General features: G+C 42.4%; 1 protein-coding gene across 1 annotated transcript; it reads left to right on the top strand.

Annotated features, from left to right (window-relative positions):
- Positions 1–14,863: 14,863 nt before the first annotated feature.
- Positions 14,864–58,297, top strand: SH3BGRL2 (SH3 domain binding glutamate rich protein like 2; the record flags this gene model as incomplete). The annotated part of the gene is made up of 4 exons (XM_082480742.1): positions 14,864–14,908; positions 37,885–38,070; positions 57,067–57,147; positions 58,283–58,297. The coding sequence occupies 4 exons, from the start codon at positions 14,864–14,866 to the stop codon at positions 58,295–58,297; spliced, it is 327 nt and encodes a 108-aa protein (XP_082336868.1).
- Positions 58,298–72,089: the final 13,792 nt, after the last annotated feature.

Raw genomic sequence — 72,089 nt, 5'->3', positions numbered from 1 at the left:
AGAGCCCTGTCTGAGCCGACCTTGAATGTTTCCAGGGATGGGGCATCTACCACCTCTCTGGGCAACTTGGGACAGTGTTTCACCACCCTTGTTGTCAAAAATTTCTTCCTTATATCTAGTCTAAATGTTCCCTCTTTTCATTTAAAGCAATTACCCCTTGTCCTACCGCAACAGGCCCTGCTAAAAAGTTTCTCCGCATCTTTCCTGTAGGCCCCCTTTAAGTACTCGAAGGCCGGCATTGCCTTGGTCCAGCACCGAGGTTTCCTCAGGCAGAAGGAGAGCCGGCCCAGCTTACCATTCGGAGTCTGGGGCTATAGGCTGGAACTCTGCATCTGCAGCAGTGGACTGAACCACACCAGGAACCTCTTGATCGCCAGTTGCTGGGGTCTGCCCACTTCCACACCTTTAACTCTCTTAGCTTCTAGGGGACACTTAAAGCCTGGTGAGAGGGAGGCTCGTTAAGGTGGGTAGAAACCACCAGACTCAAAAGGTTATGACCATCAGTAAAAAGTCCAGCTGGCAGCTGGTGACTAGAGGCATCCCTCAGGGATGGATACTGGACCCAGTATGGTTTAATGTCTTTATTACTCAGCTGGACAAAGGGATGGAGTTTGTCAGGGCTTTGGGTATATACTCTCACTGCTGGGATTTAGCTGCTGGGGCTCGGTGCTATCTCCATGCCCTTGCAGCTGAGAGTGACCCCATACCTCAGGGGCCTGTGGGGGGGCTCCTGAATGTGCTGTGGAGAGACTGCAGCTAGGACCAACCCCTGCCAACTTGCTTTCAGCTGTGTGTCTTGCAGCGAGGACACTGACCTGTGGATGAGATCTCTCAGCTCAATCACAGGCAGCCCCATGGCTGTGGACCAGCCTTGTGACTGCATGGTCTGAGCTGACCAGGTCACCACCTCAGCCTGGCCCTGCTCACCTTGCAGGCGCTGTGGGGCTGGCCCCAGCCAGTGAGACCCTGAGGGCCCCACTGTCACCGTTGGGGATGGAGAACCCCATCCACCAGTGCACGGTGGGCAAGCACAGGCCAGGAAGTAAGTCTCCAAAAAAAGCCCTGGGATCCTGGTGGAAAACAGGTTGAACATGAGTCAGCGATGTGCCCTGGGATCCCCCAGTACAAGTACAAACATTGAAAACCTGGAGTGAATCCTGTAGAGGAGCACCAAATGAGTGAGGGGCTGGTGCTTAGGATGTTTGAGGAGAGGCTGAGGCCACCGGGTTGCTCAGCCTGGAGAAGAGATGCTTCAGGGAGAACTTACTGCTGTCTACAGTTAGTTACCTGCTGGGAGGGTACAGTGAAGGTTGATCCAGACTCTTCCCTGAGGTGCCCCCTGGAAGGGCAAGACGCAGCTGGACACAGATTGCAACATGGGGAATTCTGACCAGATGTTAAGAGAAAATTGTTCACCACGAGGGTGGTCCAGCACTGGAACAGGCTGCCCAGAGAGGTTGTGGAGTCTCTGTCCTTGGAGATATTCCAAACTTGACTGGACACAGCCCTGAGCAACCCAATCTAGTTGCCCCTAGTTTGAGCAGATTGTCTGACTGATGACTTCCAGAAGTCCCTTCCAAACTATATTAGTCTGTGAGTCTGTGATTCTGAAATTTTGGGGCTGTAGCCAAACCAGCAGTGCTTCCTGGCCTTTGCTGCCTCCCAAACCGTGCATGGGGATCACTGGGGAGAATGCTCGCTGACTAGAGGCAAAGTCATGGCAGTGGCCATGGTTACAGTTTAACAGTGAAGGAGATCGAATTCCAGTGTCTAGAATGGTTTAAGTAAATAAACACAGTTTCCAAAAATAGAAAGATAAAATACAAATATGGAAAACAAAAGCACTGCTTTACTTTCATGCAAATGCTGCTAGCTTGTTCATTCCGTTCATTTAATTTATGGCAAGAGTTACAAATGTGAAATCCTGATCCTCCTCAGGCTGCATACTGGACACGGATCACCGAAGGCTTGTGCACACCATTGTGACTATATGCAAATATCTTTTCATTAGCGGTGATATTTCATTTGCACTTTTGTAGATTGAAAACCCTTTCTGAAACTGACAACTGAAAATTCAGAACCAAACTAGAGAGTTCTTAACATTTGACTGATTTTCTGTAATAATACATATATCTAATTATAAATTCCTTATTCCTGGTGAAGATCCATTCATATCGAGATTTATAAAGCATGATGACTTTTAAGATTGCTTAATTTGTCACATACAGAATACAGTATTTACTTTATATGTATTTTTTAGAAGGTTTTCTGGAAAAACAGGAAGCTGAGAATCTTCCCTGCGCCTTGCAAGTTGACAGCGTCATTCCTGGGGGGTGGAATATAATCCAAAGCAACTGAAAATGCCCTGCCATCAGCCCTTCTCTGTTTAATCTATTAGCCACTCAGCTGTATAATGTATTATCTGACACACAGTGATAAGCAGCTTAGCTCTCCGAGATCATATTAAATATGTTCGGTTTAGCCTAAGTCTGCAGTGCTCCACGAGGAGACACCCTGATGTCCATCTGGAGCCTTTTGAAACCAGTGCAGCACTGCGCAGGGACGGGGACCCTCCTGCATGGCTCATGGCCTTGGAGGATTATATACTTTCTGATTGTCTGGTCCTTCCTTCTTTTCTAAAACCCTTTCTTCAGCTCCTGCTTATGCACTTAAAAAATGAAACATTCAAGAGAGACCATGCCCTAGAAAACAAAAATATCCCTATAGCAGATCATCCAGAAGTTTATAGGTTAGAATGGAACTGCCTTGATCTCTCATTTAATATTTCTGTTGGAAAAACACATTTTAAAAAGAACTCCTACCCTGCATTTTCCATACTTTAAAAATACATCTTTTTAGTATTTTGTTAGTAGTTCATCGGAAGATTGACAATCACATCTACTCCCTATATTCTCTCTTTACTTACTTGTAAAATTCATGTCACCTTGTAAAAAAAACCTAAATAATCAGGTTTCTCTTGAGTCTGCCGAAAGCCCGGACACTAATACACAGGTGAGGTAGCAGTCTTGGCATCTTTTTGACACCTCTCCCAGGTCGAAGGGATAAAGACTCTGTAATGACAGATCCTCTCAGTCCCCTCTCCACTGCGGCTCCAACTGTTCCTGGCATGGACGGTGGACTCCTTTTGTTGTTCAGGGAGCTCCATCTGCAGCTCAGCTGAATTTTAACCAATAGATATAAATAGATTTGATGGGGACGATGAATGTGATAGTCATCCCTAGACAGTCACTGCCAAGAAAACAGAGATATTAAAAAAAAAAAGTAATCCAAAATGCTTGGGTTTGGTTTTTTTTTTTTTGGGGGGGGGGCAGGGCGGGGGATGAGGACAAACTGAGGTGGAAGGAAGCAGTTAGGGCAACTGTAGAACTCAAAACCAGTACAATAGTATTAACTGATATTAATGTTGGCTAAATATAATAAATACAGCACTGGCTAAAACGCAGGTCTATCAGTATTGGTGGGTGACCCCAAAGTAAGAACTGGTGAATACTGCTTGTGGTAGGAAAATGAGAAAAAGCACAAGTTTCTGCTTTTTTTCCTTGACTTTTCTGTTCATTCTTTGCATATTTTTAAACACAATCACAGCCCTTAGATCATCACTTAAAAAAAAAATCTGCTCAGGCTGCTTCTCCTTATAAATTCTAAAACGCCTATTTTAAGGGGATTGCTTGTAGTCCTTTTGGTGGGAAATTACATTCGACACTGGAGTTAAAGGTCATATGACCTCAAACAAGATGGGTGCCAGTGCTGGGAAAACTGAATAGAGTGGTACAATTTCCACAGGATTTAAAATTAACCTCATTGCATGATTGGCTTACATTTCTAATCCGATATATCAGGCTAAATATAGCCTTTGAAGACAATTTCTTTCCCTGCAAATAATCACTGCAGGCTAAAAATGAGTAAAAATGTAAATTAAGAAAGAAAAATGTTAAATTAAATTATAGACAAACTGTCATTTTGCTAGAATATTGACCTGAAACTGCACATATAGAAGACACATGCAAGGGAGAGGGAAAAAATAAATAGAGAAATTAGTATGTTTGTTTATATATTTATAGAGGGAGAGTTTCTGATGCTGTCAGCAACTTCTGTCAAAGATCTACCTTCAGAGGCATCACTATTGACTTTCAAACATTTCATGTTTTATTACTGCATTTTCATCATTAACTATGAATGGCGTCCCTGGATGATCTGCAGGAGCTATGAATCATTCATTATAACTAAAACAAACTCTTTTTTCCCATTAAAATAAACAAATAAAAAATAGTTTCAAAAAAAACAGGATAGCAAAACCTTTAGGAAAGAACTAATATTTTAGGAAATGCTACAAATCAATACTACAAAAACCTCCAAGGTCGGAGAAGGAACCAGAGAGTGGGAAGCTAAGATAAAGACTGTATGCAGGGTTTTTTTTTGTTTTCTCCTCTAATCTCCTAAATTCCCAAAGAATGAAAATATCCTAAAATGTATTATGTAGGCAGGTGCAATTCCAATTTAATGAGTCCATACTAACATTCTGTGGGGAAGAGAGCTGCTTCTGTGCGAGAACCAGCTCTGTGGCACTACACTCATTTGGGAACAGTTTTTCATTTCCCACATTAGTGTAAGATATGAAATTCTGTGGGACAGAAAAAAGATTTGCTTCACTGACAAAGGTTCCTATCTCTGTTGGAATTCAGTGAGCTCCAAACATAGGAGAAACATTATAACCCAGTTCACTTGGTTTTGTTTATTTGTTACTGTAACTTGTACCAAGAAATATAAATAGCCCTTAGTTCCTGGGGAAGTTCACGGCACTGTTTTTGATCAGCCTCACAAGATATTTGCCTTGAATCCCTAAGGGGTTTATTCTTAATACATGAATTCCAGCCTATGAGAGAAACTACATCTTCAACTGTGATCTTCGTTAAATCCAAGTCCCATAAAAATCGGTCTCATTCGGTTCAACATCTAGATGCAGCTTTCAGATAAACAGGTGAGACAACCCAGGCTTGGAAGTGACAGCAACATGGAGACGGCGTGAAGATGCCACAGGTAAAGCTGAATCATGGCAAGGTGGACATGTCTGTTGGTATGAAAACCATGACTAACAATTATCTACTGCTTGTCATGCTTAATGGCTGCATCCCAGTGAGCAATCAAATGGAAAGATCCCCAAAGAAATATTGAAAGAGGGACTGTTAGAAATTGCTTTAAAGAAGACATACCTGCTACACTGGCTGCACAACTCAGAATCAACCCAGGCTTCTTGGCCTGTAGGCCAGTATCTGACCACTGGGTCATGCTGTGGAAGGTGTGTAAGGCCCTCACCAGACATATCCCAAAGGGAAGTCTGCTGTTCGAGTGCACATTGATTCATGGTTGTTGTCTCACAGCCTGAATCTGCCACCCAGTTTGCCAAGTATCATTCATTCACACAGATAGTCCCATTTATTTCACTGAATGATACTTGTCTGAGTGAGGTCTACTCAGTGGGAGTAAGGACTGCAGATACAGGCTTTAGTGATTAGGTGGGGAGGCAGGCAAGTGAATCGAAGTGCAGAAGCTGATGGGGCTCTGTGGGCATATGAAACAATATTTTTCCTTTCTGTGAAGCCTTCCGTGAGGTCTTTGCTGGACCCTTCCTGGTCTTTGGTCTACTGATGATGTGGGTGATCTCAGGAGGAACCCCTGACACTGGCCTCCACTGCAGCCTATTCCGTAGCACAAAAACTCTGAGAAAGGGTCTGTTTTATGGCCTTTTGTCTAGATTCCCATAAGAAATGCTACATCCAATTATGATACCAAAGTATCCATTGTGCTGGGTTTAGTATTTCTCAGACCTCCCTAGACTGCAATCATCAACATTATAAAGTTAGTATTAAGTCAAAGTTATCTCCTGTTATTTTAAATAGAACTGTATTTAAAAGTGTAGAGAACAGACTGGGCATCACAGATATTTACCCACTTAAGGTTTGAAATAGCTGTGGTATCATATTTGTCCATTTGTGGTCAAAAGACAACTTTTTTTTTATACAAGTAAGGAGATAATTCATAAAAAATGGGTTTTTATAAAAATTGTAGCTTCTTTTTCAGGATCTATCTAGAGGCAGCCTATGCTGACCAATTAATGGCCAAAATAACAAGTTATGATTGAGACAGGTATGCTGTCTAAAATAGGCTAGTTTATGTGTGTTGCTCTTATAAAACTTAATATTTGAGATGTATTTCTACTTGCTAAATAACTCCCTTAATAATTTCATATTTGAAATTTTAGTCCAATCTTTAGCATTTTTATATAGCCCAGGGTCATATTCTGCACTCAAATTAATCCCCAAAAGCGTGTGAGAGCAAAAGGTTGCCGTTAGGTTTAGCAACATAGTTGCTTGGCCATACCTTCATTAGTTATTTTATATCTGCTATTCTGAAAGTAGTTCTAGTTCAGTCCAGTTACATTTAGAAAAAATCAATAGCAGCTTTGACATGCTTACCCTTGCCATGCCATTAGCACAGCAGCAGATTTGACTCTTGCGGGCTGCATGATATGTCTGTTGCTTAGCGAAACAGAAAGTATGTATCTTGAGATGATGATTTTGATGAATCGAACAAATAATATTTCTTGCAGCAAAATTAATTTTGCTAACCTCTCATAACTTCTCATTTGGCTTGCCATGTTTGTTTTACAGATTTCCGATGAAGACCAGTTTTGTGCCTTTCACCATAATTTTCCAGTTAATTAAAAAAAATGGGTTGAATTAGTGTTTTGTTCTTACCATGCAAGTCATGCTCTGAATAGTCTGGAAGCTGTCCTAAGCTGTGCCTTCACTGACAAAAGTAATACATACTTATTGTGTCGACCGGCAGTTCTCCCAATGGAAAAACATGGACACAAAGAATGTCGTTTTTCTCTGCAAAGAAGAGCTGGTAAGGTCAAATGTGACCAGGCGTAACAGTACGGAGTTTTGTAGCTAACTTTTGGGAAGTGCTAAAAATGCCACTTAGCATTTTCACCACTTTACATTTTAGAGCTGAGCAACAGTTATAGGTTAATTAGCCCTCTATGGAAAAATATTACTTCCCAACCGCTACCTCCCTGGTACTTTTATGGCAGCAGACAATAAATCTCAGATAGCTCTGAGACAGAGTAACAGCTGCGCTGAAGATCTGATCTGGGAAAACATGGTGCTAAAAACAGGACGTGGAAATGCAAAATGTAACAAAATTCATGCTACAAATCTGAAAGGAATAAATAAACGTTAGCAAATTTTGCAGGGTTACTTTACTAAAGAATACAAAGGGTGTATCTGCTTTGACAGACAGCTCCGTGCTTAGCTCAAAAGAGCCTGGGTTGAGACTTATAAGACGATACATGAAAGGGCAATGATTTATCTACCCCTCAGTCGACAAGTTGTATGGTTTCTCATTTACTTAGCTGCTGTTTAGCCAATGTTTACATTGCCTCCTACATCCTCCTTTGCTCAGCATATTAGTTGCACGGGTTGTATTTATGGTGACCTGATGGTGCCAGGCCAGGAAGATGGTTTCCATCCAGTGCACTCCTGCTCTGAATCCACATTTCTTCCACTTCTGTCCGGGCAGGAGAAGGTCCTCTCCGTTCAAACCAGCTCATGAAGTTGCAGTTCTCATCAGTTCTCATGTAGGCTGATACAACTTATCTGCTGCACATCCCTAATCACTGCTGCCATGTTTTCCTTTTTGTCCTTCTCCCACCACCAGCTCTGGATCCCACTTGCTTTTCCCCTCTCCAGTTTGGGAAACATGACCTGCGCACTTTCCCTACCCCTTCATTCTCCTTGGTCTCTGCCCACAACACCTGCAACGCTGACAGGGCAGCACACCCCTGGTCCAGAAGGATGATGGTGGGTTGGCTGCAGCCACCTGTGCTGCTTTCACAGAGTTAAATTCACACCATTTACACATCCTGCCTGCTTGGAAGGGGTCTGCCAGTCACCTGGTATTATCTCCAGAACAATGGGATACACTGGTGACAGGGCAGGGACTGCCACAACACACCTGGGCCACCCACGCTGCACATGGGGACACCTTTGGCTCTGAGCTGAGGATTACTGTGGGCCAAAGACTCTTCCCTGCTCTTTCCTGAAGGTGACCTCAAACCTGTGCCTGAGTACAGTCTTCTGTTCCCACTATGTGAACATGGCCTCCATCTGCGGGCTTGAACCCATACTTGAAATGCAATGCATGCGTAATCTTTATCCTCAAATTTATGTCAGCTTTCCAAGTTTGAGATTTCCCCCCGCCTCCCTGTGAAGCATCTAAAACCTCTTAAATACTATATAAAAAAAACCCAACAAACTATTCTTAGTTTATTTGGTGTGTACACTTTAGGAAAGATGCCAGTATCCATGTACTTAGCTGCTTCTTATTCTCCACAAGATTACTCGCTCTTTGTCCTTGTATGCCTAAATATTATTGCTGACCCACTTCTCCTGCATCCTGCAAGGAACGAATCTTCTAAAGTGCCTTGTCAGAGTGGAACTGGACAGACATGGAAAACCAGCTGGAAAACAGCCAGAATGAATGTGGTGGTAGATTGCTTTTCCAAGGGCTTGGCAGAAGATCCCTCAGGAAAGGGCTGGCAGGACTGCAATGCTCTGTGACTGCTCCCTGAGTGCACTTTGCATCTCGAGCGCTCACTAATTTAAGTTTCGTTGGAACTGCAGATGGGGAAATGAGATTTGCGGGGGCTTTGAACCATCATCACTTTGCAGTAATGTAGATTACTAAATGTTGCTCAAATTAGCAGAAATAAGGATGAATCCGTCCCCTAAGTTGCAAAAAAAAAAAAATGGAGAAAGCTTCTCAGAAGTTTGGTTTTACCAAGAAATTCAGTCTACCAGGCTTGACAGTGTTGAGCTTGATTTGCTTGCAATACCTTGGGCTGAAAGAGCAGATGGGGTAGAAGGCTGGGTACTGACTGGAACCTGCCTGGATTCCTACTCCTCAGTCATAGCCACTGGCATCATCCATGGTGGGATCTTTAAAGATGCAAGTGCAAAAAGAACTCTGGCACTTCTTACACAACGTAGCTGTAAGTTTGAGGAATGATGAATGACTTTATACAGAGCGTGAAAGATGTTTTTACCTCCAGTTTCAGTTATTGCAAGTCAGATGACTGAGCTACATCAGATGATGAATTTCACAGGAAAATGTTTTTCTTTCCAAAGGTCCTAGTATTAGGAATTCATGGAGGGAATCAAAGCAGCCACAGATACTAACAACTAGTCACGCTTCAACTAAAGGGCCGCAGATTGTGTCTTCAACTGAAGGGCAGCAGCTGAGAAGAATGGACTTTTATATAGCTTTGGAATTATCTAGATATATTTAGATTTAAATGACATGAAGGAAGGTTTTCTCAGCTCTCTGTGGTTTTTTTTTTTGTATGTGTGTGCTATCAGTTATAAAGAAATGATACAAAAATAATTCTGAAATCAAGAACAGCCATACCTTTCTGCTTTCCTCAACATCCCACAAATTTGTCAATGGAAAAATCAAAAACTTTCTCAAAATGGTTCCAGCTCTGTCTCTTCCCAAGAGCCCGCTTTAACACCTGCATTTTGTAGTCGCTTCACAATAATTCAAGTCAAAAGAGGAAAAGCTTTATCTTGGGACAGTGTTTAATTTGGTTGATGTTATCCCTAAAATTGGACAGCAGGGAAAGCTGTGAAATGCTCTAAATGTAAACCTCTGGCCACAATCAACGTTCTGGCGAAAACAAAGTCCTGCGTGAAACTGAGTTTGTTATTGGGACACTCCAGTGTGATTTACACAACCTCTGAAGTCATTTTTGCGAGGGATAGGGTGACCCTGACTAGGAGCTGCTTAACCTGCTGTGCATGTAGAGTAGGAGTTGTAACAGGGTGCACAACGCCCGACTGCAGGCAGTAATGCACAACTGAGAGAGTGTACCCTGAAGGTTCCTTCTGTGATTAAACTGATACCTTAAAAATACAGTGGCTTCTAGGATGTACACGGAGAATCAGGTTCCAAACAGCATTATCTCATACGCTTTCAAGTTGTGTCTGGCCAAGATATTTACAGGCTATCAGCCACCACACTGAGTGCCATTACTCAACAAATGGAACAATCCGGTACTTACATCACAGTACTTGGGCCATTTTGCATGTTTTAGAGCCTTTAAGTCATCTACTTTCTCTTCGGGTCTGCAGTGCGAGATCAGCTGATGACACTCTGTAGCTCTATTGCAGCTGGAATATTCTGTTTTCTCTATTTATCTTCTCCTTTTGCTGCTCCCTGGCATGACAGCCACATTTCTACCAGGGAAGATTGTTCAAGACTGTCAGAGCTTTTAATGACACTCTAAAACAGTAATTTTCAACATGTTTTGATATTAAGAATTTTTAAAATGTCCTGAATACCCCTTTAGAAATGTCAAGTATGTGGATTGTTGCAGAGTCTGTGTGAATTTACTACTTCTTAGCAAATTTTCACAAAACCCAGAGAAGTAACTGATGGATACCAACAAACCACAGACCAGAAAAATTCTAATATGCCTCAGAGGCTGCTCCTTTCAGGTGAGAGTTGAAGCCATCTTAACCACTTTTTCAGTTCTGAATATAATATTCCATTTCTCCAGGATTTTTTTCCTATGCCTGTTGCATCTTGCTATCCAAATAATCCTTTATCATAATTAGAATCTTCTTTGTCCGAGGTTGTACTTTTGTACTTTTATACTTCTCTTTTCACATATTCGCAAGCCTTGGTTTTGTGTGTTCTTTGTTACCGTAGCAGCAGCAAAGTTCTGTTTAATCTTCCATGAAGATCTGGCATAACAATGAATCATTCTTACCACGAAATCTTCAGAAGCTACCCCCTGCCCCCCATAAATTCACGTCTCCAACTCCAGTATGCACCTCCTGTAAACATGGAAAACTGCTCATAAATCATTTTAACAATGTTTTTAATTTATCACATTTCTTCTACTTAACTAAATATTTGTACCATTTGGTCTTCAAGCCTCTAGAACTGTACAATAGAAATGGACTTAAAGGTATGGCCTCAGGACATTTACCAGCAGTGGCTGCAGGACAGAGGATGATGGCTAGTCTTAACCTGTACGACACCTGGAAGTGCAAAATTATCCAATAAGTTTTACCCTCCACAGAGTATTGGAGTAGTTCTCTGCTTCAGAATCCATGTAAAGTAAGAGGCTGCTCTACAAGCTTTGAAATCTTCGACTTCTCAGTGTAATATTTCTTTCTCCTAAATTTCTGGATTACTTCCATGACAGAACTAGCTCCTTTGTGCGTATGGAAACACTAACAAAACAGAGAAATGAAAAAGCTGCCTGGATTCTCAGTGCTCATGCTACATCAAAGTTGATACTGAGAAGTTATAGGTGCAAGATTTTTAGCCTGAAATATTATCAATTTACATATAAAAATTGAGAATTACAAGAACATTCATTGAAATACACCTTGAGATTTTTCAAAATCTGTTTCAAAGGGTGTTTGAAAGGACAGTTTAATTAAGTTGCGGCATTCACGGTCAAGTAGTTGAACGCAGAGAGGAAGCCCCCTGCTCTTTGTTGGTGTCTTCTAAATATGTGTGGAATAAGGATGCTGAAGCGTTGGCTAGGAGCTGTGTCAAATGTGATGGATAGAAGATCTCCATGAGCTCTGGCACTTTAGCTCAATTTGGGTCTATTAACTCTGGCTATGAGCTTGGCAGCTCAGACCGTGTTTTGAAGTTCAAGCTGTAGGAGTCTGCTCACCCAAGGGCTACAGGAACAAAAGGGAGACTGAAAGCAATCAAAAGAAAAATGTACATTGGCTTGGACGGCTGGGGATCAGTTTGGGACATTCAAAATGGAATAGTAGGTTTGGATTCTTCTAAGGGGTGCTGTTTTTACTTGGTTTTACCTTTCCTACCACCTCTTTTTTCCCCATAGCTTTTGAGAATTTATACATAAGTGTTACTCAGTAACACTTTCAGGTAAACTGAAATGAAACTTGTTTGTTTTGCAGATGGGAAAGGAGACTAGTTTTGTGGCTTTTGGAGCTAGCAAAGTAGAAGAGTCTTGCAAGGAGAGGAAACAACCTTAAAAATACCTTAGGTACGGTTTTTACAGTCCCATTAGAATTTCTTGATTTTCTTATTTACATCTCATGCTTTTTCCAGTTTGTGCCATTGCCATATGGTTTCTCTAGGTTACTGGTTATGTGTCAAGGCTGTCTCTGAGAGGTAGGAGCATCCTCTTCTGTTTAGTGAGAGTTAAAGATGTTCAGCACCCTTCAGAATCAGACTTTGCTATCTATTTTCTGTTTTGCTGTATTTAAGAAATATATTAGAAGACAGGAGTTATTAATGTTATAATTTAATGCTATATATTAATGATGTGAGAGAATCAAATACAGCCAGGTGCAGTGAGTTGCCCTGATTCTATTAGTTTCACATAATAACAGTATGGCCAAACTAGAATATTAAAATTAGTATTTTATAGTGGGAATTAATAGAGAAGTAATTGGTAGTAAACATCTCCACCTTTTTAAGAAAATTTAGAGAAAGACAGGAAAATATGTTGTCAGAAATAATCCTGCACTCTGAAGGAAATACACTGAGTAAGGTGATGGGGATTTTCCAGCAAATTCCTATAATTACTCACTTATCACAGAGTTTTAACAAGTTGCTCAGAGTTACCTTACAAACCAACATAAATATTTTGCCTCCTTTGCTCCTTTTGCTGCTTGTTCAGCAGCGATTAAACAGTAAACACTTGTTGGTCACTGGTTTATGGTTCCCACAGTAAGAGTTGCGGTTGAACGCAGACAGGAGCATTGAAGCCAGAAAATCTTAACCTTTGTACCTAAGTTTACTCTGATGGAGTTTAGTCTGTTTTCAACAAGCACTCTCATGAAAGCAAAGTAATGCATAGTTATAAATAAATCTTTGCAAGACTGGAACCTGAATTCTCATTACAGGGTTGGACTTTATATTGCTGATATTGAGCTCCACTCCAGAGGACAGTGAAGTCAGTGGAAAGCCTCCCAGTGACTTCCACAAGATATAAATCAAGCTCAAAATGAGCACTGTGTGTCCTGATTACTTTTTATGGCTCTTGCTGGGTACCTTCTGCAAAACCTGCAGGATTTCAAAACAAATCACAGAATCACAGAATGGTCAGGGTTGGAAGGGACCTCTGGAGATCATCTAGTCCAACCCCCCTGCCAGACCAGGGTCACCTATAGCAAGTTGCACAGGACGGCGTCCAGGTGGGTTTTGAATGTCTCCAGTGTGGGAGACTCCACAACCTCTCTGGGCAGCCTGTTCCAGTGCTCTGCCACCCTCAAAGTAAAGAAGTTCCTCCTCATGTTAAGATGGAACTTCCTATGTTCAAGTTTGTGCCCATTACCTCTTGTCCTATCACTGGGCACCACTGAAAAAAAGACTGTTCCCCCTGGGCACCCTCCCTTTAAGTATTTATAAGCATTGATAAGATCCCCCCTCAGTCTTCTCCAGACTAAAAAGACCCAAGTCCCTCAACCTTTTCTCATAAGAAAGGTGCTCCAAACCCTTAATCATCTTAGTAGCCCTGTGACCAATATTAAAATGTAAAGAAAGCTTTAAGGACGTATTCAGCAACAAGTTGAGGTCTGCTCTTAGTCTGGACGGTCGAAGTTCAGGGGGGGTGGTGGCGACGCAAAGGTGTGGAGGAGGCTGACCCCACACACGTCACCATCGGGGTGAGGCGGTGGAAAGGGAGAGTTTAGTCAGAGGGAATGAGAAACCACCTGGCTGCCTGTAGGGAAGTAAGGGGATGAGGGTTACAACAGCAGTAGCATGTATAAGGCTGCCAGCTATGTGGTTCTGTGTCCTTAAATAAAGACAGGCCGCTTCCTCACAGCCTCAAAAGCTGGTGAGGGCTGTGGCTGTAAGGATTCGCACTCAGTCACTTGCAGATGAGCTGACTGATGAAGGGTTATTTGGGGTTATCCGCTTATCCTCTTGATTAATAACATCTGTTCCACAGCTGACAGTATTGAGAACTCTACATCCATACCCGGGAGTGAAAACAGAGCACTCCGTTTAGCTCCTTTAAGATGTGTGGGGTGGCAGAGCCCTCTCGCCCAGGGGTCTACCTCCCTCGTGTTGCCCCTTTCGCCAGTCCTGACAGGAATGTGCCTCTGCGGTCTCTCCAGAATGGTGCCATTTTCCACCCCTTCGCCGCTGTAAATGGCGGCCAGCAGGGCTGGGCTTGGGCCCGCCAGAGCAGAGGCAGTGGCTCCACACCAGGCAGGAGTACCGGGAGGAGCCCGGCAGGCCGAGCTGTTAGGGAGGAGCAGCCTTGACGGTGGACGGGGTGAATTTAAGTGCTTTGTTCGCCGTGTGCCACTGTGACCTGCGGGCAGCGCACCTGGAGGCTGGCATAAGCCTCTCAAAGGTGAATGGTAGCACTCGGCGGGCCTGAGCACTGGGCCCAAGGCCGCCTGAAGCACGCAGGCTGCCGGCGCGCCTCGGTTTTCCCGCTGAAGCACGGCGACCAGCGGGCTGTGTCCGTCCACACAGGGGGCCCCACGCCCGGGGAGAACTACAGCCCCCGTCGGCCCCTGCGCGCCGCCTCCACCTTTCCCGCCTCTCGCCGTTATCGCCTGCCTCCTGTCAGCGAGCAGCCGGACCCGGCTCGCCCGAGAGGGGGCTGCCGCCGCGGGGAAAGGGGGTGTTGCGAGTGGCGGCCGCCCTCGGGGGGCGGTGGTGGTGGCGCGGGGTGGCCTCGTCCCCGTCCCGTGCGGAGGAGCGGCGTCCCCACATCCTCGCTGACCCGTCCCGTCGCCGCGGTGGCGGCGTGGCTCATGAGGTGAAGATGGTGATCCGCGTCTTCGTCGCCTCCTCCTCGGGCTCGGTGGCGGTAAGTCGGGGCGAGCGGCGGGGGAGAAGGAGGGGAGAGGAGCGGGGCCGCCGCCGCGGCCGGGGCTCAGCCTCCGGGGCGAAGCTGCCCGGCGTCGTCGGCCGCCGCTCGCCGTCCCCTCAGCTTCGAGACCTCGCCCCGCACACTGGCACGGACCCGAGAGTCAGCTGCCGAACGCGGGTCTGAATTTGCCCGGGGTTGCTTGTGCAATGGGGGATAAAACTGACCACTTACCCTCCTCCTCCCCCCTCTAAAGGCTGCCGAAGCGTAACTTGTTTGTAAATTGCCTTTGGCAAACCAACCCCTCCCCCCCCCCGCTCTGAAATTTGTAGGGGACGAATACTGGGTGTGTTTAAAGGGTCTTAAAGGTGATTAAAGTGGGCAAAACTCGCCCGCCCGGGAGGGGGGTTGAGCGCCTCGGGGCAGGGGGAGGCGGCCCCGAGGGGCGCCGTGGGCCGCGCTGCCCCGGTGTTCGCCAACGGCTGCAGGTGCAACACACAAATAAAAGGAGAGCCTGGAGACCAACTTCGGGGCCAGCAGCAGCTCTCTGGGCTAGCGAATGTTCCGGGAAAGGTACAGCCCCTTTCAAACTCGGTTTTGAAAGGCATCGCTGCGTCCTCTGCTTAATTGCAGCTCTTACAGCTTTCTCATGTTGAATTAATTATGCGTGTGACCTATGAATTTCCATATTTTCATATAAAGTGGCAGCGCTGATTTCTGTTAAGGCAGTCTTAGCGTAAGCCTTCTGCTGAATTTGTTCTTTAACGAGAAACATCAGAAGGATTTAAATATAATTGCTATTCTTTATGCTTCAGCAGTGAAGGCAGGGGCATTTTTGCGTTGCGGAAGGATGTCGCATTGTATTTTCCCATCTGAAAGTTTATTGTGCGTTCACTTCCTTCAGCCTTTTACTGGGCGATACTCGTTTTCAGTTCAGTGGCATGGTGACAGGTATGTGTTCGGATACGTTTTGGCATGAAGTGTTCAAAATGCTTAGTGGCTGCATTATAGCTAATAAAAACTAATTATCCATTTCAGTAGCTAACTGAGTAAACACAGAGCATCTTCAGAACTCTGTAATCCATGTTCATCAAGCATCCATAATAGAAACATCTCCTTCCCTGCATGGGCAGTTGGCTCATGCTGTGGTAGCTCAGTATTGCTAGGTTTAGTTTCTGTTTCATGTCTCAGCTTGAACAATAATGCATAGTTTTATGTTTTGTTTTTGTTGAAGGCGAGGGAAAGGGCCACGTAATTAGTTCATGCATATCTCCCGTTCTGACCAGTCTGCAAATAGGTTATTGATGGGAGTTTTTGATTCTGCTCTCTCCTTTCCCTGTCTCTGCCTGCAAGGTATGTATCCCGTTAGCAGCAGCAATATGACCCTCTTCACTATCTATTAACCCGGCAAACCAAATCTGAGGTACACAAGCAATTTAATTTGAACATCACTTAATTTGCTGACTTTTTTCTGGGTTGGATAACAAGAAGATGACATAGGGATAACAGTTTACACACTGGTCATGGTTAACTTTCTTCATGTAGGCATCAGTATGTCTGAATACAACCTAGCCAGAGAAGAATAGATAACTTAGTGATTGAAGATACTGTTACACAGGACCAGAGCTGTGATGTCTCTTTTCTGTTAGTTTTTCTTCATCTGTGTTATCACAGCATTTGGGAACCTTCATTATGGGCTAGGTTCCTGCTGTGCTCAGTGTCGCATGCCCAGGGTTTTTTTCTGTGGGCTTTGCAGGGGGTGTCCATAGATCACAGCTTAGTGATTGAAAAATGAAAAAGCTATTATTGGCTGGTTATGTGGGAATCCGCATCTGGAGAAAAGGGCGGTTACTGTATTGCAGGTCTCTAAACAGGGAAGTTTTAAACTTATTTTCATCCTACTGGAACTAAACATTAGTGAAAGGAAACAAAAAGTGCTCAAGTCATGTAATTCCTTGTTGTCTCCTCCAGCTTTCAGCACAACTATGTCAGCTACTTCTTGGGATCCTGTACAATTCATGAGACAGGATGATTTCCCGGGCTAGAGAAATGAGTACCCTTTATAGATCCTACTCTGTCTCCTGCTAAAATCAGTATCAGAATCTACAGTTTAATTTCCACCTGTAGCTCTGCTTGAGTCAAATTGTAGGCTTGTGGGAGTGAATGTGGCTGAGATTCCTATTTGTCCTGCTGTAATTGACTAAAACCTTCTATATGTAATATCTGCTGATAAACTAAAAGCAATGTCATAGTGACACAGTTCGCTTTCTTAAACTTACTAGAGATATTTTGTGAAATTACTTGTTATTTTAAAATGAAAAGTCCATCTAGTGTCTAGGGTAAGCTTTTGGTTTTGCTTTTTACCTCACCAGCAGGGTGCTGTTAAAGCAGGGGCACTTCTCAGTCCTCTGTCCCCTTTGTGCCTTGAATAAGACTGGTTTGAGTTTGCAGAGAGGGAGGGGTAAAGACAGTGATTTGCTTAAATAAAAATGATACGCAGCAATTTCCTTATGTTAACTGGCAAAAGAGATATTACCTAGCAAATAAAATGAACTAAACTCTTTGTGTATGACTCCTTTTGAAAAATGCCCAGGCCAAATGATAGGCATTTGGCTGAAACATTCCTGAGAAATATACTGGTTGTGTAGTCAGCAAAGGCTTAATTTTGCAAACATATAACTTTCCCTGGGAAGTTTAAAAATGTTTATTGATCATGATACTTCATGCAATTTATTTTGTGCTAACGAAGATAAAAATATGTAATAGTCACGCGTAATTCTAAGAGTGTCTAGTTTCTAGCACATAAAATGTTTTGGGGGTCATTCTGGAGAATGAGAAAAGGAAATAATTGGAGTGAATGAGAAGGAGCCAAGAACAATGTGAACCTTCCCTCCATTTGGTCTTGGATTTTTCCCTGCAGCATCTTCCTCACATCTGAAGGTTCTTAGACTCCCGAGAGGTTAATGGTAGTACATGTTTTTTGTTGTTTTTTAAAATAAAGCTTGTGAATATAAATGCCTTACAAGCTTAAATGAGCTCACAGATCCTGAAGCCTAGTTGCTGTTTGAGTGGAAATGTTCATCTTCAGTGTTTGCAGAAGCTGGACTGTGGGGTTTACCCTGTAGGGATGCTGTAGACAAGTTCCTGAAACCTCCTTGTGGGAAAGGAGCAGAGAGACATTGTTTATATCTGTGCATTTCATAGAATGGTTTAGGTTGGAAGGGACCTTGAAGATCATCACCTGTCCCATAGGCAGGGACACCTCCCACTAGACCCAGGTTGGTCAAAGTCTCATCCAGCCTGGCCTTAAACACCTCCAGGGAAGGAGTTTCCACAACTTCTCTGGGCAACCTGTGCCAATGCCTCACCACCCTAAATTTCTAAATAACCTCGTGTTGTTTTAAGCATGCATTAGGCAGATCCAATTCAATCACAATGGGAAGACTCTGAATAGGCAAGCAGGCGTGTTTCTACAAGCCTTACTGCCTCCTACTTTTTCTGACCTGCATTTCTACTTGTTGGTAAGTTGTGTCTCAAATTCCAAGCACTTCTTTGTAGGACTGGGGAGGCAGGCTTTGCTACTCCTCCCTGATAAGGACAATCAGTGTTGTTTTGTGCTTAGAGAAAGGCTACCTTAAAATTAGCGTTTACTTTTCTCCCTCAGCAGTGCTTCACTGTTCTCAGGAAATAGTTTATGCCCTTGTTTTTAATCAGATCATTCCAAGGTGACTGTAATTTAATCTGTTTCACATTTTTCAGTCTATCAATAAAAATTTACACTCTTGCTACTCTACTGTGTATTGACTCAGTTAAATGGTTTTCAGTGTTTTAAAGCAGCTCTACCTTTGACAAGAAGCTGATAGTATGAGCCAAGTAACTCTATGCCTAGAATTCCTACAGTTATCTAGAAATGTCAAACCAGAGGAGACTTCAGTCCTCTTGCAGTCAGAGGACTGAAGATCAGGTAAGGGGCATGTCATTGAAGAGCTTTCAAATAAGGGAGAAACTTCAAACAGCTGTCTCACTTTACTTTCTCCTCTGTGGTGATAATCTATTGCCTTGGAGCTTCACCCTTAAGATGAACAGATATTACAGGGGAGTTACTGAAATAATGGAACAGCAGGTAGAATCTCCTCTGAGTGGTGAGAGATGCAAAACACTTTCCCATTGAAATTTTTGTGTGTTCATGAGATATGAAAAACTCATAACTGAAACGAATTCCATTTAGTGTACGAGGGCAAGTGCTCGTACACATTCTCTACAAGAACATGTTTAGAGGGACAGGAAGGTTTGGGAAGCACAGCAGCAACCTGAAATGAATAGTCTTTTTAAAATGACCAAAACTTGGACTTTGACTCTTGCTACTGAAGAGAATTATGATTTTTTTACTGGGAATCTTGATAAGATAGGTGCAGTTATAGCTAAATTGTTTCTATGGCAAATATTAGTTTTATGAGACCAAAGCTCTGCTTTTGTTTAAGCATGTTATGGAGGTCAAACAAATTGGTATTTTTGTTTCCTGGAATTACTTTAAATCACAGTATAAAACATCAGAATGTCATGGTTGCAGTCATGTTTGTTTGGCTCATGTGTTGTTGGATAATGTAATGAAGACAAATACAATGCTAACATTCTCAAGGCTAAGCTTAGTCTCCTAGCAATAATGATGGATTTCAACTCCACCCTTGTTTGTACAGTCATCGTAACTTAACATTCTCATAGCACTTCTCAGGAAGAATGTGCTTCCTGTTGAGAGGTGTGGAATAGATTAACTTAGAATATGTTACTTCTAGAACATCCACCATCTAACAGGATTTTTTTGCCTCTCTGCAGCCCAAAAGCACAACAGTCAAAACTGAAAGTGATTTGGTTGAGTGATACAAGTGCCTTTTGTGAAAACTGTATTAGTTATGGTGGTCACTTGGACGGATTTACAACTTGTAGGATGTGATTTACAGAAATTCAACTACCTATGATATAAAATATTAAGCTTTGCAAATTCTAAACATTACCATGATTTTTTTAATAGAAGTCTATGAAATCAGATCATAGCAGCAGGTAAGTTAGCTTTTCAGAAATGAGACAATAATCTTTACAATTAGAAGTGATCCTGCAATATTTACATGGGAAATAGCAGTATTTTAAATGCATAACTACAGTATTGCCTAGTGTCTGTCAGCATGCTGAGGATACACCTGTTGGATTAGATCCTTAAAGCCCAATTTATGAATCTCATATAAACATCATACTGTGTTACTTCACTTGGTCAAGATGGTGGTGCTTTTGGTTGTGCACCTATAGAGTAGCGCTGTAGCAACAGCAGCAATACTGGAAGAAAAGTTGGATCCTTGGTCAGTCACAGGACATGTGCATCCGTGTCTTGGGCCATAGCAATCATATCATGCCCATAGGAGAGATCTGGGGACTTTCTGGATCGAGTCCCTTTGACTGACAGAATTAGTTCCCCCACCTTCCTCAGGTTTCTTATTGTCAGGTCAGGTGGCTCATATTCATCTTTGCTGGCTTCTGTCAGTCCTGTTTTGCAGGGTTCATGTGGCATAGGGAGCTTGAGAGACCCGCTCATGACTGTGACAGGGAGGTCAGCACTGAAGGATTTAGCTATTTGTCACCTGAAGGACCCTCTGTGGCTCTAAGTATCAAGTCTGTATTCCAAAGAAGTAAGAATTCTAGTTGCACCCTCCTGCCTTGTGATGGAGAGAACTAAGAGCCTCTGAACAGCGTTTCAGATAGCTTAAGGAACATGCTCAGGAGGGAGTTGGGTGAGAACCCTAGTCCAAAGGATCCAGGTGGAATTTAGACCATCTGTGTATGGTATTCAGTACCTAACTGTTGCACCATTCTTGTGTGCTCTAGCCCTTTTTAAATATTTACATTTCTTCTTGGCAGATAGCTTGTGTCAGAAATAATGCTACTGTGGAGAACATGCTTGAGGCTACATAGTGTCAGGAGCAGTACAACCCTTACTGACCTTTGATTACAATTGTAGCTATAATAAAACTTCAAAGGAGGTATTGTTCTGACTGGGTTTCTGAAGACTTTTTGGAGCGTGTGTTTTGACTCTCCATTTACTGATCTGCTTTGTACAGACATATGGTTCAATGTCTCTAACAACTATATAGTAATATTTTCATTAAAGATTTAGCCCTCTTTTTAATATATTTACATGGGTTAGAAAGAATAAAATGAGTAATAAAAAGCAACTTGTTCATTTTAGGAAAGTTTTTTGCCTCTCTTTTCCTATAGAATGCAACAGTGTCAAAGTGCAAGTCCCTGAATAGACATAATTCACAGATGGTGACCTATTCTCCTTAATCTTCCACCCATATCATCAAAGCCTGGAAATTCATTTTCCTGACCCTGGTCACGGTGTCAGTGATTACACGAGGTCGCATATAACTGAATTTGATTACAGTAATGAAAAAAAAAAAAGACGTAATAATTAACTTGCATGCAATTTATTGGTACAAATGACTTCTGGATTACTTCTATTTTCCACATTGTTTTGTGAAATGAAAATTAATTTAGGCACATAACTCACCTGTCTGTTTTCTAGAGAGCACAACCCAGGAGGAAAGGTAGGTAATGAAGCATATGCCATATGCGTGGTCGTCCCCATTTTGTTGTCTGGTACTAGTACATCAATACATAAACTTGCCACACTTATAGCTGTCATCATCACATTATTCTCTGCCAACATTGCTCCTGCAGAGACAAACTCCAGCAGAGGGGCAAGGCAGGCAACTCTCATGCTGTAACACATTGGATCGCTTCAACTGCTCGCTTCAGTGCTGCTGAACTGGAGCTCTTGGTTCCAGCAGCTTTAATCTGGTGAATTTAAATTGAAAGCAGTGTGTTTTCCATATGCAGTCTACTGCAGGCTTGGTGTCTGGTTTCTTGTCACTACAAAGGTTTCTCAGCCAAAGGACAATGAATTGAATTCTATTACATGTGGGCATCACAGAACTGCTTTCCCAAAATTTGTTCAGCTGTTCTTCTGTAAACCTAGGTCACATATTCACTTCCTCTCTAGATTTTATTTTTTTTTTTTTTTTTTCAAGAAGTCTTATTGGGCAAAATATGCTGAGCACCAGAGCGTCGTTTTTTTTTTTTTTTTCTTTTGGAGCTCTTTTTTACCTCTTTGTAAAAAGAGGTATTAAAAAAGGCTGTTGAATTCAAGTCAGTGCTGGATGAATGTGAATCCTGTCATCTGCAGTCATTTACTGGGATATGGTGTCTAGTGTAGGAAACTGTAAGATGTGATCCAAAGCCTGTTAAAATTAGCAAAAACATCTTAATTGACCAGCTGGGCTTTCATCCAAGCCAGGTGGCTTCCATACTTAACATTAAACCTAAATGGTGTCTCATGTGTGTGAAAACTTCAGGAATTTAATAATGTGTATTGTTCTAAATGTTTTTATTCATGCATGTAAACTGTACAGTGCTGCTGGCTCCAACTTGGAATCGCTCAAGTACTGTCTGCTGACATAAAATATCTATTGCAGTCTACTGCAGTGAATACATACCAGTAAATGTGAAAGTGTACTAGTCAAAATTACCTGATAGTACCAAAGCCCAGAAAACGAAACTTGCCAATGTCATGGGACAATATTTATTCAGAGCAAATTACCCTTCTTAGTACTTGTAACAGCTTAAAAAATCCTATATTCTAACTGATATATTGAATATTCTGGTTCTAATAGTGTTGTCAAAGGTCAATTATACTGTTGAATAAATCCATTTCATTTGCTATGTACATGCTTTTAATTTTAATTAAAATCAAAGCAAAAATTAAATGCAGCATGTTTCAGTTGAATTGTGTTAGATTCTCTCTGGTACTCTTCTGTACAATGCATCTTCCAATTTAATTATTTGAGACATTTCTATTTATCCGAAGAGGAAAATGTAGAAGAAATTAGGATTTGTAGAAAAGTAGTCAGCATTTAAGCATGTTCTTTATTGTATACAATCAGGATCACTTTTGTCTTTAGCAATCTGAGTTCAGTTTGGAGATAAAGAATTGTCACAAAGCTGGTAACCTAGACTGTATCAGTTTACTAGCAAATACACTAAGGGCAACCATTTCCTCACCTGTAGCCTCAAGTGCTGGCCTCCTAAAGGAGTTTATCCAGAGTGAAATACTGTGAGCTTTATTTTGCTTGCAGTGTGAAAGCTTGATAAGAAGAGTAATAAACACAGAAATGCTGTAGTCCTTGGAGTCTATTCTTAGTTGAAATCTACTGTATCCAAAACCGTGGTTGTGTTCCAGTAAGTCAGTGTTTTTTACCAGCTTAATATCTGGTAAGTTTTAGAGAAGATAGTTTACATTTTGTAGGTCCCTTAAGTTGGTGGATCTCCTTCTTGGTGAGATGAGGGGAAATGTAGAGGCGGTGGTAGCGTTTCTTACCTGGGACTGTCAATGGAAATAGTCTGCAGTTAGCTGCAATAGCTTGGAAGAGCTTCTGAGTTCCTCAGTAGCCATAAGATTGTTTCCTTAATCTTTTCTCCTGGGGTTTGGTATGTTGTTTAGTCAGCAACTGTTGGATGGGCAGATGGAGTCGATTCAGAAACTTAAGCCACTGTTGACTCTCATTTCTACAAACAAATATCAGATTCATTTCAGTGGGGCTCATGTAGGTGAGCAATGTGTGACCTGATCTTTCAAGGAATGACTCTAACTTGTTGGTGAACTTCAGGTGCTTTGACTGTGAGGAAGGGACGACTGCGATACAAACGTAGTGCAGGCAACTCATTTAACATAGTTTGTCTCTTAGCAAGTCAGCAGGGATATAAATCCTGCTTTCTTGTCTTTCTTGGGCTTTAGGCCTCCATCTGTGAAGTATTTTGGCATGAAATCTTTTGGTACTTCTGTTGAAGGCTGTGGCAGTGCTTTCATTCAGGTGTGCTACTTTCCCGTAAGACTTATCACCACTCTGAAGGGGCTAAATCATGTGGATATCCTTCTTTTGGGGCGATAAGAGCTCTAATGATGAGGAGCCTTCTTGAAACAAATTTATTTCTATCTCATTAGTGGGGGAAGAGAAAAACAACTGGATTTTACAACAGTAAACAAGCTTTATTTAGTCTAATATTGTACTTCACTATAAAATAATTGAATTTGGCATGGAGGAAGGGGAGTAACTGTCTTGCTAGCTGATTTATGAAGAGAAGCTCTTGGGAGATGCAGGTTTTTCGGTGACTCATGTTAATCATCAATAACAGCATGCCCTTCTGTTGTTACCCATCTCCCTTGGGTAGGATAGAGCTTGTCTTGACATTTAAGAGTTCCAGGAGTCGTTGTTGTTGGTTTTGCTCTTTTACCTCTGGATAACTAATCCCCACCATTCCTCGGAAGACAACAGGGAAAACTGCAAGTCTTTTCTCATTTTACTGCAAGGAATAAACTTGCAGAAGTTAATGCCAGGGAGTAACCTTTGCAAATGTGTCAACCTGGCTTTTGTTTGAATATACATATGTAGATGTGTGTTTTTGCATGCTCACATATATATTGAGATATACACACATTATATATAAATATATATACGTTATATGCACACACATATACACAGATATAAATATATGTTTCTTAACCACCAATAGATGCTAATTATCATATTATTAGTAGAAGTACTGATTTTTGCATCCCCAGAAGAGAAATAAAGATAATGTCCTGGTGCCTCACATTGGTTGCTCAAGATGTGTCAGCATCTGTCGGGGCCCTATCAAAAATGACTGCTCCTTTATTTCGACAGCTGGACCTTATGGAATTGTAACCATGGATGCCCGTCTTCTATGTAAGCTGGAGTGCTAAAATCACGGTGCTTGCTCAGCTGTCTTTGTTATTCCATGTCTCTGGCCTACACTTAAGGGTTTTACTTATGTAACTTATTTCAGATAATGAGGTGCTTACAAAACCTCAAAATAGTTGTATAAGATAATCACCGATATAATTGTGCTGGCTAATGGGAGCATACAGTGGCAATAAATATTGCCCTTCCTACCTAGCAAAAAGGTTAACATCAGCGTGAACAATATTATGAAGATTTTTATCTGAGAGCTCTGACAGGGCTAGTGGTGGCAGTTTAACACCTTACTGCTGATAACTTCAAAGTTGCCTGTTGCAGAGCTGTAGGACAGAATGTGTGCCTGCATTCTAGTCTTTTTGATTGCAGCCTTGTGGTTTTGCCTTCATAGGTGCTGAAGGTGGGCTACTAATACATTGGACTGTGAAACTGAGCACCTGCAGCACCAGGACATGTCCAGTTTTGCCACTGTTGCTAGGGTGGTGACAACTTTTGGCAAGAGGAGGGTAGCAAGCTTCTGCTTGTGACAAAGAATCATAGAATCATATAATTGTCTAGGTTGGAAGAGACCCTTGGGATCATCGAGTCCAACCATCTACCCTACTCTACAAAGTTCTCTCTTACACCATATCCCCCAACACCACCTCTAAATGTCTCTTAAACACATCCAGGGATGGTGACTCAACCACCTCCCTGGGCAGTCTATGCCAATGCCTGACCACACTTTCTGTGAAAAATTCTTTCCTAAAGCTTTAAACAGCCACAGTTTCTGGCTTTCTGAATGTCTCATTTCATGGGATTGTTCTGCTGCAAACTCTGCCAGCAGAGTTACCATCAGAGCTTTGGTTTGTGGGCAGAGCCCCGAAACCATGAACTTGTATTCAGTATTAAATACAAATCAAAACATATGATTGTGTATGTTTGCTTCACACATATTGAAAAGTGTTTCCAGTTGGCTTTTGGCTTTTTATGCTTATACAAAAAGAACTTTATCTTCACACGCTAGGAGATACAGCCTGTTGTGATCCTTTTTACCAATCTGCTATGTAACACGGGTCTTCTGAATTCACTGGATAGATCCCAGTTGAAGCAAGTGAACGTGACAAAAAAAAATTCCTCAGAATTTAACGGTGGGAATTCTATCACAATGTCCACAAATTTGTTTTATTTCCTGGTGTTTATGTGTGCTGCAGAGGATGATATTGGGTATTATCTGTGCTATTAAAACCTTTCTGAGTGATTATTTGGAACAATTTAACAGTGACGTTACAAATCAATAAAGACTGGTTTCTTAATTCGGGTCTGTGTTTTTTAGAGAAAGGCAAGTGAATTTTTGTGTGTCTTCATTTGAAAGTAAGCTTCCTTTGATCTGAGAAACGATAGAGCATCAGCAACTGAAACCTGTCATTACTTTGCTGCAGGGATAGTGAAGTTCTCATCCCCATCTAATCTAAAGAAACACATTTCAAATACGCATTAGACCTTTGATCTGGATCTGCATCTCCTAAGGTCAGACAATCTTCCTGAAATGTCTCTAATTGAGTGATCTGATATGTTTATGTAGAAGCAGAGACAGAAGCGGTATTTGAAGGATTTAGATAGCATCAAATTCTTCAGTAGGAACCTGCTAGGAAGCTAAAATTAGTTAGAAAGGCGATACAAAACTAGTCTTTGATCAGAGAAGACAGCTGCCTTGAAGGCCCTGATGTGCAAGCAGTCCCTTCTTACCTAGTGAGACTGGCTTGCCTGCAGCAAGGTCTATTTTCTGGTAAAGGTTCCCAGCATCAGGCTCTGGGAGAGTCTGAAAATCTGTGGGTTTATTCAGCATAGCATTCAGTGATACCTTTGGCTATGTGGAGGTGAGTCCTGTTGACCCTACAGGAGATGTGTCTGCAGTTTATGGTACAAAAATCAGATGGCTGCTGTGTTTGGAGATGCAGCTAGCCATTAAGAAATGGGGCTGCAGAAATAGAAAAGAAATGGGAATTTGCACATACGGAGCTGCAAGAACACACGAGCTACACAGATGTAGTTGCGTTTGTTGAGATAAATAACGTTGACATTTGTTAATAAAGTTAGAAGCCTTGTTCTGCTCTCACTTGAGTCAAAGGTGATTCTGTTATTGATCTGAATAACAGCAGTGGCAGTTTAGAGAATATCAACAAACTCCATCATCCTAGCCTTGCAAAAACATGCCAATAGGACTTTGCAGTAATAGAGTCTAATTTTATCTGAAATCTGACATTTGTCTAGAGCTGCAAATGCATTTTTCTGTTGCTATTTCATATACTGCTGGGAAAACCTGTAAATATCCATAAAAACTTAGCACAAGAAATTCTGAATGACTGGCACTGCTGTTACGGCTGTTATTTTAAAGTGCATTATCAGGGGTGTGTATATCTGTAGTTGGCAGTATGACACATCTGTGCTGTGTGGATAGTAGCTGTCAGGAGAAAATAGTGAAAGTATTGACAGCTTTATTTCACAAGCTTGTTTTTCAAATTCTTTGGAGAGTTTTGGAATCATAATATCTCAGATCTTTCAGGATGAGAAAACAAATAAATGCAAGCGTAGTCCTTCTTAGGGAAAGGCTAGATGTTTTTTCCAAGTGTCCAATCATTCTCTCAAATTTGTCGCGGGGGATTTGTAGCTGTGTGGAATATGGATTTGACCTTGTGTTTATGCGGCAACAGGGTTCTCCATGAAACCCAGTATGTCACTGCTGGGCTAGGCAGTACTATAGTCTTGGAGCTTGCCTGAATGTCTCTTTGAAACTCTACCATACTGTCAGGAGACTCTACGCTGTGTGTGGCATCTTAGGGCTCCACAGTCTTCATCAGCTAGCTCTTGTTTCAGAAATAGCTGGAGCTGCAATTGGGTGTACCTGAGTGTTGGGCTATGGGTCCAGAGTGACAAAATATAGAGGGTGCAGCCTCTCAGGTAGGGTAGGAGGTGGCCAATGGGACTTACAACTTGAGCTAACATGACTGAGACCCCACCCAGACGAAACAGGGCTAATTACTTATTACATCTCATGGGCTGCTAGGTGTTTTTATCCATTCTAATAGATAAATATTCCTATGCCCCTGGGTTTTGATGCTTAAAGCTAATGAGAAGGAAAAAACATGACCTATTTTTTTAGAGCCAAGAAATTTGCTTTTATATCTCATTTGCAATAAGTACAGAAAATACAGCTGGGGATGCTTTATTCATTGTTACAAAACAATGTGATAAATACATAGAACTAGTTCACAACACTTTCAGTGCTCTGCTGACTCACCCTGTCACAAAAAAAAAAAAAGACAATTGTGTGTTTTCATCTTAAAAGTTTAGGTGATAAACATGTTAGATAATAGGAAATGTGTGTGAATTTCTTGTTGGGAGATTTTTTTGTTTGTAAACTTTTTTTTTTTTCTTTGCAGAATTTAGAATAGAATAGAATATTTCAGTTGGAAGAGACCTGCAATGATCGTCTAGTCCATCTGCCTGACCACTTCAAGGCTGACCAAAAGTTAAAGCATGTTATTAAGGGCATTATCCAAATGCCTCTTAAACACTGACAGGCTTGGGGCATCGACCACCTCTCTAGAAAGCCTGTTCCAGTGTTTGACCACCCTCTTAGTAAAGAAATGCTTCCTAACGTCAAATCTGAACCTTCCCTGATGCAGCTTTGAACCATTCCCATGTGTCCTGTCACTGGGTACCGGGGAGAAGAGATCAACACCTCCCTCTTTACTTCCTCCTCCTCAGGAAGTTGTAGAGAGCAATGAGGTTGCCCCTCAGCCTCCATTTCTCCAAACTAGATAAGCCCAAAGTCCTTGGCTGCGCCTCATAGGACATTCTGTCCAGCCTTTTCATGAGCTTTGTTGCCCTCCTCTGTCCGCATTTAAGGACCTTCACATCCTTCTTAAATTGTGAGGCGCAGAACTGCACACAGTATTCAAGGTGAGGCCACACCAGTTCTAAATACAGCGGGATAATCACCTCTCTTGACCATCTGGTTATACTGTTTGATGCACCCCGGGATGCAGTTTGCCCTCTTGGCTGCCACGGCACACTGCTGACTTATATGAGTATTACAGCATTTGCTTACTTTCAAAAACTTGCTATAAAACTGCTCTCTTCAGTGCTATTTCAGTGAACTTTAAACAATTTCCAAATATTTAACACATTTTAAGAAAATAAAGAAATAAAACATAGTTATTGTGTTTTCCTTCCCTCCACAAAATCATAATTCTGCCGAGCCAGCTTGATTCACGTTAACGAAGTGATAGCTCTTAAACCTCTGAAGATTTTCAGCTATAGCAGTGTTGGACATTGGTGTGCAAGGCACCAAACTATTCCCCGCTCTCCTAACTCTGCAGGAGGAACTGTGAGATTCAAAGGTCAATTTTCTGTTCATCACTGCAGGACTAAGGACTGAGTTTCCAGTAGTTCAGAACTTTATATTTCTCAATTACCTTGCTGAATGGGGACTCTGCTAGGAACCAAAGGATATTTTTCAGAATTAAGTAACTTGCAGAAATCAAAAGAAATAAACATATGAATAAACGTAACATAGGATGGAGATCAGAAAACAACTTGCATTTAATTAGGAGGTACTAAAGAGTAGCTGAATTAATAAGGGTTGCAGCGATCATACTTGTATTTATGTGTAGTATACATTTTGAAAAGGATGATAGATGTTGCTTGTTGAAAGGGTTTCTTTCATGATGCAAAATACTTGCTATAAATATGCCACTTTGACAAAAGAGAATAGTATGAGGAGGAGTTAAATGTAGAATGCTAAGCAGGAGATTTAGATTATTCTCTGGCAACTTTGAGAGGTTTCTGTTGGAAAAATGCATGAAAATAACACTTTCTTTTTAACCACTCTCTTGAATTACTAAAACATATGGCAAATTACAAACAAAAACATCTATCTATTGAAAGAAGTTAGCTGCCAGCTAGAGTTTGAATTGTTAGTCTTTTGAAATGAATTATTCTAGTCCTGCAGGGTGGTTCCATCAGGAGAAATTTTTGATAGCTGAAAATATGCTTTGTGAATCCCTGAAATCTTGCAGGCTGCTTAAAATTTCTCTTGTCTTCTGTGCTAGCCACTAGGATCCCCAACCTTGATTTTTAAAAAACAAAAAAAAACCAAAAAAACCCCAAAAGTCCTGGCACATAATTCTAAGAATTTTGAATCTTCTTGGCTCACTGTTGGCTGAGACATTTTTAAAAATGGACCAAGTTACCAGAATGCTCTGGTAATCTGCCCTCTGTTTTAGCTAGAGGGCCAGCTGAAGAAGAACCAGTATGCCTTCCCAGTGTCCTCTCAAGAAAATACCTATGACTGGGAAAGATCCTGTATCTGTAGCACAAATATAATTTCTAGTGTGCATTTTGTCAAATAGAAACGTAAAAGTTTTCAGGATAGGCTAATTCCACAGAATGGAGCTCTTGCTGTAGGTTATGATCCAAACGGTCAGTAAGTTTTGCAAGCTTCCTTACTGGAATAAACAACTGTGCATCCTGACCTTCAATCTGGCAGTCTGCTGCTTGCCAGGCTAGGCTGGGAATCTTCTCGCTGTGTGTCTCAGTCTGCATGGAATCCTCTGGCTTCTAACCATCAAGGTCCCTCTGACTTGGAGCTGCCTGCCTGTCCAGCGGGACTTCCAAGTTCTGGTTCAGTTCTTGTTGCAGTCGTCAAGCTTCACTTTGTTTTAGCCGCTTTTTATTTCCACAAGTAATGTTGTTTGGTTTGTTTTTTTGTTTTGTTTTTTTTTGTTTGTTTGTTTGGTTTCACATTGATGCAACGGAAGGTGCCCTTGCACAGCACTGCTTGTAGCTGTTACTTCTGTAGAACCTTCTCTTTTTCCTTCCTTGGTTTTTCCCCCTTTTCTGTTTGTTCCAGATCTGTCTCTCCTTTTCCTTTTTTGCTTACAGAAATAATACCAGGTAAACCCCTGAGCAAACTCTCACCGTCTCATTTTGTGCACTGATAGATGTATTTGTACTTGCCAAAGACTCTTTCATATTTCTGAGTGTTACCTTGTTACTTGCAGAGAGAACAATGTTTTCTTACAAACTAACTTAAATAAGAAAAATTTCCTTTCAGCTTGTAATAGACATACATACACAGAAATAGATTTAAATGCATTTTATCATAGTGCAACATCAGACAAGGAAAATACGAGGTAAGCGGGCATTGGGCATGGAGCAGTTTACTGTCTTCTATAGCTTTGTAGATAAAGAAAATAATATGTTTTTCTTGGCTGACTGCTTATGATTAGGAGTCTTAAAAAAAAACACCTGGCTCAAATTTTAATGGCGTTTTTTAAATATTCGACTCTTTTCAAAGATACCATACATACAGTGCAGAGAGGTGAAGATGTGTAGAGAGGTAAAGGTGTGCAGATTGCCTGGCTAGGCAGTGTCTCAGCAGCTCCCAGGGACCTGCACTTATTTTGCATAAAGCTGAACAGATTGCCCTCCCAGTTCCAGAGAGTATTTCATATGGCGTGTCCTTAATTATGCCTCTGCGTGCAAGCGGAAGATTGCTGCTAGCAGGAGACCAGAGCAGTGCAGGCTGCATGTGCCCCCTGTTCAGGGACTGTTCTATTTCTTTTCAGATTGTAAAGTTCTATAGTCAACTTTTAGGATATTGAAACATTTTCTTGAGGATGAGGCGCTGAAGGTGTTTTCATCTATTTGGAGGTCTGTTCTAAGGAGACTGTATTTTCCTTCTATCACATGTAATGCAATATTTTCTATAGCACGTAGCCACTTTATTTTTGGGAATAGTTATTTTATTTAAAAAATTTCTTCTTTATTACCCTCCTTCACCTCACCACAGCTTCTTCTCTCCTTTTTCCCCTATATATATGTAGCTGAGTTGTATTTTCCTGTGCCAAGAGCAATGAATTAATCATACAAACCTTTGTAATGGTCTGTCACAGTACTGCCATCTCTGCAATAAAAATTGCCAGGGGTCAGTTGTGCTCTCCTTTCCTAAGCCAGGCAAGGAAAGAGAAATTTGGTAGAAAGTCTCTGTCACTACAAGTTGCAAATGTAACGACCATGAGGATTTGCATGTCAGCCTTGCGAGTCTGTGAGATCATTTTTCATTGCCTCTGTGTGAAAGCAGAAACATAGTGGAAACAGAAGAAAAGAATGCAGATGTTGCTTAGTGTGTTTGTAATCGGCATTGCCTCCTCCTTGCTTTTCTAAGGAAGGTATGCATCAGTTTGCAGTTAACACTGTAAACAGAGTTCTGTTCATTTGATGTGGTTAGGGCTTGCATCTCTTTGTTAGAACGTAGTATCTCATTGTCTGGGGGTATGTGTTATGCCTCATCTGTGTGAGAAGTGAAGATTATTAATCCTCTGCAGTAACTATATTACATCTGCATTTTACACTGCAATAATCCGTTTGGTTACGTTTGCATGACTTGTACAGGCAGAGGCTCCGGTTTGATATTTTCAGCTGTGGGAGTGAGCTGGAGCTTGTGTTTATATAACACAGATGCTGTTTATGCAGTTCATATTTCAAATACCTGTAGCTGGTCATGCTTCAGCTTCTGCTGATCCACTTTTTTAGGGTGCGGTTTTGCTACTGATGAGATTGCCATGCCGACATTATTGATGCTCTTTCCCTTGTTCCCCTGGTTCCTGCATTATGCTTGTGCAAGGAAAGCTGCAGGAGCTGCTTGGCAGGAGGTAGGAACATTGTGTCATCTCAGTGACAGCCAGTGGTGAGATCTGCTTAGTTGTATCATCAAACTGCACCCTAAAGGTGCCCCTGCCAAATGCAATACATTCAGTTTTTGGCTGAGTTAGTGAGTGGATAACATGGCTGCCGCTGTTCTGGACTAAGGGCAGGCATCAGGAAAGAGTAACCAGATTGAAAGAGAAGGGAACCAGCAGGACCATCTCTGTCTTTAGCGGCACAAGTCTAGATAGACATATGCCAGTCTGTGAAACAAGTCTTTAAGGTGGACTTAGACATGTGTTCTGTTTTGGTTTTTTAAATGTCAGACTTCTAAAATGTGTTTGTGGTCTAACAAGCCAGTTTAGGAGATCCTCATCATAAGGCCTTGTTCGCAGCACGTGTGATCTGAATATTTTTTGGGGTGGAGTTTTGTGTTAGAAAGCAGGCTATTTGTTCATGGGATCTGTCTGCAATGACTGGACAGTTCAGGTTAAGCTTTCGGTCCCTTCGGTTCCAGGATGATGAGGCTGTAGGACAGTCAGTGCTACACATCTCACTCAGCAGCCAATGCACCGAATGGTACCTCCTGTCATTCCCTCCACTTGCAGGCAGGAGGAATGAAGCCCAGCGCATGCCTTATCTCCAAACGTTGGGGGTTAGAGTCTAGAGCAGAAGATCAACCTCCTGTGTCCACTTTGTGGGCACCAGACACTCAGCAACATGCCTGCTGACACCCTGAAGACATTTGGAACTGAAAACTTGTCTGCTTTGTTCCATTTATATTAACTGGGTTAATGAAATAAGGCAGAGAAGTTCTCTTTAATCATGCCTATTTCACAGTTCCTATTAATACTGCTACTTGAGTCATCTGCCTGTAGTACAGTAGAAGTAATATTCATTTTTCCTATCTGGGCTAGATAAATCCTGGACTAGTGAGATTTTTTCAGTGTACTGAATATCTTGGTAAAAATAGTATGGAATAATGAAATACTGCAGCCAGGTAGTAATGGAGAGACTACATGATAAGCTCCTCTGGTTCAGCAGTTGTCAGTAGGCAAGCCTTTCTACTACAGAAGACCTTCTGAAAACAGTTTCAGGAAGCATGGGGGGGGGGGAAAGAAGGAAATTATGATCTGTTGGAAATGATGATAAGCTTCCAGGGAATTTTGAATAGAGGATGTGGTCTGATTTTGCTAAACTTCTGATCCAGTCTGAACATGATTTATGATGGTAACATCCTTATTCTGCTGTTAAATGAGTGATAGGATTTATCTTTTTACTGGAGATCACTGTTCAGGTTAGCTGGGAGATCTGTTTTCCCCCCCATATTAGTTGTGTGGGAAACAGAAATCTTTATAACAGAAGAGTTTTCAGTCTGACCAAAGATATAAAAAGTAAAGTGACTGGAAGCCAGAAGTGAGGCAAATTCTGAACAGAAGCAAGCAAATATTTAATGTGAAGGCAGTTAATTAACTATGGGAACAATTTACAAAGACTATCAGATTCCCTGTTATCAGTTCAGGAATGGAGCTTAAGGAGAAAAAAAATCTGAAGAAACTCTTTGCTCCTAAGAGGTATTAATTCAGGGATGCTGAAGGTCGGAACAGATAATCCCAGTGGTCCCACCTGGCCTGGCCTGAGGATGTCTTTGAAGTATTTCTTCAAAGCAGTCTGAAAGCTTATCCTCCTGTTACCTGTTGCAAATCAGTATAAAGAAATGAAAACTAGGGGAGAAAGCTGGGGTACTTTAGCTGAGATGGGCTTTTTTTTTTTTTGTAAATCAGGCTAACTGAACAGGTGATTAGCTCATTTTAACAGTTATGTATGTCAAAATGATCATCCTATTTTTCTGCTTTTTAATCCTAATAAGGAGACCAGCTTCAAATACTGGGATAAAGTGGAGAAGTCCCTGGGAGATTTTCCTGTCTTATTTTTGTGAATAAAAATATAGATTAACAGTAAAACCAGACCCAGAGAAATGATGTTCAGAAAACAATCAGCCTACTAAAAATATGAGAGACAAACATTGTATTATGATTAGCTCTGAGTTTTCTTTACCATGTTAGAGTAGGATCATATTATGTAAAGAGACACTGATTTTGTTTCAAAGTCTTAATAAAAAGAGATAATATTACCTGTTCCAAGTTGTATTTATGGCTAATACACTTTCATGACTACAAGAAAGTTTTAAAAAAATCAACATCAAACTGCCTGTTTGAGATGAGATAAATATGATGCATATGGAAGCTGCAGTCCCTTTACAAAAGTAAATAGGGGATGTTTTTCCCTCTGAAACTTCACAATGGATGTATATTTTGATGGTGTATCTCACAGTGTCTTCTGATATGCTGAAACATATTAAAACCAAAATATTTTGATGCTAAAGCAGTCTACCCTGTAAGAATGCAGATGCTTTCTGAAAGTGATGTATGAATAGCTGCGAACCTATCTTTTTATTAACGTGGTGCCTCTGATTATATGAATACTGTTTTCAGATTCCTTTTGGTTGCATCATGCTCTGGAAACCTCAGAAGCAGCAAGGTACAAGGCTAAGTTTCACAAAGAGGACTGAAGTATCCACTTCCATAGTTTGTCAAATGAGGATGCATTTTTCTCCACTGGGCTCTCGACAGGAGCTCAGATCCCCTGGATAGGCTAGTGAGGAAGGGAGAACTGACACTGCTCTTTGTGTCGTGTTGTCTTTGCGCAGTGTTTCATGTGGTCGAACGCTGGAAGTTTGTAGAGCTCAGAGTAACCACAGATGAGAGCTGCAGGCAGGATTGTGAGGCTGACGCACTCCTGCGGCACAGATCCAGTTGTAGAGGAAGACAAAGGTCCTGTGGTTTTCTTGGGGAATAATCAGCTGGCTTCTATTGCGGCAGATGCTCTGAGCATCCATCTTAAACAACAAGGCATAATTTAACAGGATTTTTAATGTAGCTAATGCTCTTGTTCCAGTTTGCAGACTTGAATCAAATCACTTGGGGGAGGAGAAGATACTACTTTTTTGGCTAAAAATTTTCAGGGCATTTTGTTTAAATTTATGCAGCTGGCACATCCACAGCTGATAACTCATGCAGATGTTGTGTAGAGAATTGCAAGGCTTCTGGCTAAAAAAAAAACCCACCCCACAATTTATTTCACTTCAACATCTTAATTAGTTTCATAAAAATAAAAAGGAGAGATTAGAAAATGTAGGTTTGTGGGAGAATTCTCATGGCGTGAACAGTAAAATATAAGGGTTACGATTAAATCTGAGTTGCAGTTAAACTTGTGCCCAGTCTACAGACTACTGGAAGACAGTAGATGAAAATGGGTACATGTAGATACATGTGCCCTGGTATGGGGCCTGGGCCTGAGCAATGGAGCTCTCTGGTACTGTGAACCTGTTAGAAGAACAGTTGCTGACATGGACAGCTTTGGCCAAGTGTTACTTACAGCCTCACAAGCAGTTCGTGGCCATGATTTAGATGTTACAGCATGCTGGGGATTGTTCCTAATGTGCAGTTTGCATGCGGCTGCTCTGAGAGGGTGCAGGTTTAACAGACTTGGCCAGATGATGCCATTTGGCCTCATCTGGAGGGCTGGTCCAGGCACTACGTACTTTGCTGGTTGCTCTGACCAGTGCAGGAGGGAATTCGTGTTGGTTTTCGCAGTACTCCACTGTAAGTAAATGACCTCTCTCACACATCATTTTAGATGTCTCTGTTCTGTTTGAACAAATACTTAATATTCGTGTCAAGAAAATCTCAGTCTGTCTCTTTTGGGCCTCGCAGCTTTTTTTGGTGAAAGAGGAAAAGATTTTTGTCTTTCACTTCTACATTAACAGCAGAATTTGTCTTTGCAATTTTTAGGGTGACAGTGAAATGCATGTTGTCTTTGGTACCAGCAGTGATGATGATGCAGTAATTTTGCTGTTGTTGATAATGCATTATTTGCACACAAATTTTAGAGCTGTTTTCTGTATGAAAAAGTGATCCTTTCATACATGCCTAAAAAACCCCACCAGTATATGTAAGAAAAGGAAAAGAGTAAGACACTGAGACACAAACTTACTATGCAGCCCACTTCTTAAGAAAGACAGTAATCATTTAAGAGCTTTGTCTTTGCAGTTTCTTGGGATGGTTACCCTCTTATTTCAAGGAAACAATGATTCCATCAGCGTTATCTCCAAAAGTTATGTATTTTTGTGGTGCACTTAGGTAGACAGAATGAGTTGTGTGACAAGAACAACTAGCACATACACTTTAAAAATTCTCTGATTTCCAAATAGTATCTAGGTCATATGATACCCACAGGCATGATTCATCCACCTGGGCTTTATGCCAGTCAGCAACTGCGTGGATCTGACACTCCAGGAATACTGTAAAATTATTAAAGCTGTATTTTTTTTTCCTTCAAGTAATGGTGTTGATGATAACTGTAAAAAATACAGCATATAATTTATAGTTCCTTTCTGAAAGAATTTGTTTCATTAAGTAGATGCAAAAAGTACAGTATGGACTGAAGAAAATGCAGAGCAGACCTAGCCTAATGAGCCCGTGTAGCTTTCCTTGGTCCTACAGACTTTCATTTCAAAGGTTGCGGTCTTGATACAAAATCCTATTTGAGGCAGAAGTAGTCTTCACCTGAGTGTATCTGCTTGAACCCCAGTTAAGGGTTGATCTTCGGTAGCTACAATGAGCTAAAAACTGCCAGTGTTCTGCCTCTGTTAGGCTTTTGTATAAAGATGATAATCTCCTTGAGGGGCAGAAACCACATACATTTAGTACAATTCTCATACTTTTTTTTTTTTTTTTTTTTGCAATGAAGTTAATTTTCAAGACATGAGGTGATGCTTATTTTTAGGCATGTGTATTATGCAGACAGACACTCTTAATTAAAGATTCAACAAGCCTTGTTCAGGGAACCATCAAGCTGCATTTTTAAAAGATGTGTAGGCGTCTAGGAAAACAAAAATGTGTGTAGCTGAGGTGTTTTTATTTTTAGCTGTACCAACATGTTTATCTCAATGAACACTTACTGGAGTAGGTTGTTCTGAGGCTTGCCGGATTGCTTACCTTGCATTTCTAGGTGCCTGTATACTTTAAAAATGTAGGCCCTAATGACTTTGAAAACAAGCTACCTCTTTTAATTCCTATTTCTGAAGAGTCCCATACAGATTATTTTTTTAAAATTATTTTTAGAAAGTGAAGGCTGAAATTCCCACAGTTTAACTAAAGAGAGCCTTTGAGGTGAGGAAGTATAACCTTTGCCAACTTATAAAGAAACAACAGTGTTTAACTTTTATGAACTTAAAACTGAAAAAAATATTGTCTGCTTTATCTTCCTAAGTTTGTGACTTCCATGAAAGTAGGATGGGAGAGGAGGAATATTCTCAGGTTTGTAAACATGTCTGAGTTATCGTGGACTTGCTCTGAGTATTGTTTGTTTTTTTTTGTTTTTTTAATTTCTTTTATCTAGATAAAGAAGAGGCAACAAGATGTGGTGAGGTTTCTGGAAGCCAATCGCATAGAGTTTGAAGAAGTGGATATCACAATGTCAGAGGAGAAAAGACAATGGATGTATAAAAATATTCCTGAGGATAGGCAGCCCGCTCAAGGCAATCCACTGCCACCACAGATATTCAGTGATGATCGGTACTGTGGAGTAAGTAGCTGTTATGGTTGTCAACGGACGATATATTAGTATACCCTGTTGGCCATTTAAAAAGCTGGGACTTGCTGTTGAGCTTTTAGTAGTGGCTGAATTAATGGTGACAGTTTGGGGCGATAGCAGCAGGTAATGATCATACGGTGAAAATCCAGATCATTCATCTGTAAATCCTAAAGTTGTCTTCAGCTGGTGGATTCCCTCTATGAATGTAAGAATTTGTAATGTCACATGCTTCATCTACAACCTGTTGGTGGTCAAGTCCCTTGTGAAACCCCACTATAAGCTGGGGATTTATGGTTTTCTTGCTATGGGTCTAGTTCAAGCATAAAAAATCAGAAAGAAATCTTTGGCACAGTAAATGGCTAGACTGAGTTATATTGTCATTGTAATTAAGCTCCTTCTCTGCTGCTGTCATAGTGTAAATTTCATTTATGCTCAGACAGCCTTTATGCAGTTAGTCTCTAGGATAAATGAAAACTATTCGGTGTCTAAATTGTAGAACAGTTTTATTTTTCCCTAAAGCAAAGCAGCTTGACTTGTCTTCCTCTGCTGAAAGACTGCTAAGCATGAGAGCCTGTGAATCTGACAACAGATTGATGGGTGGACTGGTTTCTCTGATGATTTAAGCTGCAATAATTTCTCCATCCGCTACTGCAAGCTGAAATGCTAGCCTTTGATATGTTAAGAATGGCACCATATGAATGTTTCATTCCTGTTTATCCAGCATGGTACACTGCAGCTCTGAGTCTTGGGCACTGTTGTAGTCTGAGAGAATCTTCCCAGAACTTTTACTCATCTTTCAACAAAATATAAGACCACAGCTGGGTCCTCTTTGCCTTGCTGTATCTTTCCGTACTTCAACCGTGTGACTTGTACGTCCTTTAGGAGGCAGGTTAGAGGTGCCTGTTAGACTAGCTGATAGGAGAAAGGGAGGTTTGATGCGCCACCCTGGCTGCTTCGGGAAGTGATTGGGTAAGGTTTGTCTGTGAATTCAGTAGGAGAATGAAACGGGGCAGAGGGTCTCTCTCGTTATAATAGCTAGACCACAGTAAATGTGGGTATTGTGTGGGTTTCAGACTACAATGTGGTGGAGATACATCCAAGCTGGTTCTAACTTAGTCCCTGCGAGACTGAACAGTGCTGTATCTAAGCTGCTTCTAGCTGATGGATTGTTCAGATCTGCTGAGAACCTGTTGACTGCAGTGCAATTGTTAGCTTAATGTAGGAAGCTTATAAGAAATGATTTACGATGCTCTGCAGCACACAGATTGGGTATGATGCAGCAGCTAACTGGGTTCTTGAAGCAAGGTATTTAACATCCCTCCCGTATGTTTTATATTGGCCTTACTTGTTCACCTCAGCAGTGTGACTCGTATCTTCTTACTTCTGGGTAAGAAATGTCAGTTAAAGAAATGTGTCTGGGACATGGAAGGGTTTTTGACCTTCACTTATGGAGCAGTTCCTTGCTGCCAAATAATAACATTTTAATTGTTCTGTGTGATTTTTAGTTTGCCTTAAAAACAATGTTTTAAGCGATTTGTTTCTTACCCGTTCAGCTTGTCTTTATAGCATGTTTTAACGTAGTCTTGGAAATTGCTCTTTGTAATTAGCAAAGAAGATGTCATGCAACATGTGAGATGATCTCGTTAATCTGTCTGCTCAGCTGATAGCTGTTTTGGTTGTGCAGAGTTAATCCTATTACTAGACCTCACTGTCTGCATGAACATCTTTAAAGAGCCAACATGGTTTGAAAGAAACTGTAAGTTCTAGGATGAAGGAAGAAGTATGTGCAGGATCTCCAACATTCATCAGTTAGCCTACTGCATTAGTTAATGAAGTGCTTAGGTAATAGAGTGGAGGCAAAACATTAGGCAGGAGGCAAAGGAGATCAGTGCTGAAAAGGGGGTTAAAATATCACAATTAGATGAAGTCAGCAGACATTGCACAACTCTGTCATTTGCACAGTGAATGTTTTCATATGTTTATCTTGACATAAATAATAAAAAAGTAAATCAATATTAAATAACTTAAACTGAAAAAATACCCACTGAGTTTTCTGTTAGTTTAGTTAGTGAAAATTGTGGCTTATCATTCCTGATTTGTGTCCAGGCAATTTCTAATCCAATTTGCTCTATTAACAAACACTGTTTTTCTGCCTGCCTGTTCTACAGTCTCACCAGAAAGCTGCCTATGAACTCATTCTGGCTTATACATTGTTACTGACAATACAGACTTACTTACAATACAAATTGGTCAGATCGATTGCTGTTCCTCTAAATGTATGAGGTATAGACAAAGCAAAGCAAAATAGGTACACTTTTTATTTTGCTCATGTTATGTCAATAGAGGTTCCCAAGGATATGGTGTATGAGCCAGAACTCCATGTCATGTTCATAGCCATACTGGTTTTTTCTGTGTTAGTAAAAGCATTATTTTTTTTCTCTCCCTGTTTTTGCTTTAGTAGAAAACCTCAGCAATGCACACAAGGGTAGTATCTTGGAATAGATTTTTCTGGCTGGGACATTACCATGTGAAATAATCACTTTTTGGAATGTAACTTCAGTATAGAGGAAGTGTCAGCCACTTGAACATGTGGTAGCTGGTGTAAGGGGGGAAAGGTACAAAAAGATAACCAATGCTTACTGGTTTACAAAACAAAGTGTCTTGTACCACAGGAGGAGGGATCCTTCTGGTACCAACAGACAAACTCCATATTTTGAAGTGTGAGCAAAACATTGAAATTTTTCTGAGTTGATGTAATCGCAAATATGATCATTAATCTATCTTGTCCTTTTCTCAGTCTTCTGAGGTGCACTTTCCAATTTTTCAGTAACAAGTTCTGCCTAATGGATTCTGAAATAAAGTACTTGGCAACAACCATTTTTATTTCCTGTGAACAAGATAAGAGCTGTGAGCACACAAGAACACAAATCATTTTACTGATAATCCAGTGCTATGACGTAGCACCGACACTATGATGATTCATGTATTTTTATGACTTTACAATCTGTTGTTTCATCTTAGTGACATTGCTATAACATTGTAAGTGTGTGAGAAGAGAGTCTACATTGCAGATAAATCGGACGTGAACCTGCTCTTCTAATTTACAGTAGTGTAAATCTAAAATGACTACAGTTACCTTCCTCTAGTTAGTGCTATGTAAGAGTAAGGAAATGTTACCACCTAGTGCATGTTCCAAGAGGGAAGTCCTGCACTTTGCATAAAGAAAAGTGGAGATACCTCGGAAAAGATAAAAAAAAAAAAAAAAAGTTGAGCTTTAATAGGAGCTGATGAGTTGGGTTGTTGGGCATTGAAAATGTTTGCATCTTGCCCAGTTCCTTACAAGGCTCATCCTCAGTATGAGTGGTTCCTGCTGTAGTCCTTTGACATACAGCTATGGCATACAACTCAAATCATAGATTGTTTTCCCCCAAGGTTAAATCTCCTTGTGGTACACACCGGGTTTCCCCATCCTCCTGGATTATCCATGAAGTGTGCCCTGGCCCTTGAGCAAAAAGAACCCCACAAACAGGTTTGCTTTTTCCTGATGGAGAAGCAACCCACACTGTCTTTCCCAGCCACTGTTCTCCACAGCAGAGAAGCTTTACCCACTTGACTTGTTTGATCATGCTGTGTATTTCACATTCATGGATAACCTGTTCAATGGCTTCAATGGTCAGGTCAACCCCTCGATCACGAGCCCATCTATACATTGCATCTTTTTCTGGGTGTCCTGATGTGTCATGGGCCCACTGAGCTATGAATAGCTCGTCCTTTTGTTTCCAGTCCAGGTCCACCTTAGCCATTTCAATTCTGGCAGCCTGGTCTACCTGCTCCTTGTTTCTATGTTCTTCAGTGGCACAGTTCTTAGGCATGTGAGTAATGTGCTTTTGTGATGAGGCTCTCTACCTGGGCAGCAATGTCTTGCCACAATGCAGCAGCCCTTATGGGCTTACCTCTGTGCTGCCACTTAGCTTCTGTTGCTGTAGCCACCCCACAGGGCATTTGCCGCCATCCACGAGTCAGCATAAGAGATAGAGTACTGGCCACTTTTCTCTTTCAGCAATGTCTAGGGCCAGCTGGGTGGCTTTCACTTCTGCAAACTGACTTGATTTGCCTTTGCCTGTGACAGTTTCTGTGACTTGTCTTGTGGGACTCCACACAGCAGCTTTCCAGTTCTGATGTTTCCCCCCAGTATGACAGGACTCATCAGTAAATAGAGCATATTGGTTTTAGTTTTCTGGTAATTTATTACACAGTAGGGCCACTTTGGCATGAGTCACCTCCTTGGGCAATGCTTGGATGTGTCTGCCTTCTGGACACTCCATGATCTCTGCTTCCTGTTCTCCCTCAGGAGGAGCTTCTATCTCCTTTACTAACTGGGTTGACCTGTGCTTCTGTTATTTCTTCTTGACTGCAGGAACAACTGTTGTAGTTGAGGGTTGGATTTCTGATTTATCCACAGTGTCTGTTTGTGTGTCCTCAGATCCAGAGACCTTCTTATTCCTTTGAGTGTAAGCACAGGCCTACCCCAGGGCCCAATACAGTGCTGGAATTTGTGCCTTTATGGTATATGCAGGGCATCCTTCCTTCAAGTGGTCTACCAATTCAACAGGATTCCATGTTTGTTCAGGAGTGAAGTCCCAGAGCATCAGAAGGGAAAGAGGCACCTGCCCAAATTCTCCGCTACACCTTGTCACCCAGGAACTGGTTGCCCCAGGGCACATTCCTGTGTGGCATTCCAAACTGGTTGGTTAACCTTACAAAAAGCCACAATCAGTGTAACTGCACACACTGATACAACCTTCTGGTTACATTGGGATGTTCAAGAAACTGAAGGGCCATTGCGACAAGGGTGGAAATCTCTGTCCTGGAGGAGAAGAGGAAGATGCCCATTCTTCATTTCCTCCACAAAGTGGCTCCTGAAGAAGAGAAGAAAGGTGTAATCACTAATTGTCTCCATGAGATGGTTCCCAGAGTACTGGGATGTCGGCAGTGCAGGGGCCAAATACCAGATTAGGTTCAAGGCCAATACTTTTATCATGGCTCTCCCAAGTAAAGCAAAAGAAAGTGATAAAAAAATACAGCAAACAGCAAAAGCTGAAAACATCCATTAACAAGTTCTAGAGTTTGATGTACATAAAGGAGCAAGCAGCAGAGCAACTGAGGGGAAAAAACAAATCGTCATAAAGAACAAGTGAGTCAACATTGTGACCAGCAACACGAAGCAACAGCCTGCCAAGTAACAGCTGAACAGGTATAACAGCTGTAAATTCAGTCTAGCACACGCTGATCAAATCTGTCATTATCTTGAACCTTTTTGAGTCCCTGTTCAGGAGCCAAAAAGGACTGTTGTGGGTTGATCCCAGCCAGCATCCACACAGCTGTTGCTTGCCCTCACTCCCCTGACAGGACAGTGGGGAAAATATGAAGAGCAAAAGCAAGAGAACTCATGAGTTGAGATAAAGACAGTTTAATAAGTGAAGGAAAGGTAAAAAACCCAAGTGATGCAAATGCAATCACTGATCGCCTCCTAAAAGCACACCTAAAAGCCCAGCCAGTCTCCGAGCAATGGCTGCCTTCGAAGACAAACAGTCCCCATTTTTTTATGAACATGATGTTATATGGTATGGAACATCATTTTGGCCAATGGGGGTCAGATGTCCCAGCTGTGTCTTCTCCTAACCTCTTGCCCACTCCCAGCCTACTCTCTAGGAGTGGCAGGGGAAGCAGAGCGAGAAACAGAGGCTGCCTTGATGCTGTGCAAGCACTGCTTGGCAATAGCCAAAACATTGGTGTGTTATCAAGGGTCTTTTAGTCACAGATCCAAAACACAACACCATAGGGGTTGCTGTGAAGAAACTTAACTACATCCCAGCTGGACCCAGTAAAAACATAGAATATGAACTGCAGTCTTCATCTTCAAGTTTTCACTAACTAAATCCTTTGCTTTCAAAGTTACAGGAAAAATTCTAAATGCTCTACTTCCCATTGTGGACTTATTTTACACAGCCAGGTCAGTGATTTTTCATGTGAATTATTCGGATGTTTCTAAAGTACTGCTGATAGGACCCAACATAGTTGTAACTACTAAATATTCTGCAGGTTAAAAACACTAAAAGAATGAACAAATAATTACTTGTCCTAACTAACTTACTACTTACTGTTATCTTTTTACGCAGACCATGGAAAGTCCAGACGGAGAGATCACTGCAGATTGGTGCGTCAGGGCCAGATTCACAAAGGGACTGTAGCGTGATGCCAAGCACTGAAATGCCTAAATTTTGGGCATGTGGCTTACAGAGTGGAATTTGCAGCCCCCAGCTAAAGCTCTAGCTTCTTCACATGGTAGGTGAGGAGCCATAGGTACATGTATCTAGACAGGATCTGGAGTAGCCAGAACACTGGACATGGAGAGCTCTTAAAGCAGAAAGCAAGAAATGCTGTAAAAGTGATGTCTGCAATTAGGCATGTGCCTCACACCTTCCTCTTCTTCTTTCTCTGAGATCTCCACATTGAATACACAACCCTTCTTAGACTAGAAGTGACTCCTGGATCTTTCAGAAGACTGGAAATCTCCACTTCCCAGTGAAACTGCACTCTAATTTTAACCTTACAAAGCTGTAAATTATCACTTTAAAATATTAACAAATTAAAAGGAAAATTAAAAGGAAATCTGTTTCCAGGTGGGATTTTGAGCTGATGGGGAAATATTTACATAGCAGGCTGACTACTCTTTCTTTTTAACCTTTTTTTTTTTTTTCTTGGAAGCTGCTCATATGGTTTAGAGCATTAGGGTAAGTCCTGATAGAGTGCCTAGTGGGCAGCAGTAGAAACAGAGATATGTGATATTTATTGTCCTTCCCTGAAATGTAATATATGGGTATCGACTCCATCAAAACAGTGAAGGCCTGTAGACGAGAAAGAAATAAAACAGGCTGCTGAAAGAGGTGCAGTGTTCTCAAGAAACTATTCAGCACACGGTACTGAAGCACCGATTTCTTTGCACTGTTAAGTATCAGTCTCTTTTGTTTTTTTTTAAAGATCCTGGAAAGTTTCATAGACATTTATTTTCTTCCTTTTTTATATGTGTCAAATGACAAATCAGTAACTACTCACTGATAAGAGAGAGGAAAGAGAGGGTTTAAGAAAGCTGGCTAAAGGCCGCCTCAGAGTTTCTGCACTGGCCCGTCTTTGGGGAGTTTGTCATTATTCTTGTGCCTACAGATACAGGGAGCTTGAACTCTGTCTCTCTAGATCCACAAGCAATGTGGCAGAATTCACCTTAGCATGCCTGCTGTAGTGTGTTTACTTCAGGAGCTAGGGCAGTTGTGAAGATAATTTTGTATTCAGCAAGTCCACATTTGGTTCCCTGCACCCTTGGAGAGGTCTTACTCAATTCGCTTAGCATCTTGGTGATCGGGGTCTGTCTTTAGAAGAGGGATAATCTCGCTAGATAAAAGTCAGTGTGAATTGCTCGGAGATCATATAACAGCTGTTTGTAGAATCATAGTATGGTTTGGGTTGGAAAGGACCTTGAAGATCATTGAGTTCCAACCCCCCTGCCATAGGCAGGGACACCTCCCACTAGACCAGGTTGCCCAAGGCCATGTCCAGCTTGGCCTTGAACACCTCCAGGGATGGGGCCTCAACAACTTCTCTGGGCAACCTGTTCCAGTGCCTTACCACCCTCAAAGTGAAAAACTTCTTCCTAATGTTTAATCTGAACCTGCCCTCTTCCAGTTTAAAGCCATTCCCCCTCATCCTATCGCTACATGCCCTAGTAAAAAGTCCTTCCCCAGCTCTCCTGTAGGCCCCCTTTAGGTACTGGAAGGCCACAGTAAGATCTCCCTGGAGCCTTGTCTTCTCCAGGCTGAACAACCCCAACTCTTTCAGCCTCTCCTCATAGGAGAGGCGCCCCAACACTCAGATCATCCTCGTGGCTCTCCTCTGGACATGCTCCAACAGGTCCATGTCCTTCCTATGTTGGGGATTCCAGAGCTGGATGCAGTACTCCAGGTGGGGTCTCACGAGAGTGGAGTAGAGGGGCAGAATCACCTCCTTTGACCTGCTGGCAACACTTCTAATGCAGCCCAGGATACGGTTGGCCTTCTGAGCTGCGATCGCACACTGCTGGCTCATGTTGAGCTTCTTGTCAATCAGCACCCCCAGGTCCTTCTCCTCAGGGCTGCTCTCCAGCCATTCCCTGCCGAGCCTATATTTGTGCTTGGGATTGCCCCAACCCAGATGTAAGACCTTGCACTTGGCCTTGTTGAACTGCATGAGGTTGGCTTGGGCCCACCTCTGCAGCCTGTCCAGGTCCCTCTGGATGGCATCCCTCCCCTCCAGCGTGTCTACCTCACCACACAGCTTGGTATTATCGGCAAACTTGCTGAGGGTGCACTTGACCCCACTGTCTGTGTCACCGACAAAGATGTTGAACAGTACAGGCCCCAGTACTGACCCCTGAGGAATGCCACTCATCACTGCTCTCCACTTGGACATCGAGCCGTTGACCGCAACTCTTTGAGTGTGACTGTCCAGCCAGTTCTTTATCCACGGAGTGGTCCATTTGTCGAATCCATGTCTCTTCAATTTAGGGACCAGGATATTGTGTGGGACAGTGTCAAACGCTTTGCACAAATCCAAGTAGATGATATCAGTTGGTCTTCCCTTGTCCACTGCCACTGTAACCCCTTTGTAGAAGGCCACCAAATTAGTCAGGCATGACTTGCCCTTGGTGAAGCCATGCTGGCTGTCACCAATCACCTCCTTGTTTTCTACGTGCCTCAGCAGAGTTTCCAGGAGGATCTGCTCCATGATCTTGCCAGGCACAGAGGTGAGAGTGACTGGCCTGTAGTTCCCTGGGTCTTCCTTGTTTCCCTTTTTGACAATAGGGGTTGTGTTTCTCCTTTTCCAGTCGGCGGGAACCTCACCAGACCGCCACGACTTCTCAAGTATGATGGCTAGTGGCTTAGCGACCTCATCTGCTAGCTCCCTCAGGACCCGTGGATGTATCTCATCAGGTCCCATGGACTTGTGCACCTTCAGATTCCTCAGGTGGTCTCGCACTTGATCTTCACCTACAGTGGGCAATTCTCCATTTTCCTAATCCTCATCTTTGCATTCTGCGTCATGGGCAGTGTGGCTGCAGTCCTTGCCAGGGAAGACTGAGGCAAAAAAGTCATTGAGTACCTCAGCTCTGTCTCTGTCCTGGGTAACCAGTTCTTGCGTTTCCTTCCGGAGAGGGCCCACATTTTCCCTAGTCTTTCTTTTCTCACTGACATACTTAAAGAAGGATTTCTTGTTTGTCTTAATGTCCCTGGCCAGATTTAGTTCTATCTGGGCTTTAGCTTGTTTAACCCAATCCCTGGCTGCTCAAACTATTCCTCTGTATACCTCCCAGGCTACCTGCCCCTGTTTCCACTCCCTATAGGCCTCCTTTTTACTTTTGGTCATGTCCAGGAGCTCCTTTTCCATCCATGCAGGCCTCTTGGCTTTTCTGCCTGCCTTCCTCTTTGCAGGGATGCAACATGCATCATGATTGGTGATGCTGAAACTTTCTTGATTAATTATTTTTTCCATCAGAGGTAGAGTTTCCTATCTGATCAGTTTAAGCTCTTTGTTTGAAATCGTTCTTAATTACCTTTGGCACTAGAGTGTTTGTGGCTCACAGGCGTCCACAGACCCTAGGCTGAATGTGAGTGACTTGGGGCCAGTGAAACAGCACAGTTTATCTTCGTGATTAAGCCCCTTTTCTCAAGCAAAGAATATAGAAGGCAGAGCTGGTGTTGGAAAGCAACCCCTGCCCATGTGTCTTCTGCTGGTCGGTGAGATGCTGTTCAGACCATCCACAAGGTCTGTATGGTTGTAACTTACAGGCTATGCCTATGCTTTTGCTGTCCACTTCTCTGCTGCTTTTCTGTGTCCTGAGGCAATGAGCTTTAGTTCTGTGTGATCTGTACTTAATAAAAGGAAGTGTGGTACCAGAGACAAAGTGTAGAATAGTCAGCCTGCCCAGTGTAAGACCTTACAAAATAGAAACTCCACAACTCAGTAAAAATAAAATAATCCAATAATTTTATCTTCCTCAGAGCAGTTAGAACTGATAAGTCTTAGTGCCGCTGTTTACCCTGTAGTGGAGAGAGAACGTTCTTGTTGAGCACCGCTGTTTTTATTTGGACTCTTTCCTCTCTGCTTTGTAAACTTCACAAATAGCTGTTTCACGGTGAAGTAGCAGATATTTTTTTTAAAGCATCACACCACACAAAGATGATAGCTGTCAAAGATTTGATCATCTCTGGAGATAACTTACTCTGTTTTCAGGCACTCTGTTTCCTAAATATAATGACATAGGGTGTTTATGTATTTTAAAACATTTAAAGGTGACATTGATGTTCTGCAGAATTTATGGATAATCAGTAAGTGTGACAGGAGCTACTAACAGTTTTGTTTGGGATCCTAATTCTCCTTTGCATGGAATGGGAACTTCCTATTGTGATGTACTTTCTTGGGGAGAAGGGGTTTATTGTTGAAGGCGTCATGACTACTTTGGTTAAAGTCTTTTATAGAGGGCCTTGTCTATTAAAATACACTGAGGAAAGGGTAAGAAAACTCACTAGGTGAAAGTAATACTTTGAGGGCACATAGTATTGCACAGGATATGGACGCAGGATTAAATAATTTTTTTTTCACCACTGTTTCACTTGTAATCGTGCTAATATGATTATGTTCTAAGACGCACTTTGAAGATATAGTGAAGTTATAATCCATTTATGAATAAAAATGCTGTTAATACATTGCATTGCCATTACAATTAGTGTGGCTTTCTTCTTTCTTCAGTAGATGCGCATTTCTGTTGTTCTCTGAAGGAACCCCAGAAAACAAAGGAAAGGTTGAAAGATGATTCTGCCAGTGTCCAATTCCTAAAATAAACAAATCGAAGGGGGAAATGCACATTTCATTTAGACCTCTGAGATGTCACCTAATATTGATATGAGTAAAATATTCTAAAAGGAAGAACAACCAACACATGGTTGTCATGTCCCTTGTGAAGTTACATCTACCTTAAAATGTGTCTAAGTTAAAGCCTGTGTATGCAGAGCTTATGTGCGGCGTGGTAATTTATGTCTGTTAGCCATGATTTCATGTAAAAGGATAACTACCACAGTTAACTCCCTGGCATTTCAGGCCCTTCCTCTCTCAAACCCCTGTCATGGTCTGATTTGATAAAGTTCTTATCCAAACAACTTGTAAAATAATATGATGAGCTGGAAGGTGCACAAAAGCAGGGAGATGGCACCTGTTATCACGCTTAGTAGTTACTGATTCTGCTCTGAATACTCCCCTGCCCCAGGTGGGCACTGTGCCAGTTTGAGGTCTTGAGTGCTTGGCTGGGGTAAGCCCTTCTGCACTTTGACTCCCTGTCTTAGAGGGTGAGGGATATCAGTTCCTAAAGAGTTGATGTCTGTGTACCCTGTCATGGTTGCTGAATGAATGGCAAACATCACATCAGCCTGAGTTTGTCATGTACTGTTCAAACAATACAGCTGTAGCTGACATCTGCCTCCCTCTTATTAAAGCCTTTGTTTTTGGAGATTACTGAAATAAACATCTGGCCCTTAGGAAAGGAGTAACAGGTTGCTTTGTAGAGTCAATTGTATAAGCTCTTTAAAAATCCTGTGCAGAGATTTTATCAGAAGGTTAGCTAATTGAAAACTGCCATGTTTAGACTGTCCTGTGTTGTGCAGACAAGATGGTGTTATTTTTGTGTATTTATATAATATTAGAAAAGACTCACACGTGCACACACACTCATTCTCCAACGAGAGCTGTGCTGAGTAAGAGCTTTCCATTGTAATCCTAATCAGATCAGTAAATCAATGTCATCTGTCCTGGAGAACTGGACTGCCCTTTTCAGGAAGGATGCTAACAGCTCATTCTCGGTGGCGTACAGTATTAACTCAGTCAGTAGCAGAGTGCTGATTCAATGCATTTAAGTTATGAGTTTCCCATTATTACTTGTAAAAGCAACTACCTTGCCCCTTTTATAAGAATGAAGAGATCATAATCATATATTAAAAAAACTGTTGCCAAACAAATTCGAATAGCATTCCCATAGACTTATCTTTAAGGGCTGTCCAGTAATTTGTGCATTTAAAAAAAAATCTGTATAAAAAGCAGTGCAAAGTACATTTGTGCGGGTTCCTTGTTTTTCTGCTTCTTGGTGTGGTAAGCAATAAGGATTTGTCTGAGATGTGTAACAAGCTCTTTCACTTGTTGCAAACTAAAAGCAAACAGCAACAAAGCCAGCTTGCTCGTTTGAAGAAACTGATTGGGATGAATTTTATTCACAGTTACTCTCTTTGAAACATCATTAGATATAATGTTCTCCTAATCTCAGTTGCAGTAATGGATAGACAGTGTCTGTAGAATTGCTCATTGTAAATGCAGTCTACTTTGTGTTAATGTTTTATGTTGACCCAATGCCGTCAAGCTTGTGTTATGTTTCTTGAAGCACAAATAATTATTTATGCTGAACTACAGTATTGCCAATTTTAACTTTGATGTGCAGTAAATAGTTTCTTCCAGAAGTGACAGTGTTTATTTAAACAAGCCTCAGTGTACCTGCTTAACAAAATGCTAGGCCAAATTAATTATGGCAGTGTCTGTAATCACATCACTACAGTGATGTGGTTTCCTAGCACCAGGGATACAGCACACTTAAGGTCTCTATATCACAGTTGGAATACAGCTGCTGCTGTAGCCAAGTTGAGCTTTGTGAACTTGGCAGTTGCTGGTGAGAGAAGGAGAAGCTACCCTGGAAATGGGATTTCTAAAGGGGAGAGAATTCCCAAGGACCAGTAGTTTTCCTACTGGAGTAAATTGGCATAAACCCCATATGAATACCAGAAGGAGGTAAGGTATTTGTGTGATAATGAGGAGTTAAATCCAGATTTCTTGAACGCTTGTCCACTATCTGAAAGACTAAGCTGCTCTTAGTTTACTGTAGCATGTGAGCGGTGGATGGTTGTTGGGTTTTCTGTATAATCTAGACGTTGAGAGACTTCTCCTGTCTTTGATTAATCCGGTTTTAAAGAGGTGCAAAGCAACCACAGCACTTTTTACTTTCAGGATACTTAAACGCATGAGACTCAAGGTCCATCTAGTTCAGTTTTGTCCCAACAGTAGCCATAAGCATATGCCTAGGAAAGACTGCAAGCAAGTCAAAGATATAAAATACTTCATTTGAGTATTTTCCCTGTCTCTAGCTATTTTTCTGAAACAAATATCACTTTAGTGTATTTATTAATTCTTATTACATTTCTCTTTCATGAATTTTGGCCTTCTGGTGAAGCCATGTAAACATTTAGCATCGTTAGTGTGCTCTGGCAATGTGCTCTGTGAGTCCACTGAGCTCTACACCTAGTACCAACTGTCCTGCCACCACAGTGAGCTTCACAGCTTTCCTCCCATTACCACCTGGGGTAACTTTGCTCCTGAAGACCTTTGCAGCCGCAGCCTGCCTCTCTATCCCGGTTTAAAGTCACTCAGCAGGAGCAGGGAAAGCAAAGAAGAGCTTTATGCTGTGCAAGGCCAGCAAGATTTTGCTTGTCTGTAGGTGCGCTGTGGAAACTTCAGTACAGTTAGCTTTGCTTATTTTCAACAAAGCAAGAGCTTATTAGGTCAGCTATTCCATTCCCCAGTAGCTCTTGGAGCATCTTTAAGGCTGTAACTGTTCCGGTGGTAAAACAGAGGGGCTGCGTCTTACTCAGACTACTCGGTGGGTGATCAAGCTGCCTTTGACTTCAGGGTGAGGAGCCAGGCCTACAGCAGTCAGATGGCTGTTATCCTGTTAAGAAGCCTTTTCTGACTTGAAATAGCTTTTTACTTACCTTATTTATACTCCTGTGTATTCTCAGTCCCCTCAAACCATCCTGAGATATGTTTTTTTTCTCCTAACTGGCATATGTCATTCTTGGTAACCTTTCATACCCTCAGCTTTGTGATTTATCACCTGTATTTTTGGCTTTTCAACTTTTCCAGAGGGATTGAGCATCTCTGCGTCCCTGATGACTCATGTCCACTGTCTCTGTGTCCCCTTAGTTTCAGTAGCCTTAATCAGCTGGTGTTGCTGAATTTTATACATTAATAATGTGTAATTAGCAGCTCTGGAAAGCACCAAGGATCATAACTTAAAGTGATATGGTAAAAATTATATTTGTGCACATGGTTGCCTTTTGAAGTGGGACAGTGGGTGGCAGTTTGCCATGCTTGTATGTTTTTAGGTTAATAGCTGCTTTCTAAATGCCTTCAGGGCATCAGTTGGAGCCACTTCCTTGTACAGGGGCAAGACTGCAGCGCTCAGTGGATCCCAGCAAAGCTGCAGTGCCTGCTGGCTTGGTGGAGCTGCTTGGGACACTGACAAGGGGATTGTAGTTATTTAATACTGGTGGTGAAGCCTGGTGCAGAAACAGAGAACCGCTGCCTTGCCAAAACCAACGGATGGTGCTGTCCTTCATTGGTGGGAGGCAGAGTGTCCCACAGAGTTTTTCCAAGTGGAACCCATTGGCTCGCAAGCGAGTTGGGCTCTTGCCTGTATATGAAGGTCTCAGCTTCCACTGAGCTTGGAAGCTCAGTGCCATTTTCAATTTTTAATCAGAGCCATTTTCCTTCTTCAGCCTCTGCATCTACTGCTGGTGGCAGTGGAATGTTCTTTATGTGAGACAAGAATGTTCATGTCCTCACCCATGGATTTAGTGTCTTTACTACCATACTAAAATAATTTCTTTCAACTTTTATAGGACTATTATGCATTTTTATAACATTTTTTCACATTTGAATATTTTGGGATCGTATGTTTTCATTGCAGAGATTAATAGGAAAATTCTCCTATTTAAAATTTTACTGCTACTTTGTCTAAAAGAGTGATGCTTCTTCCTCCCATCCCCCATGAAAGTGTCAACAGCTTTTTAATGTTTTGCAATGCAGGTATTTCAAAACATTGGGGAGATTGCTTCTGGTGGATAATCTCTTGTGGTTATTAAATATTCTGCTCCTTTTAAAATGAATCAATCCACTGGGTCTTGTGCTCTTTCAAACATACACTTACTCAGTTTAGCTCATTGTTTAACCTTCACAATTTTTTCAATAAGTGAACCTGGGTTTGATAATCTGTAAAAATGTGGAAAAAGCATACTAAATCAGGCATGGATACTTCTGGAAGTAAAAATTAATAACTAGCACTTGCAGAAAGCTTTTTATGATTAAGTCTTAAATTACTTTACAAAGGTTAAGGTAAACAGATGTTCACAGATATTGGTGGATTAGCTGAGTCACAAAGTCACTGTCAGAGCCAGGAAAGCAGCCTTATTTCTCATTTCAGGCTGTGAATCTTTCCCTACCCTGTTTTTCTTTCCAATTTATTGACAAAGAGTGAAAAAACATGGTCTTAGAGTAGTGATGGTTTTGGAGCTAATTGAAGTCCTGGGATTAAGACACTTCAGGAGAACCCCAGAACTTGAAAATGGTGGTGAGAGATGATTACTCACCCGAACAAACAGAGAACCTTCCTTGGACAAACTGTTGAGACAAACAGGTGTCTGGGGGTTCATGAAAACTGCCTGAATGCTTAGAAGGAAATGGTTTCTCCTGGCAGGGAGTGAAAATGATGTCCATCTTGAGCCATGCTGCTGCAGAAATGCTCGCAATAGCTGCCGGCCTGCAGGTTGCCTGCTTACAGTTTACAGGGCTGTAATGAGCAGCTTAAGGCAATTTAAACTTTCCCTGATATTAAAGGGGGGGTGCCTGTGTTCTTCTCACTGTGGGTTGTACTCACCCACTGCTCCCCTACCTTCATCTCCAGAGGTAGTGTGGCTCGCTTGTAGATGACCCCAGTGGAGAAAATTAAGGTTATTTCTCAGTTAGGTCAGGAGCTGTCTTTACACGTTGTTGCTTATGTAGCTTGTGTCCCTCGTGGCTTTTCATCTGCTTTAGCAGAGTCAGGCTAGGTCTTTCTCAGGTTTAACAGCGTCCATGAAGTTTTCCAAGTCTCTTTTGTAGAAGTCAAGGGCTTAATCAAGCATCCTTCTGCAGAGCTTCAGTATTGCTTATTACTCCACTCAATATTCAATGATTACCTTATCCCTTTTTAATCCACAGCATTGCTGGGGTTGCTTTCAGTAGTTTCATCTTATGCCGTGGTTTAGTTGTGAGATCTATTTTATTTGGATTTAACTTCTGGCTATTAATTGTAAATTTAGGTTAATTCAGAAATTAGCATCAGTTCATCACCTTTAATGATTTTTTAAATCGATGTAAAAATGTGTATTTCCACTGTTTAATTGTATGTTTCATTTCAAAGTTCGGTAGAACAGACCATACCTAAAATTAACAGTGAGAGAACTTAAAACTGTGTCTAGTATCTTCATATGTTAGCATTTTAAACAGTAACGATGATAGCTCTGTGCTCATAATGATAAGCAGCATCTGTCTGCAAAGTCTGTTTTCCCATCTATGATGCTGATCATTGCAGCAGATTCTACCTTCCTTTGCTCCAGAACTGCTTTATTCCTTGAAGCGTTTAATTCCCCTGGCAATGAAAGCGAATAAACTTGGCTCTTCCTATACAGTGAAGTGAGTAGATTTCACTGGAATTTATGTATCGCACATAGAGAAAACCATGGAACTGAAAACCAGATTGAAGAAATGCATGTGGTCTCTGTGCCTCTGTATATACATAGATATACACATGTGTATGAAAACTGAAAGGATCTGTAGACATAAAGCTTAGTCCTGGAATACTGACTTATTGCCCTAGTCTATTGCACAGCAATATGCCACATTTTAAGACGATGACGACAAAAAGTCCTCTTAAGAAGGTTTACTCTTTCTACTTATGTCAGCTAATATGTCTGAGACCTGAAGACCATCATACACTCCTGCCGGCCTCTGTGTCTTTCAGGGCTGGTGCTTTTAGTACAGAGGGTTAGTCTGGGAAACTGCCTCTGTGCAGCAATGTTCTTTTCTGGGCCGAGAGTATTTGAATGATTAGGCAACGGCAAAGTATTACTTCTCTAGGACAGTTGTGTTCACATTGATATAGCAGTATATCATTGTGGAAATGCTAGTAAAGCATCTTTGTCTAGTGCACCATAAAGGTTTTCGAGAAATTCTGCACATCTGCAGGAAGCTTATGGATCTCGTAGGAGGTATATTATCCTTGCTATGTGGACTATGTATTTTCTGTCCAAACAATCTTTTATTTTATGTTGGTGGAAACAAAAAAAGAGAATGAAGAGAAGTAAAGTCTTCATCTACAAGCATATGCTTTCCTTACCAAGCGATTTCATGAAATACCAGCCATCCTTCTGCAAGGATATAATTTGGTATATCTTATAATTGGGTCGGGCATGTGGACTGAAGGGCTATTCAGGGATTCACACTGCATTATGAAGACTCAGAGAAATACTGGCAAGCAGAATGCTTGCCCAGACCATTTTTGCTTCCTGCCTAGGATCAGAGAAGCCAAAATGCAAGCACAAGTAGATATCGGCTAGGCATGAGCCTAGCCAACTCTGGTTGGAAGATAAAAGAAAGTTCCTAATCTTTGTATATCCTTGGCCTTCCAAGAATAGCCAGGTCAGAGAAAGATTTCTGCTTTTCAGTTAGAGCTGCTCCTGTTTGTCTTACGTGGTCTCTTGTGATTGTGGGGTGGTTTGTGAGGTTACATACAGGTTCAAGAGAAGGCAGGAGTGGAAGGAGACAAGTGGGCAAAGCTGCTGGGGAAAAATTGAGGTCCAGTTTCAGGGAAAGCACCTGAAACTGTAAGAATGAGAGATGAGCTCTCAAAAAGTAATAAGATTAGAGGTTAGGAGCCAAAGAAGTGCTAACTTTGGGAATGACTGTTACACAGCATGTGGAGGAACAGAGACTGCCTGATACTATTCTGTATTGAAAGCATGTGTGTGCACAGTCAGTATTTAAAGGGATTTCTCCTGTTGAATGATTCAAGTTAAGTGTAACTACTAATCTTAGATATTTAAAGATAATTGCTATGTAATGATGAGCACACACCTGAAATTTCCTGACATTTACAGAGTATTTTACATGTCAGAAGTGGTTAAATAAGGATTAATATTTCCATTTTGCAGTTATGTGGTAGCAGAAAAGAGTTCAAACTGGGTGCTTTATTGTTTGCTAGTGGTCATAGAAGAAATCTTTGCCAAACTGTGAAGAGAACCTGAAGCTTCTTGCCAATTGCCAAATCCATTCACTAAACTGTGCTCTGTTTTTCTCTTTTTCTCTTGAAAACTGAATATTATCAGGTGTCCAATACAATAAACAAATCAGTAAAAGTAGTAGTAACACTCTTGAGATCAGAACCTGATCTTAAGCAGCGGAAACCTAAAAGGAACTTAATCGTGATAATGAAGCTTGTTTTTTATCATTCTGTACAAAAATGTTCTTTATGGTAACATTTTATATTTAAGTATGTGGTTGTCCAAAGCTGAGATATGATCACTGATTTCAAAGGGTGCAATGATGGTGAAGTCTCTGTTCCACCACAGAAGAAATAAGGAATTCAGCTGCCTTAGGACTTCTTCTTGGAGGTTTCCATGTTAAGAGGTATTTTGTTTGCTAAAATGCAAATTGAAAACCTGGTCAGAAACTTATTTGCATTGTTAGGCACTTAAATACCCTTTAAAATACACCCACAATAGATTTCCTTTTAATGCAAGTCCGTGTTTATATTTTCCTGTCAAATAAAGTAGCGGAAGGTGTTACAGAGAATTTATGTGTTTTTCTTTGCCATTGTAGTTGGTGATACAATTGCAGTTTACAATAGCTTTTGAGTTTGCATAGGAGAATATGGGTAAGTATCAGTATTTTCCTGAACATTATTACATATCACCCTTTAGTACATAGTGTGGTAAGATCAATCAGGAAAACATGAATACAAATGCTGACTGATCTTTCTTCCCCCCCCAGGATTATGATAGCTTTTTTGAATCAAAGGAGAGCAACACTGTCTTCGCCTTTCTTGGACTGAAACCTACTTTGGCATCAAAGGTCAGTCTAGTATTACAGACTTTTCATGAAATTCTTGAAATATTGAGATTGAATTTTCTTTGAACTGAAAGAACTCTGTGTGTTTGGATGCACCACTGCCCTGATCCATACCTTGTCCATATCAATTTCATGCTAATGAGGTAACTGAAACAGTTGCCATGAAAAGCAAAGCATTTTAAATGAAACCAAGCATTATACATGGAAGTTAATTTGAGACAGCAGATAAATGAAATTTAATGAATGCATTCTCCTTCACATTATCAATCTAAATTGAAAGCAACTGACTTAATTATAACAGGAGGTAGAACTAGGATCCTAATCACTGGAATATCTGCGGCTTATGTTACCAAAACATCACCTTACTGGGCCAGCCTAGAGTAATGGCTCAAGCAGGACAGCATTTATTCATTAGGCATTATTATTTTTGTTTTAAATGCTGACATGCTGGAGCAGTGAGGAATTATATCAACTTTTTGGATAAGAATTCATTTTTAACAAATACGTGTATAAAGGTCAGAACACAAAGCCAGATAACATCTTTCTGTTGAGGGCAGTATAATAGAGGAAATTTATTGCCGCATGGAAGCCTGGACGTTTGTTCAGAGAGGCTGTATGGTGCACCTTTGGGCAGTAGATCAGACACATAGGGGAGGATTTTTCTTCCCTTGACTACCGTAGATATATCTGTGTTTGGTAGTAGTATTGTTTTATGCCTTGGGTATCTATGGAGTTCCTCTTCTGCCAGGAATTCATTTATTTCTGGATCCCATGAGGGACAGGAGTGGGAGGGAACCTCAGCAGGGAACTGCAAAAGCAGGTTATTTTGGGAGCCTATCTTGCTTTGTAGCTTGAAGAAATAGTCTTAGGAAAAAGATGATATCCTACTGCAATCAGAAATAGCAGCTTCTATGCAGGTCTGTTCCTGGGAAAGCTCTTGTAGGCCTGGAGGAGTGTCTCTATTAACTTGGCCAGATCACTGCTTCGGTCTGGTGGTACTTCAGAGTGATGCATCCTCAGCTGCTGTGTGGACCAGTGTTAGGGGCATCTTATATGTGAAGGTCAGAGACACAGGAAATGAGTGAGAATGTGTTCATAACATTAATAATCCTTTTTATTTCTCTTTTCTTTTAAATAGGAGTCAGAACCCTAGAAAGCCTATCTGAAGTATCGACAAGCACATCTCCTGGATGAATGACCCTGTTCTTCAGCACACAACAGCTTCCCTAATGGATCACTGTGATAGAGCAAACATGCATCAATAGTAGTAGTCTGCTTGCCATGAGATGGTGCTCTCCAGTAATGTGGAGTTAATAACACATATATGAAGCAGGATTAAGGCCAGGCTACTCACCTTCCTTTTTAAAAACACTCATTGCTGATGTTTCACTTTTGTCTTTGGATTGCTTTTGCAACTGGCACTGATATTCTAACAGACACGTATGTTTGAGAATAAGGAGTGGAAGCATAGGGCTTCTGTCGTTCATGGGTATACTTACGTAGTCAGATTCCTTTCCGTTTTTAATTCTTCCAACTACTGTAGTTGAAATTAGCTTGTCATGATAGTTAAAGTGCTGGCGGTTACTAGAATGTTTGTGCTGGCTATGATCCAGAAGGTAAAAATCGTCAATCTTAAGATCTCAGTCTCAGCCAATAATGGCCGTGGTTTTGCTCTACATGTATTTATTGTTCTGTTTATGTTAGATCATTTTTATTGCTAACCTTGTTCATGAAAACTTGATTTGTCTAATGATGCACATTGCAACTGACTGTTTAAAAACAGTTGTTATCATGGAGGAGATGCCAAAGTGAGATATTTTAACGTGGTTCCTGTTCCAAATGCAGGTGAAATGTGCAGGAAAACACTTGGTGGAAAATACTGGGTAGTTCAGAAGAAGAGTCTCATAGCTAATGATAATATTGTTATCTCTTGCTGGGAAAAACTTAACACTCAAAGTTGGAGCTCTATAGTTGGACTGTCTTAAAATGAAATTTTGCCAAAACCATCAGTTTACCTTCAATAACACACAGCTCCACCGTTAGCCACATGAGAGTCAGGGGATGCTTTGAGAGCCAGGGTTCAGTCCCAGGGATGATTAAACACTCTACCGTGGTCCAAGAACACACCTAACTCACCCAGCTGTTGTCCTGGTTATATCCCCAGGTGTGGAAATGTGGAGGTGCCTCAAAGACAGCGAGAAAGATGAGCGTGTGCTTTGCTGGATGAAGCTGCAATGGTCAGCTCAGCTGAGGAACAGGAGCCAAGTCAAGGAAGTGGAGAATGTTCCAGTGGGACTGCATTGATGCACGTAGAAGAACTTAGGCCCATGACTTGCCAATAACCATTACAAAATGCATTCTAGACAGAAGTCAAATTGCATTATGCATTTTGAATCAAGTCTGGCTATGAAAATAACAGCTATGCTGTAATGCAGCTTTTACTCAAGTGATTTCATAATGACAGGGTAGTGCCATTCCAATATATGTCCTTATGTCTTTGGGTAAATGAAAGACAACCATTATGTGGGAAAGCTTCTTTGCTATTGCAGCATCACTCAGACTGGGTGGCTTGAAGGATGCCAGACCTGTAAAAAAGTGTCAGAAAGCAGCACTGTCTGTGCAACAAATCACATGTTCTGTTAAAACCAGTAACCATGGCATCCGAGACATGTTAGTTAGAAGGGACAACTGAAGGTCATCTGGTCCAGCACTGTCAAAATCAGGTCTAACACCAACACTAGCTCGGGTCACATATGGGTTTGTCTAGCAGAGTGTTAAAAAAATCCAAAGATGAAGGTCTTGTAACCCTCTAGGTAACCTGTGCTAGTGCTCCAGTACTCTCTTAGTGAAAACTTTCTTTTAATGTTCAGCCTCAACTCCCAGGCTGTAATTTGTGGCTATTTCATCTGCTATGTTTTCTGGCACTCACAGGAAGAGACTGGCACTATCTGCCAGTAGCTGCCCTCAAGATAGTTGTAGGCCGCCATTAGATCACCTCTTAGCCTTCTTCTTACCAGACTAAACAAACCTGGCTTCCTCAGCCTCCCTTCACAGGCTGTGTGCTTTAGGCCCCTGGCTGCTTTGTTTTGGTGGAGGGCTACTCTTCCCAGTTTGTTCACATCCCTCTTGAACTGGGAGAGGGTCCCAAAACGATACTTCAGATGGGGCCTCACCAGTGCTGAGTTGAGGGGGATAATAACTTTCCTCAGCCTGCAGGCCATGCTTCTCCTGAAGTAGTGCACTGCATGCTTTCCTCTATTTGCAGTGAGTATGTTGCTGGCTTACGGTCAGCCTGGCATTCAGTAAAATCCCCAGGTCCTGTCAGCAGGGGTGTTACTCGGTCAGTCGCTTCCCAACCCATACTGATGCCTTGCCACCCCAAAGGGCGGAACTTTCTACTTGTTCTTACCAAACTCCATGAGGTTTCTGTTGGCCCAGCCCTCAAGGTTATTGAGGTGCCACTGGACTGAAGCTCTGCCAGCTGTTACCAACCGCCAAACCAGGTTCAGGTGTCATTCACAGGTTTGCTGAGGGTGCACCCTAGGTCATCATCCAAGTCCCTGCTGAAAATGCTGAACAACAGGGAACTGTAGTCTCTCAGATTTTGGACAAGGGTTTACTCATGACTACAGAGGATGACATGAACAATGTTCACAGCTACCACTTGCTGGAGTAAAGAATGGGTTACCTTCTTGTTTGTGTTGTCTCAGCTACAGACTGCTTACAGCTGTGTGGCTTTTCCCTCTAGTACAAAGGCAAGAAAGCTTTAGAAAAGGAGAAGTTAAAGGAGTCCCTCCATAAATCAGTTTCTCTTTGGATCCTCTGGTGTCTCCTCAGCTCAGTTAAAGGGCTAGGTGGAGCAAGAGCACGCACAGATTTCAAGTCCGTGGTTCTATTTACTGGTCGAAATCTCAGCTACAGCACCTTCTCTAGAGGAATCTTGAATGGGAGTTGATAACATGCATATGCATGTATGTATATATACATATATGTATGTGCATTTTTAAGAATCATGTGGTCTGTGGTAAGTTATTGTGACATTCTGGTCACCAATCCCATATTTTCGTGAGACTTGAACCTCACTATAGGAAGGGAATGTGACATGAGGTGGAGCTGTATGTTGTTAACTTCACCAAATTTAATATAACTATTCCTAAGAAAAAGTTAAAGAAAAATATTTAACTTTGCAAATGAATACAGATACAAATCTACATAATTAAGCAGTTGATTACAGAGAAGCCATCCTGGATTTATCATGTACTTGATATGTTGTAAACTTTGAGAACTGCCTGAAGTCCCCGTTTCAAAAAACTTACCTAAGTGTGTAAAAATATCCACATGAGTAATCCTGGGTGAAATCTCAGGCTTACTGATGTGAAAGGCAAAACCACACTGATTTCTTCAGGGATGAAATTAGTTTCACAAAACTCCTCTTGAATTTTGATAATTGTAGGATAGAAGCCTCCTGTTCAGTGGAGAGCTAGTCCTGTTACGGCGGTTGGGTAAACCTACTTTATTTCAGAGCACACATGTGGGCATAATCAGTTGTATGGAGGACAACACTAACTCCAAAGATATCCTGCTTGCTTGCATGGATTGGCAGTGTAAGTCCCTTAGGATATGTGCTTTTGAATTATAATTAGCTAGTTTAAAAAAAAAAAAAAGTTTATATGTTGCTCGAATGTGAATTTGGTCTGTTGTGCAACAGCCTTATTTTTGTAATTAAAGGAAGTAGAGTTCTAGTTTGTTACGCAAGATGATCTGGAATTTTTTAAACCAGTTTTGTACTAATGAAATGCAACTATCAGGTAACTGAAAAGGTGTGTGGAAACTAGAGCCATTTATTGAAAGAAATAACAAATTCTTAGTTTTGTTTAAAATACTTGCATATAGAGGTATGCTTGAGAAACAAATGATCCCACTTTTTAGCTAATACGTGTAACTACCCCATTTTTTAAAAGGGAGAGCAGTGTGGGTTAAACTGTAAGTCTTTGTACCTGCCTAGCTGAAACTGCTGTGGGGGCTGACATGCACGCGCACATTCACTGTATCAGTGGCTTTGATGGGATGTTTTTTGTTTTGTTTGTGCCACACACCACTGGATAGTGCCTTGCCAGAAAGAAGGCTGTTACTGTAGGGTCTTCTTAGATGTGCTTAAACTTAGATAGTTTCTATATTGCTATTTTTTTAATAATGCAGTAAATTGATTTTGAGGCCTGGGTCAAAAAACACATGCTTTGCAAGGTTGAACAGTTTTTGATGAGTCTTCTGAACTTGTGATTTTTCTTAGTGTGGCTTTCTCTCTTTTTTTTTTTTTTTTTCCTTTTTGTTGACTGTCTAGAATCAAACCTTCCAAGCGAAAGTGGACCTGGAGTAATTCTATGTAATTGTAGTCTGTCACTATTCTGTGATTCTAAAGTCCCTAAATCCATGTTTACCCATTTTAACTGTCTGATTGAAGTGTTGAGCAGCACAAGTGCTATCACTGAAATGAAGAGAAGCTGCGAAGCTCTCAGTGGATTTCTTGGTTGTCCCTCTCTGCCCTGTCCCCCCATCAGGCCATTTATTTAAGGAGTCCAGTTCTGGGAATACCGTGATTCATCAGGAGGACCATGAGATTTTAGGCAGTGCCTTGTGGCACTTCACGGGAGTGCAAGAGCGGGATCATCACCAGGAAAGTGCCAAATCCCATTAGTCTTCAGTGACGTGTCCACTGATTTCACTAGATCTTGGCGTGAGCAATGGGAGGAGGAGGGAACCCCGCGTGTTCGCCCGGCACAGAGAGCGGCAGTGGGAGACGCGGTGCAGAATGGCCCGTGGCTTGTGGTCCTCACAGGACCCCAGGATGTGGACCCTGGGCAGTGGTCCTCACCAGGGTCCTTGGCTGGCAGGGCTGTGTGTGAAACCACACAGTGCCGCTTTCCATGGGACTCCACCTGCATCATGGCCTATTCTTCACCCTCTTAAAAGAATTTGGGAGGGGAAGTGGAGAACAGTTTCTTGAGAGCAGCCAGGGCAGATCCGGCTTACTCTCTTCCTATTCTTTACCTCTTCCTAATGTGCTTTGTCCTGTCCTGCGTAGACCTGCCTGCGTGCAAAGCTTCCGCTCACGACCATCTGTAACATCCCTGTGAGGTCGCAAACACAGAGTTGGTGTGTTCACCTTCACGACGTCAGTGTTTCGTAACTCAGTGCGGGAGGGAGCACGTTGCATCCTAGGCCGTGTACACGTGGAGTTCTAAATTATATATTAAAACCGTGTTCATCTAATAAAAAATGCAATTCAAAGAAGACATTTGAACAGTGTTGTGTGTGCCAAGGGAAACAAAGAAAAAAGACGAGCCTTTATCTTTGCTGTGGCTCCCTCTGGTGACAGCCTGTGCTTTGGCTGGGGCAGCCCCGGCAGATGCAAGAGCAGGGCAGAGCTTTCCGTCTGGGATGAGGGAGCCAGATGCGGTAAGATGCTAAGCGGCTTTGACCCCTGTTGACTCAGTGGGAATTGCAATGTGCAGAATACCTGCTGGGTTAGGGTCCAGGTCCTCCCCAGATAAATAGCAGTAAAGGGAAAAAAAAAAAAAAGTATGATTTCTTGTCTTCCTTTTTTGCGCTTGGGTTAGTTGATAAATATCATGGAAATAAAGGACAGATCCTCTGGGGTGGCTTGGGCAGCGGGCCCAGGGAGTTTTCACATGCTCAAGTTTTGCTCCTAGGGCTAAAATATTAAGAAGCGCTGCTTTTTCTTGTCTGAAAGGAAATGTGAGTTCCTGTTTTGCCCATCCACTTTGCCAATCTGTATTTAAATATGTTTTACACAGTTAAGAGACTGACCAAAGGTAGAGGTTTGCATCATTGCTGTCTTCCCTTGATTCTCAGTCTAGTATGTAATTTTTAATACCTTATCATTCATGTATGAAACTTGCCCATTATCTCCAGTGTGAACACCGCTATGAAAACTCTGCCCATTTGTGGCTGCTTCTGCACCCTGGAGCGAGGTTTTGTGCCACCTGCTCTAAGACAGGAAGAGTAAAAGGCATATGGATGGGGAAGGCAAGCCTGGAATGAGATCCTCGGCTGATGCAGGACCAGTAGCACCTCTCTGAAGTGAGCGGAGCTGCAGCAGCTCAGCTGTTGTGTCATGGTGGGTAGAAGCAGCCAGATTTTGCTGCAGGGGTGGGCGGAAAGTTCTCGATTTCCAGAGGGGAAGATGAAGCAATGTTCTGTATCGCTTTGCTTGTGTATCGTCACTGCCTGTGCTCCATCTGTAAACCTGTGGCACTGCCTGCAAGAGAATACACTGAGGGCAGTCAGCGGGCAGAGGTCACACAATTCAGGATGCTTTGCCACTAGCTGTCATCCTCCCATGTGTCCCCTGCTCTGCATGTGCTGTCTGTGCCAGGGGAGCATCAGGGGCGAAAGTATTTAAAAATCATCTCTGTGTTTGCTCACACGTACACACACACACATGCATGTGTCTGTCTTCATCCTCTTGTACCTGCCCCGCAGCAGACTGACTCTGGGCTGTGAGAAGGTTCTCCTGAACCAGTACGTTCACTTGCTTTGATTTTTAGGTGCCAGAAGGACTTTCCATGTTCATTCCGTAGACTTCGACTGAGCTGTCACTAAACGTGCATTCATGGTCTCCTCTGAAGTAACCTCCCTCAGGCTGCACAGCATGGCACAGGTGAATGTAGTTCTGGATGCAAGTTCTCCCTAAGTTAATTACCTTAAAGGTGAACTTTACACATAATTCAACCCCCTGATGAATTTGGGAAACATTAGAAAAATTATAGGGTTAAGGAACTATCTCCCTAAACAGAAGGTCAGCTGCAGAAACCTGCAAGGGTGATCGGGTGCCTGTGGGCAAGCTCAGGTGAAGAGCACAGGGCTGTAGTGGCTGAGGTTTGCTGAAGATAACAGCTGAGGTCTGTCCCAGCCTGCTTCTCCAGCTGCGGCAAGTCCGTCTCTCCTCTTCATTAAATACTCATACCTTGCTGGTAGGAAAAGGGTAATTACCAGATTTGATGGCTTTTGCCTGCATTTCCAAGATAACTTCAGCCAATTTTCTTTCTCCCCTGCCAATTCGTGTGCCAACTTCTCTTCCACGGGGCAAAGCTGCAAGGACGGCACACACGGCGCTGGTGACAGCGTGGGCACAGCCACCGCAGGACTCCCAGTCTCGCAGCATGTCAACACCGGCCTGTCCTCCCTCCAATTGGCAAAATCTGTCCCCTGGAGCCTGCAGCCAGGGCTGAAGTGGCGCTCATGGCTCTTGCTGCCTTCTTTTTCCTTCAGCATCTCTTAATTTCTTGTTTATATGTGCTTAATGGGGGCAGGGAGGGAAGAACGGAGAGGTTGTGGAGTCTCCCCACACTGGAGAGGTTCAAAACCCGCCTGGACGCTGTCCTGTGCAACCTGCTGTAGGTGACCCTGCTCTGGCAGGGGCGTTGGACTAGACGATCTCCAGAGGTCCCTTCCAACCCTGACCATTCTGTGATTCTGTGAACGAAGGTGCGGGGAGGCAGAGCTGGATGGTGTGCTGACGAACCTTTCAGATGTGAGAACAAAGAAAGCTGAGTCACTCTTAAGCACGATATGAGCAGCACACTATTGTGTTCAACTACTTAATTTTTATAATTTAATTATAAATTTCCTAATTAAAGCCATATCTGGAGATGAGTCCAGTTCTTTTTGCCTTGGCTTCCTTTGCCAATGTCCCCATATTGTCCTCTTTTAGCTATTGAGTGTCTCTGCTGGGAACGGCCTTTGCAGAGCCCTTCGGTGACGTCACCTGCCTTCACCGGTGACAGGGCCATATGTCATCTCCGAAAGACAGGAAAGCTGCTTGCTGAGCTGGCTGTTGCCCACCTGAGAAGCTGCCCCGGCTGCCACCAGCACTCACAGAGGCCGGGCATCCCACCGCTGCCCCACCGCGCTGCGTTCCATAAGGGCTGATAATGGCTTTCACTACTGACTCCCGAGACTATGGTCTTCCTCCTACCAGACTTCCATAATCGTTGGCACTGCTGGTGTAATTTTGCTTTAACACGTTTTCTTCTCTGGGTTTTCACAGCTTTAACTTCTTCCATTTTTCTTCCTGGTTCTGTTGGATGTGCTTTTTCTTTCAGAGTGGCATAAATTTCAGTTTAAGCCATGAGAGGGCTTTTAGGTCAGGACAGCGCTACAGCATTGCTGTGAAATACGCTCTTGAGTTGTTAAGGTAAATTGCTGCAGCATCGGTACTGCTCCAGCCGGGCTATAATACTTAAGTCCTAAGTGGTCATTTCATGTCCTTCAGAGCATTCTTGCTCTGAACGAAGTGTAGGTATCCATCAAACCCATGGAAACATGGAGAGGTGATGCCATTTCAGTGCAACAAAATTTCATGGTCTGCATTAACTAGTCAACCTGGAGGAGATCTCTTGGGTTACAGAGCCAAATCGTCTGCCGTTTCTGTCGTCACAGAGTCTGTTTCATAAAACTACCGAACTCCAGCTAAAAGCTGGGTCTGGGTTGATATTTTTTCCCTGGGTTTTTTTTTAGCTCCACTCTGCCAGTTGGAAGGTTATCTAAAAACCCTCCTTCTCTTGCACCAAAAAAATAAAAACATTAAACTCCAGCTGAAGTTTCTTCATGGCCAGCTTATCTCCATCACCCTCGTAGTCTTTTCATTTAAATAAGTCCCCCTTGTGGGAATTAGCTGTCGTAGGTACTTACACAGCAGTTCCTTCTACTGCCTTCGCTATGCTTTTGCCAGGCAGGAGAAGCGGCTGAGCCGGTGCAGAGTCCAGTTCTGCTGCCAGCGCCACTGATGACAACTGGGATGGTTGGGATGAGATCTCCCCTATACGACAGCATAGAGTAACTCCATGAAGCGAGTCCAGAAAGGTCTCTTTAATTACATCAGCTAGCAGAATTCATAATTTACAGGTGTAACGAAGACAGAGATGATCCTGATACTTGCTTTCAGTGCCTTGGCAGAAGTCCTGCCGTTTAACGGTTTCTCGTTTTAGCCCTGACTGAGTTATTGCTCCAATTTAGCATATTTCCTGGGCAGATTGTGTGGGCAGATGAAAGAACCGCGTTTGCTAAACACATGAATTAAACATTCTCTTGACAGACTTTAACCTTCGATTAGTTCAAAGGTGTCAGAGAAATCGATAGCGAGATATGTGCTCCTTGAACTTGCGCTAGCTGCAGGAGTGAAATACAGATCTTGGAAAGACCACGAGTAGCCAGCCATATTTTTAAAAATTATTTCAGTTTAATATATAGACACATATATTAAAAAAAGTTGGTAAAGGAAGATCCTAATTCCCCACTAATTCGAACAAGGAACATGACTCTTCATGCCAGACAGCAGTCACTCCACCATAAAAACCTGTACGTGAGTGGCCTGAGACCTGTCGCGGTGGTGGCTTTATTTGCATGTGCTGAATGGGATAAGGGCAATAGCCACTTTGCCCCGAGCACGTACAAAATCTGTCTCCTGCCTTTCGGCAGCCAAACGTTGCCTGCTCTTGCCGCACGGGGCTCAGGCTCTCCCTGTTCCTGACTCTCTGACGGCTCTTGCTGCTGCCTCTCCTTCACTTCCCGGTGCATCCTTGCTGCTTGGTTTTCCTGCACGTCAAGGCAAAATCACCGTGTTTGCCCCCCAAAATCACTCTTGTGGTGTTTGCTCCAGCCTTCTCCCTGCACGCATCCCTCAGCAGGGTCCCACAACCGAATCCTCCCCGCTTGTCTTACCATCCTAGCTGGACTTCCAGCACATTTGTCAGTGTATTTTCTGGTCTTTTCTCCTCACTTTACACCTTGTTGTGTCTTCAAATGCAACTTCCATGTCGGCGGCCTCTTCCCTTTGCCACCCTCCCCACCTTCACCTCAGTCTCCCTGCCTTGCGTCACCAGCTGAGAGGTTATGAAGATACGTGAGATATTTTGGGATATTTGATAAGGGTAAATGGGGTAAATGTATCAAACATCTTGATTATCTTCTTCCCAGGATAATCAATTGCCATCACAAAGCACCACCCATCAAAAATCACCTCTTGCTACCTTAGCTGAAACCCCACAGAGCAGATGCATCACTGCTCCAAGGGGTGCTATGGAGTTTATGCTCTCCAAGCCCCAACAGCACAGATGCTCTTATGGTTAATAATAATAACAAACAGCATTGCATATGCCCTAAAACCACTGAGAATAAAACATGAAATGGTGACTCCTTCAGCAGTTTTTCCCAGCTAAAACTGGGGATAGTTTTGATCTCTGTCACTTTACAGGATCTTCTATACCATTAAGACCTGCTCGAGATCCCCTCAGGGTTACACACCACCTAAAGTTTAAATTAATCTGTCTTCAGGGATGGTGATGGTTGAAACCATAAACACATTCCAGGTTTTCTTCGCTTCCTCTATCTCACCCATCAGAAACAACAGTCCTTATAAAAGATCCTCTTATAGAGACTTAAGACTGTAGGGGATCAATAAAGGCAGACTAAATGATGACTGCACCTTCTTGAAGACCTTCTTGACATCCCAGGGCAATAAAAAGAGGGGAGGATGAAAAGAGGGTGAAAAGAGAATGAGGTCTCTGGTGAATAGGGTCTTCACATTGTGCTGACTAAAGATCTTCACATTAGAGATGATTAGAAAAATTTTGTCCACTTCCCTTGTAGAATTAAATGATGGAAAACAAGCCCACACAATAAATAAATGAATTATTTTTCACATACTCTTTAACAGATAGAAGCCCCCAAAACACTAGGTACATTGGCCATTTTTTTGTGCACTTTCACCCACCTCATTTTTCAATGAGAAAGGCTTAGATGAAACGTTCTTTTACTGGCAGCTCCGTTAATAATAACTTCACCGTCATACAAATTAGCATAGCAAGTTGTTGAATAGCCTTCTGTTTCTCCTGCACCTCGTTATCTATCCGTCGTTGAAGATCCTCCTGTAACACCACCAGCACATGCTGGCATGGAGTTCCCCATCGTGACTGAGGGACTGCAGCAATCCTCCTCCGCTCACCTCTGAGGAGAGCAATACTGGCTTTGGGAAAGCACCCCTGTGGTAGCTTGGTGACCTGGATGGCCCGATACTACCAACGTATAGCAAGAAATGGTTCTCACCAACAGCTGGTAACCCACAGGAAAATTGGAGCCCGGCCTTTTCAGAAAATAAGGTCACAGATTTGCATCTCAGTCTGGTTTGGAGGACCATCTCCTCTGGTGCTGCCACAAAGGGTCAGTTCCGTATCACAGAGACAATGAAACCAGGGATGGGGAAGGAGGGAAAAGCCCGGCCCAGCAGTGATGGAGTATGGGTGGGAGTGGGGATCTGGGATGTGTTGGCTGTCACTGACATCTAGAGGACAGCACAGACAGTATATATGTCTTGTGAAGCACTATAAAGTAACCAAACCTGGGGCATGACGAGTCTTCCTTTGCCCTGCCACTGCTCACAGGAGCGGAAACTCGCCGGCTTTCCAAACTGGTGCTCGGGTTGTCTGTGGGCGTTTTACCCAGTTCAGACACTGACATTGCATTTTTGTGGTAGATGAGACACCAGCAGTGCTGTCTGCTGCGGGGGCCTTCTCATCTTCCTCTGCCCAGAAAACACACAAAATTTGAGACTGGCCAAACCAGCCAGCACTGATGGGTGTTTCCTCACGGGCGACACACCAGCAGCTCCACAAGCTGCCATCACCCACCATGACTGTGAAGCCCACAGGATTTACCCAACTGGGTGAAGGAGGCCAGGTGCCAGCAGAGCCCATGGCTCTGACGCTGGGGTCCATGGGTGCCCACTTGGCACCCTGCACCGAGCAAGGTGTCAGCAGGAGGCTTTGGGGTCATGCTGGTGCATCTGCCACCCTGCTGCTCTGGGGCTGGGGGCTACATGGGGTCCTTCTGATTGGAGGAGCGGCCAGGAGCATTATGAGATCCTGTTGTCATCCATTTGTATTAGGTGTATTTTACACCTGCCTGTAAAGAATGTGGTTTTCAAGCTCCTGTTAATGCAAGGTAAGCCAGATTTTTATATTAAAGAAAATAAGTAGAGAGGCTCCTGGGAAATTAGTTTAATTTCAGAGACATATTTTCACAGTTGGCGCCTCTTCCTGGCACAGCTAAAGAGGATGAAGATGAAAGTTATTATAGACAGGCCACCTTCTCCGTGACTTTCTGCCGACACCAAGCATTTGCAGATGTAGAAAACAACTGAAGAAGCTGAAATAGTGCTTTGTACCATTTCTAGCAAGCTTTAGTGGGATTGTTTTTAACTATTTGCAGATCTTTGGTCTGGGATGGTTTGTTTTGCCCCAGGAGGCGACCAGTAATCACTTCAACCAAGGAGACGCTTCTTCCGCTTAGGGTTGCTGACCACGGGTGCAGCAGCTCATCACCCTGCTTAGACCATGCCAAACAGGCCCTCAACGGGGCGATTTCCCCACACCTTGGTTTTCCGGCACTCGTGAAGAAGCTGGCCTCATAAAGAGAGCGTGAGCAGAATAGTAAAAGGATGAGTAAAGTATTTTGCATAAAGCTAATAAAATTTTTTTTAGAGGAATTTTATTTGAGTGCTGCAATTTATTAGCTTTTCCCATGCTTTCGGCTTTGTCCTCCGGATTTATGGGGCTGAGGTCAGCGAGGGCAGGTACCATGATAGGTGTAACCCGTGCCACTGCTTCCCAGCAGCTCTGCATGTTGGCTGAAGCAGCCCAGCATTGCCCCATTGCTGCCTACTTTGCAACTGGGAAGGCTCCTACCCATTTGCTTTTGCAAGCAGTGGAGCCCAGTGGCTGACATTTCCAGGGGCTTATCTTATTTTATAGGAGTGATGAAGGATCTCCAGTAGCGAGAGGTCATCAGTGAGCATGGTCCTCATGCCTGTGGTGTTACAGATGACCCTTCCACTGCCTCTGCACACCATGCCGGGAACAGCAGACAAGCACAACGGGAAGAAAAGGGGGGAGAAACTTCATCTGCAATGTGAAAGAGTGTTATGTGTGGAAAATAAATTGGGCAGTGGACATCCAGTGGTGTTTCGGCAGAGCCAGATGACACAGGGATTGACTTCTTCACGAAGCTTTAAGATTGAAAAGTTCTTCCAGTCGTGCTCTGGGACAAACCCCCCAAATCTTGAGCAGTTTCACTTTACAAACCAGCAGCCAGTAGCTGCTATGACTAGACCAAGGGAAATTTGGGCAGCAGATGGAAAGAGAGACGTTACTTCAGTCCTCCTCCCTACTCCCCCAAATGTGGAGCTGTCAAGCATGGTTTCAGCATGGACCCTGGTGAAGGAGATGTACAGGCGAGGCAGAAATGCCCCCTTCTCAGGGGACAAGACTCCCCTGGCACTGGGGCCACCTCTCCGGAGCACTCCTGCATGAGGATGATGGCTTTGGGGGCGGTTTTACACCACCTGAGACAGCTGGTGCGGAGGGACAGCACCTGCGTGCCTGGGAGAAGACTGATGGAGGAGGAACAGGGGGCTCAGCTCAGCGCCGTGCAGGGACACCCCAGCACTTAAGCTGGTTGCTAAAGAAAATCAATTCTAAAAGCAGATTGTTTAATCAGAACACCGAGCGCCCTTGCTGTAATGCTGTGTCTCTAGATATTTTTACTGTTTTATTAACAAGTCTCTTGTACTTATTTCTTTCCCGTTACTTGACAGATGCTTTCATCAGGGTTATATAAAGTCCTATTTTCATCCCTTCTTTGCCTAGAAATAGATTAAAGAAAAACTGGAATACAGATTAATAATGATATGCAGAGTGAAATATTTACCACATTCATTAAAAAAAAAAAAATTATGCAATTTTAAACCAGCTTTACAAGAGCTGATGCTCCGCAGCAGTATCTGCCTACCTAGGAGTGGTTTCTCCAGGCAAGCAGCTGTTTCACTGAGGCTGACAGGAGCTCTGCGCTGCCGGGGGAGAGCCGGAGTG

Source organism: Vanellus vanellus (assembly GCF_965231255.1).
Source record: "Vanellus vanellus genome assembly, chromosome: 3".
Classification (NCBI taxonomy): domain Eukaryota; kingdom Metazoa; phylum Chordata; class Aves; order Charadriiformes; family Charadriidae; genus Vanellus; species Vanellus vanellus.
The sequence above is the reverse complement of the archived record's forward strand: the minus strand, read 5'-3'. Positions and strand labels throughout refer to the sequence as shown.